The sequence below is a fragment of the Lolium rigidum genome, chromosome 3 (assembly GCF_022539505.1).
Source record: "Lolium rigidum isolate FL_2022 chromosome 3, APGP_CSIRO_Lrig_0.1, whole genome shotgun sequence".
NCBI classification, from domain to species: domain Eukaryota; kingdom Viridiplantae; phylum Streptophyta; class Magnoliopsida; order Poales; family Poaceae; genus Lolium; species Lolium rigidum.
Window position 1 is genome coordinate 172912788 of NC_061510.1, and position 55044 is coordinate 172967831.

Sequence of the window (55044 nt, forward strand, 5' to 3'; positions counted from 1 at the left end):
TCCGCATTGAGTGCTCATATGTAGGTGTACTAGATGCACCACCATGCCCAATTTGGGCACATTATAATAAAATATGTCACAAATATGGCCATATATAACTATATATATTATTCGGCTTGAAACCCATGAATCTTCATACACGATAGTCCATTTTGTGAAGAAAAAATGTTTTTTATTACCCTATCACGGGTTTCTTATTTTCCCTGTCCACTAGTCCTCTCTAGGGGTGGACACAAAGTTCAAGGCTCGAGGTTCGGCTCGGGCTCGACAAGGCTCGGCTCGGGCTCGACTCGGCTCGAAGGTCGGACAAGCCAAGCCTAAACCTTCAGATCAAGGCTCGAGGCTCGACAAGCCTGCTCGATGAAGCTCGCAAGCCGGCTCCAAGGCTCGATGTATACAAAAATTATCATGATCTTTGCTAAAAAAATATAACATTTCACAATTATAAACAACAATTGAGCATGAATACATTCATTCACTTATGACTTTGTAAATCTCATGTTGAATATGCACCACACGAATAAAAGAAAATTATCATTCACTATATTTTTGTATTAAATTTTCTGTTGTATAAATAGTTTCAGCAACTAAAGAGACCAAAAAGGTATTAATTAAGATATGAGTACATGGTTTTTAATCAACCAACCTAAAGATTTCTTAAGATATGGGTACAAAGTTTACCTTGACTAAAGGACACCTTTTTTGCAAATTAAAATGGTCACAGAATAACACTAACAGCCATCCTTTTATTTCTATTAGCTTGCTGAGCATGTTAGGTACGCTAATACTTATGCTTCAACAATTGAACGGAAGTCTTGAAAATTCAACCATGCACAACTATGACATGTATGACAGTCCAGACTTTAAGTGATTTTTTTAGACAAACCAGATTTTATATTTTATACATCACACCACCTAGTTTGGCTGTATCTCAATCGGACTGCACCTAACGCTGCACAAGAACGAGCAGGGAATGGGGAATATCGCGTGCATCAGGCGTGAGCAGAACAGGACTTCAGTAGGTAGGCTAATTTTAGTGGATGGCTCACGAGCGACGAGCCGAGCCTCGAGCCATCCGAGCCGAGCCTCGAGCCCACTTTTCTATTTCCAATCTGCAGCAAGCCAAGCCTGGCTCGGCTCGAATTCCTGCGAGCCTTATCGAGTCGAGCCTCGAGCCGGCTCGGCTCGACTCGATTCCACCCCTAGTCCTCTCTTCCTTCCTCCCAAGGTGGGGTCTTCCATTTTGGGGTTGCCTTCTGCTTGGGGCAAAATTTGACCTTGTCTTTTGCCCTTTTTATTTTATTATCTTTATACTTGCCAATCATGGGTAGAAATTTGGGCCTCTCCTGATTTCTTTTTAATTCATTTACTTTGCCGTATTCTAAGTGGGGTCAAGGGAACGTTGTAGTTCTAATTAAGCAAAGATGATCTTGACACAAGGAAATGAATATTGTTTCTATGGCCAGAAACAATGCTCTAAATGATTGAACAACTTTTTTCAATTAAATTTAGTTTCCTCCAAAACACCAACATAAGCTCTTTATTTCAAACATGGCCTAAAATGTCGAGGAAAGAAAATTTTCTGAACCAAGTAGCTCGGCTTCGAATCGCATAAGATTTTCTTTTTTTCTGGTGGAATCATATTAAATCCCTTGAAAGCTCCCTTTACCAGATAAGATACTCGATTTGACCTGACCTACAAAACAAAATGTACAACAAAGCATTATTCCTTTGGATCATAAACTTTTCATTGTGCAAAGTAAATCAAAATATGTTCTTATCTTTCAAAGTCAATCTTTTCAGCTTTAATAAGTGGGCGGCAGTTGCGCTGATGTTTCCTCGCGTGCCCTCTGTTTTCGCTGAAGACTCAGCACGTTGTGCGTGTCGGAGAGAACAGCGTACGTAGTACTACACAGTACTGTGGTCCGTGGAAGATAAAGGCGTGACTACAGAAAGGATTCGTCTACTGAACTGAAAACGGGTACAGGATTTTCAGTTGGCTTGGAATTTTCTTCGTGGGCCCTACGAGACGCGAGGAGAAAAGAAATCTGATCCGACGGCAAATTCCCCACTGAGCACTGATCCCACTACCCTGAAATTCTTCTGACCACTAGCTCAGTTTATCCATTGCTTTTGCTAGGAATTTTGGGTGACTGGTGGTGGACCTTATTTGCAATTCATCAGTGCTATGTGGATCTTCAGAATACATACCCACTTGCCTTCCATCATCCATCTCACAAGCTCCACAGCGTTCACTCTCACTGGAGATAGCGACCATGTAGATATTTTATTTTTCACAAAATTAACCAGTTAACTGATATTGTAGTACTTCATTGCAGAGAAAACAGTACAATTCAAGTTAATCTGGTGAGATTAGCTTACAACTCAATTCGTAACCGTATGTAGCGTGCATCCTCCACTAGTTAATTACAACAACAAAAAATGCAACATGTGCGGATATGCAAAGTATGTTTTCCCTTCTTGTTTCCCTAAGTTGTAGGAGTATTTCTTATTTATTTTTCTTAGGGCATCTTCGATAGCCCGACGCAAATGAATTCGGGCGGTTCGTTTTGGTCAGCGCAGGAGGACATGACCAAACCCAGCCATGTGACCGGGTTGGGAATGCACCAGCGTGGACAGGCCACGGACCGCTCGCGTGCCCTCCTGCATGGTCCTTGGCCCCACATGTCCGCGACCGAGCGGTCGCTTCGCCTTTGGTGCGCTAGTCTTCTGCGCCACCATGAATGGCCCGCTTCAGCTTCAGTGTGCTTGCGAGGGCTCGCAGGTGACGCTGGTCTTCTGAGCTCCCATCACTACCATGCTTACTTGGGGTGTTGCGTCAGAATTGATGGCATCCACGTACGTGTCCTTCTCAAGGAAAACGGCCACACATGCGCTCGCCCACACCACACCACCATTGCCACTCTTGCTCTGTCTCCATAGCACCGGAAGCACCCCTCGAGAAGACCATGGGAAAGTTCTGACCGTGGAAGAAGACGAATGACGACGGCGAGGCCGGGTCCTCGCAAGCCAAGCTAAAGCGCATTCTCGTCAACATCAACGTGGATGTGGCATGGACTCTCTACCGGAGCAGGACATGCGTCCACCTCCCTGGAGACTAGCACCTCAACACGTCAAGGGTGCCTGTGTGTTGCCGATTCGGCACCAAGGGCGAGCGCAACAGGATAACGCGCTCCATATCTGCTGCAGGACCCGCGCCTATGGCCTCAACTCCCCGATGTGGGATACATATCTATGGCTAGCATCGGTCCCCGTCATCCTGACCAACGATGATGACGAGGAGGACTAGAATCTAGATATGTCTAGGGTTTCTACCAAGGTTTTTCTATTTCTATATTTTCTGTTTTTATTTTGCCTGTATAAATTAAGTTTGCAACATATAAATTTTGTCAAAAAATTGTGTCGGGCCAGTCTGACCCCCACCAAGACATATAAGGGGCGACATGGCCTATTTGTGCATGTGGCCTGGCCTAAATAAATTAAAATGGACGTATTAGTGGAAAGTGGGTTGAGCTGCATGTAGCCCTTTATTTTTAAAAATTCAAAAACTATATTTTAAGTTTAAAAAATCTGGAAAAAAATCTTGGATGTAGTCAATGATGAAATCTACAAACGTGCAAAATGTCAATATGAAATTCTTAGTATTTTAGGCTACACAAAAATGATAAAATTTAACAAGTTCTATAGGTTTGAACTATGCACTATTCATCATAGTCAGATCCACATTTCGAATTGAGATTTTGCATGTTTGTTGATTTCATCATTAGCTACATCTAGAAAAATTTCAGATTTCTTTAAAACTTAAAATTATGATTTCTAAATTTTTGAGAAAAAAAAAGCCTTCATTTACAATTTTCGCGTATTAGTGTCTGAAATAGGTCCGCTGGAATCGCCCCACACGTTGGCTCGCATGAACAACCAATTAAGCGCCCAGCCCCTTGAAGACGCAGTACTTTCTACCTCCTGTCCTTCTCGCTTTTCATTATGATTATTCCTGTCCATGACGTGGGTAAACCTTGCAGTTTGCTTCCTTCAGCGTGCTCGGTCCAACTTGGACCGCTGACCTGCTCCGTCGTCGCCGTACCCGTACTGCCCACACCACCCTCGCAGTGGCTTCCCATTCCATTACCACCAAAGACCAGCTCCCCTCTTCTTCTTCTTCCTCCACCTCCAGCCAGCGCCTCGCTTCCTTTCACACTAGAGCCAAGGAGACCTATCGACCTCCTCTCCCCGCGCCCGGCCTCAGCCTACTCTGCCATGGCGCCCCGCGTGCCCTCCCTCCTCGTCGCCGCCGTCCTCCTGCTGGGCCTGGCCGCCGGCGCGGCGCGGGCGTCCAACGAGGAAGGGGACGCGCTCTACGCGCTGCGGATGCGGCTGTCGGACCCCAACGGCGTGCTGCAGAGCTGGGATCCCACCCTCGTCAACCCCTGCACCTGGTTCCACGTCACCTGCGATCACGCCAGCCGCGTCGTCCGCCTGTAAGCTCATTCTCCTCTCGCTTCCATACCGCCTCCCACCGTTCAAGATTTTAGCTGCGACGAATTCTCTGGGCTTGCTCAGATTATGATTATGCTAGTAGAGTACGACCGTGTTCTTCATTCTTTCTTTCATGTGAGGCGAACAACTGTGTGTTTCTGCTACTTCCCCTACAGATAATCCATTTGCTTTTGCTTTGTTCATAAAAATCGACGATGCCACCAAAATGTTTTTGAAAAAATCGTAAGATACCGATGAACACATAGAAAATCATGATGGCCGCATGGTTTGCCTTGCGTGCTGCCAAGGATATCGATTGTCTTTGGTCTTCCACTTGCTTCTTGTTCAAGGGATCGTTTCGTCTGTTGCCCCCTAACCAACTGAATAATCATACTACTAATAACGTGCAATATAATTCGACGTTCCATATCAGATGATTGTGTTGTCTGACACTCTTTGTGCTAACCTTCTACAGGGATTTAGGCAACTCCAACGTCTCCGGCTCCATTGGCCCTGAGATCAGCCGCCTTGTCAACCTCCAGTACCTGTATGTGCCCCTCCCCTTGCCATGAGTTCTACCTACTCTTTTATTCAAGCAGAACAAAATGACACGAGGTCTCGACTTACTCAATTGGAATTTGATTTGCAGGGAGCTCTACAGGAACAACCTCGATGGCGAAATCCCAAAAGAATTGGGCAAGCTCAAGAACTTAATCAGCTTGGACCTGTATGCCAACAAGCTCACCGGAAGAATTCCCAAGTCACTTTCCAAGCTCAGCTCACTAAGATTCATGTACGTATTATACAATCATTAATTCCTCTACAAAACAAATACCCCCCTTCCAAACAATCTACAGTACAATATCATGGCATCTTTAGTCCACACAGGTCATTTGCTTTTACTTGTTGACATGGTTAAACATTAGATTCAGTAAAAAGATGTAGGTTTTGATCGCATGATTTGTATATGAACCACTTTTCCCGAGCTAATACTGGAGCGATTTCTTATAGGCGTTTGAACAACAACAAACTTGCTGGATCAATTCCAGGGGAGCTGGCCAAACTCACCAACCTCAAAGTCATGTGAGTGTACATCCATACCAAATTCAAGTTCTTTTTTGTTTGGCAGCTTAGCACTCAAAATCATAAAGCATACACTTAAGTTTATTACATCGATGGGTGCGATTCGCTGATTACCTTCTGAGCATTCAGCGTCTTCTTGAGCTTCAGTTTGAGCTTCCTTAGGCTAAGCCCGTCTAGTGCCTTAGATTCTTTGCCTTCCTTCACGCCATTCTCTTGTGCCACTGCCGCCTTCTCATTGAGCTTGGTCGTAAGCTTCCTTTGGCTAAGGCAAGCCAATGCTTCGGATTCATTGCCTTCCTTCATTTCCTCCTCTCGTTCCACTCCTACGGGTTCGGAAGTGTTCTTCTCACCACCACTGCTACTGTACATAAACAGTGGTACCTCATTCTTCTGTGCCACTACCACCTTCTTCTTGAGTTCCATCTTAAGCTTCCTTAGGCTAAGGCTACCCAATGCTTTACATTCCTTGTCTTTCTTCTCCAGTTCCACTGACACCTTCTCCTTGACCTTCATCTTAAGCTTCCTTAGGCTAAGGCTACCCAATGCTTCACATTCCTTGTCTTCCTTCACTTCCTTCACTCGCTCCACTGCCACAGATTCGGTAATGGAGTTGATGGACATGGACTTGGTAGCGATTTCATGCGTGCCTGCAGACAGCGGCGATGCAATGTGATCACTGAAGTCTCTAGCAGTGTCCACCACTGCCGGGAGGTAACTGGCAGAAGCATTCTCCTTGACTACCCATTCGTCGTCTGTCACTGTAGCTTGCGACAGGTTCTCGATGGTGGCCACATCCTCTGTTACTGTGGCTTGCGACAGGTCCTCGATGGTGGCCACGTCCTCTGTTACTGTGGCTTGCGACAGGTTCTCGATGGTGGCCACGTCCTCTGTTACTGTGGCTTGCGACAGGTTCTCGACGGTGGCCATTTCCTCCTTAACACTCTCATCCAATATGGCTGACCTCTGTGACATCTCTTCTGCGGCCACCACTCCATCCGCTTCAACGGACACATCAGCGAGGTTACAGCTGAAACCACTCTCCTTGACTGGACCCTCATCATCTGTTAATGTGGCTTGCGACAGGTTCTCAATGGTGACAACCTGCTCAACACTCTCGTCCAGTTTCGCTAAGCCCTGTGGCATGCAGTTGGCTGCAACCACTACCTTCTCTTGAGCGGACAAACCTGTGATGTCACAGCTGAATCCACTCTCTTTGACGGCACCCTCGTCGTCTGTTACTGTGGCTTGCGACAGGTTGTCGATGGTGACCACTTCAATAACACAATCCTCCACTGTTGCTGACGATCTCTGTGACATCTCATCGGTGGCTACCACTGCCTCTTCTTCAACACCAGCCATATCTTCCTTCTCCTCAATTGTATTTGCTGCGCTCTGAAGCATCTCACCACAAGTTGGTACTTCATTCTCCTTATTGGCACCGCTGGTGAAATCAACTTCCTCTGCAGCGTCACCAGATTTCAGCATGGCCAGCGGCACTTCATTGGCGGGCACCATTTCTGTATCTTCACAGGAAATATGAATCTCCTCGCTAGAAATGGTGTCATTACGGAAGTTTGGTGAATCCTGAGACTGCTGAACATCGGCCTGCAGCTCTTGTACTGACGAATCAACTACGCAATCATGAGAGGTATCACCTTGCGTCTCCTTTTCTTCCTCTTCCTGCTCCGTACTAGTCTTCCTTGCCACAGCCCTCCTCGACGTCCGTCTTGCTTTGGGCGCCTCCTCCTCTGGTGGCGCCGACACAACCACCCTTTGGCTACGGGCGCGAGTGGTCCGAGCAGGCACAGCCTCCGCAGCCCTTTTCCTCGTAGTTGTAGCTGGAGTGGCCACAGGCCCCTTCTCCTCAATTGCTTTTGCTGCGCTCTGAAGCTTCTCACCAGGAGTTTGTACTTCTTTCTCCTCGCTAGCGCCGCTGGTGAAATCAGCTACACAATCATCAGCAACATCACTTTGCATCCCCTTTTCTTCCTCTTCCTGCTCTGTACTAGTGTTCCTCGCCACAGCCCTCCTCGACATCCCTCTTCCTTTGGGCGCCTCCTCCTCTGGCGCCGACACCACCACCCTTTGGCTACGGGAGCGAGTGGTCCGAGCGGGCACAGCCTCTGTGGCAATCTTGGCCATACTTGCCGCAGCCCTTTTCCTCGTAGTTGTAGCTGGAGTGGCCACAGGCTCCTTCTCCTCAATTGCTTTTGCTGCGCTCTCAAGCTTCTCACCAGAAGTTGGTACGTCTTTCTCCTCACTGGCGCCGCTGGTGGCAGCCTCATTGGATAGCATGGCCAACGGCACCTCCTTGACAGCGGCCATTTCTTTATCTCCACTGGCATGATGAATCTCCTCGCTGGAAACAGTGTCATTCCGGAAAACTGGTGAATCCCGAGACTCGTGAACACCGTCATGCCGCTCTTGTACTGATGAACCAACCACACAATCATCAGAAACATCACCTTGCATCCTTTCTTCTTCCTCTTCCTGCTCTGTACTAGTTTTCCTTGCCACAGCCCTCCTTGACATCCGTCTTGCTTTGGGTGTCTCCTCCTCTGGTGCCGACACCACCACCCTTTGGCTACGGGAACGAGTGGTCCGAGTCGGCACAGCCTCCGTGGCAATCTCGGCCATATTTGCCGCAGCCCTTTTCCTCGTAGTCCTAGCCGGAGCGGCAACAGGCTCCTTCTTCTCAGTTGCTTTTGCTGCGCTACCAGAAGTTGGTACTTCATTCGCCTCAGCGATACCGCTGGTGAAATCAGCTTCCTCGGCAGCCTCATCGCTGATGACAGGCACCGGTTTTGCATCTTCACTGGCAGGATGAATCTCTTCACTGGCCTCACACTGAACATCGGCCTGCAGTTCTTGTACTGACGAATCAACAGCGCAATCATCAGAGGCATTACCTTGTGCTCCCTTTTCTTCCTTCTCTGTATTAGTCTTCCTCGCCACAGTTCTCCTCGGCGTCTGTCTTGCTTCTGGCGCCTCCTCCTCGGGGGCCGGCACCACCACCCTTTGGCTCCGGGAGCGAGTGGTCCGACCCGGCACGGCCTCCGCAGCTGTCTCGGCAGTACTTGCCGCAGCCCTTTTCCTCGTAGCCGGAACGGCCACAGGCTCGACCCGTGGCCGCCGGCTGGCACGGCGCCGCCCCACTCCAAGTGCCGGCATAAGATCTTCGTCCTCCTCTTCGCCGTCACTCAATACGATGACCTCGGGGGGCGCAAGCGCGACGCCGCGGCCGCCGGGGAGGGAGATCCCCTGCATCTCCCCCTCCCCTTCTTCCTCCTCTGCCGCGACCGCCGGAACCGCCGCCTTGGGCACAGGCGTAGGTTCGGCGAGGGGCGGCTTGGCGTAGTCCTGAATCCCATCGACCGCGGGGAGCGCGGCGAGGGCGTCGGCCATGGCGGCGTTGGTCATGTTGGCGCGGATGCCGTTGCGCTTGCACAGCGCCTGGAGGTCGCGGCGGGGCAGCGCCTGGATGTCCATGCTCGGCGGCGGCGGCTCACTCCGTCCGTCTCCTGCTCTCAACTCTCAAGCCTCAATTTATTTGCGCACAACTTATGTGGGCTTATTCTCTCAAACAAAACTTATGGGCTTAGCCCACATAAGCTACACAGGTGCTCGCAGCGGCCCGCTTAAGGCTACTCTACCCAGCGTTGGTTCAGAATCAGATCGGGAGCTTGATTTTGTGCAATAAATAATTGTGCGAAATTTGCAATCATACCAAATATGCTCATTCTTCTATCTAAAAAACAAAATAAATAGTCGTGCCCTTATATTTATCTATGGCCGCTGATCTTGTAAGCTGATGTGTCATGCAGTGATTTGTCTAACAATGACTTATGTGGAACAATCCCTGTGGACGGTCCCTTCTCGACCTTCCCTCTTCGAAGGTAATATCTCAAAGTTCACTACTCTAGATAGAATATTTCGTCCAAGTAATGCATCTCAAGTTGTAAACAATCATGAAATTTACTAGTAACACATACCTGTTACCTTTTCCAGCTTCGAGAACAACAGCAGGCTGAATGGCCCGGAGCTGCAAGGATTGGTCCCTTACGACTTTGGATGTTAGGAGCACTGATGCACAATAATGCATGTGGAAGGAAGCCGGTACAAATAGTAGGAAACCCAGCACTAGAATATCCCGTTTGTGATACACGCAGCAGAGATGGAGATGGTATGTAGTGCAGGGGTGCAGGGTAATGTACTCAGACAGCATAAAGAAAGAAGCGAGTGTGAGAGTGAAGTTCTACTCTATCAGTACAGTTATTGTATTGTCTAAATTGTAAGCTGCTTTACTACAGCAGCTATGCTAACGTCAGGTTACCTATTTGAATATGTTGCATAGCCTTACCAGACCAAGGTATATTTCTTCAGTCTGGTTCAAGTACCAGCACTGTGAAAGAAAACCACACAGGATAACTCGTATAAACATCTACGGAGGAAAAAACCATCCTTCTATTCCACCAACGAGAATGTTCTGGTGCTGTTTGGCATATCATGTTAACACAAGTTAACTGGCATTGAAAGGTCATGACAGGATTATAGAGACATGAAGAACAATAAAAAACAAGCATGCCTGCACACTAATCCCATGAGAAAAAAATTGTTGGTTCACTATTGATATTTCTTAGCGCCTGCAAAATTGATCATCGCTTGACAAATGAACCTCTCATCTCAATCATTCTACTCTCACAGAAGATGCATCTCTCTACATGGCTAACAGAAACATGAAAATGACAAAATTGAATATTGCTGTTTTGACAACTATTTCCCGGCTGGTTCTGTCGGATGTCTCCCATGTAACCGGAATAGTAAAGATGATTTTGACATCTGATGCTCTCTCTCAAGTGCTGCAACCACATCCTTCACCTTGATGCTCCGTGCCACTTTCATGTGTGCTGACCTTCTTACGCCACCTGGTGAAAAGGCACAAGATATTCAGGGTTAAACAACTAATGTCAAGCATGGCAGATACGGCATTGCTCTACTATTTATTTTTTAGAGGAAATCCATCATAATATCAACTAACCAAATCCCACAAGATCACCACTCTTAGCAGATAAAACTCTTCCTAATCAACAAAAATGATTACTTCTAACGACAACACCGATGAATAACTAGGCATTGTTCCTATGTAAAGGAAACAGACAACCAATTTCGCAGCTGGTACTCCTTGAGAGTTCCAGTCATGCTTGTAGTTGTTGAAGTGTATAAGTAGATTGCCTGCCCTTTAAATCATTTCGGACTTTTGGTTGCGTTGGCTAGTACATGAAGCTTAACATGGTATTAGAGCCCAAGGTCTCGAGTTCAAGTCCTGGCTTTCGCAATTATCCTAAAATTGTTGTTGCCCCCTCGGAGTCCTCGTATAGGCACGTATAGGCCTGTTGAGCCTGCCTTTGACTCTACATGTGTTGACTTGTCTTCCCGTCTTCCCTTTCCATCATTTCGAACTTTTGGTTAAGTTGGCTAGTGCATGAAGCTTAACAATAGTAATGAGCTCTCTGAAGTGGTTGGCACACATGGGAGGACCGAAAACAAGATGTACTCCTTGAAATCCAGCCATGTCGGCAGACCTCTATCACGTTCCAGCCAGTAGTACCTCTATCACGGTTCCAGCCAGTAGTACCGCTGTTGTTGGGCTGACCCTTCCATGTGGTACGATGACAGCCAAACCTTCTCTTCCTCCAGGGTGCGTTTTAGACGCAAAAATTGTTCACAGCGGCCTACCCACATTAGAGGATCCCCTTCCCCTCATAGATGGGAAACTTGAGCTTGTATAACCGTGGAGCCGTCATAGGCACACTGATGGTAACGAGCTGGTTGAGTAGACCGTCAAGTTGGTCAGTATCTCATTGAAGTGAGTGGTCAAAGTCTTCATCTGCTCTCGAAGCTGTGCCATGGTCACATGGTTGGTGCCATTGGAAGCCATGGCAGGTCGTGGTAAGGCTAGAGACGCAGATGAATAAAAGTGGGTAGGGCTGCTGGAGATAGTAGAGAATAATAGAAGATATATAGGGCAAAACGGGGAAGGGGATAGGTAGATAAAGAAAGGGAGATCGTACAGAAAAGGACAGGAACGTACAGGAGAGACAAGGCAGGGATATGGTAGATTGATTGCTTCTGTTTGGAAAAGATTGGCATCCCTCTTTTATGGAGGAAATCAACTAACTAAATCCCGCGAAGATTACAACTCAACAGATAAGGCACTTTCTAATTAACTAATATATCCGTAATTATCCTACATACCCGATAGGACTCGGTCAAGTAACAAAACTAGCAAAGACTTCTCAACTAAACCGACTACCTGGCAAAAACCAAATTAGCAGATACTTCCTGAACAAAGCTAAGGACTAAACTTCATTGGACTCCTACAGCTGCTGGTTGCTATGCCATTAAAAATAGACGCTGAACAATTCCTGAGCCAAAGGAACACGAGCTTACCAGGTCCAAGCATTGAAAAATAGCCTCGCTTTTCATTGTCCTGCTGTTCTCTTGAGCCCTTTCCAGCTTTAGGTGAAGGCCTGTGAGGCGACATGGTACCTGGCAGGGAGCCAGAAGAACCATCGCCTCCTTCACCTCTCTGTTTATTCTTTTCAGCTAGCAATTGCCACTTGGAAAGCATGTCATCACCTCCGGCTGCAACTCGCACAGCAGCGTTTGCAGCTGTTGTTCTCATTTTATCATCTTCCTCCTTGTAAGCCTGCAATGCATATAAGATCATACACATCCCAACTAAGAAACAATGTACAAGTACTATCATATGAAACCTGAAAGTGAAAAGAGAACTTACCTTAGCATGCTTTGATGTGCCACGGCTCTCAGCTCTGTCCTTTTCTGAAGAAACAACTGAACTGTCATCTCCCTGCATTTACAAATTTGATCAAACAACACAGTAGTTGGCCATACAATCTAGAATTTCTAATGAACAATAGAGCTGAAGCGAAAAGGGAGTGCTGCACTATAACATTTGCACTGCCGTCTAATTCCAATTCAATGAATACACATTCACCGTTAAAAAGCACTCAGTAGATCATACTAGACCGAAGAAGAGATTATAAAACCACAAAAACATCCTGCTTAGATCCTAGTCATGATTATAATCAACGGAAGAGCTTGTCTACTAACATTAGATAGCTAAATGTCAGATCAAATTTTGTAAACAGTAAAAACAATCACATAGTGGGAGCAGTAAGTCAGAGGGGCTACAGATAGCAAATTGACTGGAACACCTTGATACACAACATCAAGTCATGGTTACATTTACATATAACAACCTGTAAGTTTTGCTTGTACAAAACAATGAACCTTTTACAGTAGGTTAAAATTATTACAGTAGGTTAAAATTGTAAATGCAATACAAATATAGGGGACTCCAACACCAAGATACCAAGCTTTTGTGTTCTCTCCAAGAAGCAGTAGGACACACATAAATAGTCCTCAGCTAAAATAATTTTAAAACAAACTCTACCTTTTCAGTAATAAGCTGTGCCTCCTAGGAGGATTGTAACCAAAACCCTACTTTCAAATGCGAAGGTACTTTGTGTTTTCTCGGAAAAAAAATTACACTAGATGTCTGATTCTTTCCATGCAACAAAGACTTAATGAACAATTGAACTGAAATATTGCAGTACACACACATATATTGTACTGCACTATCCATATAACTGCTACAAATAACCCATACGGTCATACTAACTGAAATAACCCGTATTAACTGATGCAACAAACATTGGATAGAGTGGATATCTGATCCTTTGTTGTTCCTATCCAAAAAGAAACTACACGTGAGATAGAATTGGTGAACCAATCAACACATGCGCTCTCAAGCTTAATCAAGGAAGAATTGCACAAATTGCATAGCGGTGATTGCATGGATTGGCCAGACGGCCAGCCCAACTAAAGAATACATCCACAGTTGAAACACATACAGTTTTCTACTTTTCTCATGTGATTTAGTTAACAAATGCTCTCTCTGTTCTGAACTGTAAGGTGTCTATGCATTTCAAGATTAAAGTTTGACAAATATTTAGACCAATGAATATGTATTATGTAGCACAAAAGTGCTATCATTGGAAAATGATTTTGCATACAAATCTAATTGTATCATTCGTGTCCCATAACTCACACTAATTAGTCTAGATATTAGTCAGCAAACTTGAGTTTCTATCGAGCTTATCAGATATCCAACATTAGAACCTACATAACGCACTTGATATTGGCAACTAAGACAATTATTCAAGTTCTTAACAAATTCCTTGCGGAAAAACCTGAGACATATCTTACATAAAAAGACATCATACCAAGCATACTTTACCTGATAACCTGAATATATATGTGAACGTAAAATTAAATGCAAACAAACAAAAAAAATCATGCAGAACTAACATCATTTTGTTTTCTGATTCTGTCAGCATCTTCAGCCAGCTTCCTGTCCCACTGTTCTCTAGCTTCTCGGTTCACCCTCAAAATATGACTCCGAACATCAGAAGATAAAGGATAAATATGATGCCTTGATTTTTCAACATCAACCCGCTGCGAAAAAAAAACGAAAGAGAATAATTAGTTGGTATCAGAACAGCTCAAAGTTTTGCGTAGGAAATGTCAACGGGATTAACGTATTGCACCTGTTTTGAAAGCCTTATTATACTGCTCATGAATCCTCGTAACCGCTCCTCAACGCACTGGAGAAAGCTCAAGTTAGATTAGGCATAAGGCAAATCTTGAAAGGGCATTGCTAGATAATCTCTCACCATCGATAGACAACGTTCCACATCACTACCGATGCTCTTCAGATTATATTTCCTCACTGCCAAAACAATCATCTTAGACAAGAGAACATAAAGTTCCTCTATAAATTTAACTACATTTGAATGATGAAGGTATTAACTGATCTCTGCTAATTTCTTTGTCAGAGGTTCCTTCTGTAGAATGAGCCTTTCTTCTTCCAGTTGTACAACTTTTCGAGCAGCTTCTGAAACTCGACTCTCTTCCTTTGGAGCAGAGAAAAGTTGCTCCTCTTCTTCCTGGAAAAAGCAATAGTTACAGCATTAGATATGTGCACAAAAGAAATCAAAAGAACAAAAGGACATTAGAGACTGTATGTATACATACCCTCAGATTAACACCACTAACTGCAGTAACATCATTCAGCTGGTCAATGCTTTGATCATGGAAACCTCCAGATCCCTTCTGCTTTTTGCTGGCACAATATAGAATGCATCATGAACCAAGAGCAAGTACGATCAAATCGCGGTTACTAACCAAAGTAAAAATGAGCATTGAAAAATAAAACTACCTTGATGGTGGAGGGGATGAGCCAATTGCTTCCAAAGGTTTCTTCTGTCCAGCAGATGACTTCTTTTGAGGCGTTTTGGAAGCTGCTCCAGAAGGAGGTGCTTGGGTACCAGGTTGAATCTGACGAAGCAGCAATAATTGTTAGAGCAGAACATCAAAATTCATCAATGATACTGAATCATTTTGTGAGTGGAGGGCAAAATTTTGGTCAAATTGCAAAGAAATAAACAGAAAAGAAGCAGGAATGGATGCATTTTGTGTGCACACAATTAAAGGGATATTTCACTTCTGTGGTCGAATCTCATCGGGTATTATCTACCAGTGAAGCCATCAAATTGCTTAACTTGCATTGTTAAATCCATCACTCCATCATCTTGCCTTGTAAATCATTAACTACTTTATCAAGTTCGCTATCCACCTAATTTAAGCTTGCTCCCAGAGTAAGTATAATTGGCGCATCTAACAAGAACATCTCCACTAATATAAAAAGACACAGACTCGGAGATCCAACAAATCTAAGCCCTACACTCATGAGATCTAACGATCCAAAACCACCTAATGTTGAGCAACTCAACGCGTTGAGCGCCGCTTCCACCTAATCAGTTTTCTATCTCCGCTAATCACGTACAGTTCCTAAAAACCGCATCTCCACTACGTGGTGTTTTAGTTCCTAAAATAAAAAAAGGGACGCTACCCTGGAGCCGGCTCAACTCCTCCCCCTCCGGCGGTTCGCTCCGCAAGGTCGCCGCTGCCGGGCCGCGTCTTCGCCGTCCTCTAGGGGGCCCTGGCGTCTCTGCTCGACGCGTTGGACGGGGAGGAGGAGGAGGGGAGCAGGTGTCCGCACTTGATCGGACTCACCAGGGACGAGTTCCCGGCCAGGGGGCGGTCCTTGGAGCTGCCGTGCCAGCTAACGCTGGATCCTACATCATCATCGCCACCAGGATCCTCCACTTGAGGCTTGAGGCGGTGGACGTACGGCGACGAACTGCCCAGGATCCTCCACTTGAACCACCGCCTCTGCGGAGACTGGAGCGGCAAGCCTGCCATCGAGCAAAATACCTGCTACTGCATGCAGTCGGGCAACCGCGCTGACGAGGAGACTGTTACGGTACACCATGTCTATTCTCTGACGAAATACTGTTTTATGCTTCCGAAGAGCTGGGTAACACAAGGGTAAGGGATGCTAATGATGGTACACTGCTGTATAAGTTAGACACCGTGATTAAATTTTGTCCTTGGTGGTGTTTACAGGGATTTGGCCTTGAGGATGCGACTGGCTTATCGTTGAATGGGGATCTTGATGTGCAGTCACTGTTTGCAGAGATTTTTCCCACTACACATACTAGCTTTGAACAGCAGAAACACCTCGAGATGTAAACAATCTGGCAAGCCCCACATGTACTAGACGAGCCAGTTGAGGTTTTCATCGACATCCTGGGAACCATTTTGCTGAGCGTATGGCTGTGTGGAAGACATGGATGTTCGCAGTTTGCTGCCCACAAGTCCTCGAACGTCATGGCCTGGTTCTTTGTTGACCTGGTAATTTTTTTATACCCATTCTAATGTCCAACCAATAAATTTTAGCTGCGCACTCACCTCAAAAAAATTGTGCACTTTTATCTATGGTCTTAAGCTGATAGAATTTTTTAATGCAGCGTGGCAGAAATGAAATAAACATGGAGTTAAGAAAAGAGGCAGAATTTTTTGGGGACATTGTTATTGTGTCATTCATGGACAGCTATGATCTGGTTGTTCTGAAGACTGCTGCAATATGCTAATTTAGTTGCATCAGATATGGTACCTTGCTTTTGTTTACATGCGACTCCTCTCGGTAGTGCAGTTTATGCTGCATATTTTAGCTGTATTTTTTTGTCTTCTACCAATTGATTATTCGTAAAATTACAAATGGATTCATGGCGTGTTGTTGCATTTTTTGTGGATATTTTATATTTATATTTAGTAAAAAAATTCTGATAGTATGCAATGCAGCAACACTGAACATGCCAATGCTATGAGATCTGATGTTTGGCTCCTACTGCTTCATTATTTGTTTGAATGGTGATAGGTTAAGAATCTTGTGATTTATGTGGGACATATATAATGTTGTCATTGTTATTTCATGCTAATGCCCCCATGTTTTGGCTTTTAATGAGGAAGCTTTAGCCTTGAATCTTATGAATACATCATTTATCAATGCATATAACATGCAAAGTTGATTCAAGAGTCATCTTGGCCCAAAATTCCATATATGTGTAGTTGTCGATTTTGCCAACTTCCTTGTGCCGATTCTTCGCGACACTCTTTCCTCTCAATCGTTTGCTTGGAACAATTTCGTTATTTTATTTTACATGAAAAATTAATTACATGATGATTGGGGATTTTGTTATTGGTTGTACAATGGAGGGAAATTGGGAACTACTATGTATCATCTCTAATTTTTGAAGAACTACTAATGCTTATAGGTTGTCGTGCATCGGAGATGGAGGGCAGGCAGATAACCAAAAGGGATCGTGGAGAAGGACCTCAATATCCGACAGACATGTACATAGAGGACCTATATAATTACTAACAATATGGTTGCATGACTTGTATCTCTGATGACTAATGATGTTCTTGCATTCCATAAAAAAGAAGAGTATACCTGAAAATTAATTTGTTTCCAGCTTTGCTTATTCTGAAACTAAAGTGAATTTAGAGGATACCTCATATAATCCGGTAACACGTATTGTCATATTGTCATTTAATTTGGGCATTCTATGAACGTGCAAGCGCACGTGCTCATTTACTAGTAGAATGGAAATGATAGAACCATATAAGCGGTTTCTTGGCCTGGTTAGGCGGCAAAATGCCCTATTATCCTTTGGATTTAAGACAAGATACCTTAGAGATAGAATGCTTTTTTGAAACCAAGTATTGCATCCTTGCTTAAGGGTGAGCATGTATCCATAATCAATCAAGCAATGAGTAAATCAATCGAATCTCCTCCCGGAGTTGTCTCCCCTCGCCGTTGTTTCTTCGATTCAAACGACTTCCACAGGGATTGTGGAGGATTACAATCCCTGAACGTGGATCAAAAGTGGATTGCAATGTCTTATTTTTTTATTGCAAGAGCCAGGTCTTGAACTTAGGACCTCTTGGTTGATACCATGTCGAATTGCATGCACTAACCAGTTCGCCCAAAAGCTCATGCTGATGGAGAAGGGCAATACACTTATACTTAAACAACTATGACATTTATCGTGATACTGACAATCTTACTTCATACTGCTGCTATATTAAAGATTGTCTGGTTTCATTGGTTATTGGCTGATTTTGGTGTTTCATGTTATGCACCCATATCTATTCTATCTCGCAGCATTGTTGCTATACAGTTGCGAACTATCCACTCAAGCGTGTCGGTGCATTTCTAAGTTCCCACTACCAGCACAAGGATCAATCTCCAATATGTTCATCAGAGAAGTTTCAAAATTCTTCACAAAAGCTGTAGGACCAACATTGGTTACATACCCTCAAACTCAGTGTATTACATTCTCCTGACTCACATTAGGTGTATGAACCTGTTGTGCAACTTGTATAGGCCCATACAACTACATAACTTAGTGTATATCCTACTCAATGCAATAGAGAAATAACTGGTACTGATTTCAAAATGAACATTAAGCACACCTATAAGTACACATACACATACATCAACACAATAGCATAATACATACCTGCATGTTGAGCTCTGTTGGAGTTCCATGAGATCGATGAGGTTGACTTGAGCTTGCCGTAGTCAAAGACTTAGAACTGGCCAGCGCAGATGATTGATTTTCCAAGATACCACCACCCTTTGAAGATAACAGTGCTGGGTTGACTTGTTTTGCATTCGTGGTAGCAAAAGAACTTTGTGCAGATTCAGAGGGCTGATTAACAGTTTCTTTGTTCATATGAGCTGTTGGGATGAAAGAGTTAGCTTTCTGCTCCTTGTTTGATTGTTGTGGCCGTGAAGGTTGATTACTTTGCAGTGCTGGTCGTGTGGCAACACCTCCTTGGAGAAATTGTCCTCTTTGACTAGAATCTGCCATCTGTGGTCTAAGTGGCGCAATTGAACCTCCAACTGACTGTGGAAATGGACGGGGATGAATATTATTTGCCCCAAACACTGGCAAAGATGTCTGGGGACGCTGCAGATGATGTTGTGTTGCTTGCACTGGGGTCGAGTGGATATTAGGTGGGCGGCTTTGTAGCATATGCACTCCTTTTCTATCTGACATGTTACCAGTTTCATTAGGCTTTTGCAAATTTCCCTCTGAAGCTGCATAACCCATGTTACTCTGCATTTGGCCAGACGTCGAAGGTCGAAACTGAGGTGGTCTTGGGTTCTCATTTTGCTGACCTGAAACTTGACTTAACAAAGAAAAGTTGCTCGCACTTGCCGGGGGATTCCGTTGTGCCTGAGCAGCCTGCAGACAAACAAGACCAAAATAACTACCAAAAGGAAAAAAAAATGTTGATAAGAGTAAGAATAACGTATGGACTGCTGGCAAATACAGATTGACCTAATTTAAGTATTAACTTCACAGATGTGAGGCAGCACTACAAATGAAACGGAGTCAGGTTATGTTTACATGAACCTCATTAAAGCGGATAGCTTTGTTACCTGCATTTGATATTGTGAAGCGGCTTGCTTGAGTAACTTATCACCAACAATGGTCCTAATAACCTTTAAAAAATGTTCCTTGCTGATCTCATTTTTCTATTGGAAATAAAATAAAATATAACATAATGTGTTATGAAATAACAATAATAAATATTTGGACCAGTTTTTTTTAATTCAACATGACTGAGGGACAAATACCAACCCGTAACTTTGCAAAAATGGACTGAACTTGTATATCCCTGTCTTTGTCAAGGTAGCGTCTCAAAATTGGGATTAGCATATGAAACGTAACAACAGGAGGTTTTCCCACCGTGGCTGGACTGTTTGTTTTGTTTGTGCTTGGTGGTTGTTGACTCTTTATTTGTTGTATAGGCTGCTGCTGACCAACAGTACGTTGCTGAGCATTGTTTCCTGGCTCCTGCTTGACATTTAGTCGGTCACCTTCATTTTGAGTACTGGAGTGAAGTTGTTTGTTATCAGCACCTATGGAAACTGCTTCAGGCCTGGATGACTCCTCATTTTTGCAATATAACTGTTTTTGTTCCTGTTGTTGGCTCTCCTGGTTTCTAATGTCATTCTTTACTGAAGATTGCCACTGCCCATGACTGTGGTTTACTACTGAGTTGCTTTCCTGAGGTAATGTACCTGCAATTTTGGGCCAAATTAGCCCACTTCTTCAATCCATTCAAATACTCCGAAGCAAAAGGAAAGTACAAATTTGTAAATACAGCTAAAAAGCTACTAGATACAACTCATTGATTAAGCTAGAGGTTATTTTTAAGTTTAGTGAATTTTTGTTTAAGACCATTCTTGCTGCAAGAGCAGCAGTGTTGATGTTGACTCTTGTTCAAGTTCTTCACGGCAAACGGGAAAAAAATATCACCATACTGAATTAAGTGATAACTATTTTCAACTTCAAGAAATATTTGTTTGAAAACTTCACTGCTAATAAAAGATCAGTGCAAGAGCATCTAGAATCCATTATATCTAAGTTAGTATCTAGCCATCTATGAGGATAAAATGCTCTATTTAGCATTAAAATGATGCAAAAGCTAGAAACTACCACTCCGGTGCATCATATGTTAGGTTGTATCTAAAAGGACACGTGTATCTAAAAGAATCCTAGAAAACTAAACGATGCAACTATATTTGCTCAAACTAAGTTTGTTTAGATAAAATTATATGCTCACATGTATCGACACATACCTAGCTTCTTGGTTTGCTCTAAAAGATTATGTCTAATGCAAGATATAAGTTTCTTGTCTCGCTTGACCCTCTCTCCTCCAGATCATATAAAATCTGAGGTGGCATAGGTTTACACAATGCTGAAGTGAAAGTTTTTGATGCCCTAGATGCTTTACACTAGTTCAAATTCTACAGAGCGAAAGGTCGACACAAAATGCTCTTGAAAGTACCACCGCCTCAGAACTCCTGAGTTTAGTTGCAACCCATGCTCGTTCAAGGAACACATTCGGCTGAGCCAACATTCTTGGCCAACATACCCTATCTACTGTGTATGGGTTTTTGTTGACAAAAATCGAATGGCATGTTGGTATCCCGTATTCTAATGTTCATTGAATACATTTCTCTTAATCCAGACCTACGTTATGGGCAACCCAATGGGAAATTCCAATTTGACAACATAATGACTGACTATATTGATGCACTAACAGACTATCTAGTAAAAACAAAAAATCGTTGCGTGATGAATGCTCATGGATTCATGGGCTCTTGCTATATTACTGACAAATTCAAGTCCAAGTTCAGAAAATATACATGTTGTCAAATTCAATAACCACTCTTCATCATTGTTATATGCATGAAATCAAGGAGCAAGGAGCTGTAAGTTTTGTAACAGAAGACCCATAACTCCAGCATTTCAAAATTCACTTCCTACATTTTGTTTACTTTAAACGAATACAACTTCAAAGTTCAAACCCTAGTCTCTGATCTCAACAAAATTTATCTCCTCCTGATCCCTATCATCCCATCAATCGAGGAGAGGGCAGTCAATAGATGACTTGCTCATTTTTCCAAAACCCACCGGGTGCACCCTAAATCTAAAATTGCAAAGCGGTAATAAGAAATAAGGAGGGGGCTGCATTCAACATTATGTTTCTTGATTGATTCATCCAAATCTAAAATGAAGAAGGGCGGTACTCTGGCACCCGGTTGTTGGGGGGGGGGAATACGGGGCAGCCCGAATTCGGTTCTAGGACAGGAAATAATCTAGGAGGGTAATGGGCTGGGGGCTCACCGTCGGCGTGATCCAGCGGTTGGGATGAGGAGGCGGCGGCGGCGCTGGTGCTGGTGCTGGCGCTGGCGCTGCCCTCCACCTCGCGGTTGAGCGCCGCCGTGAAGGCCTCGACATCGGCGCCCGAGTGCATGGTCTCATCCTGCGCAACCCCAAGAAGAAGAAACCGCCATTGAGCCCTTCCCTTCCCCCAATAACTGGACGAAAATGGCAGGAGAGGAGGGAGGAGTTGGGTGGCGGGGCGGGCACCTCTTCGTCGTCCTCGAAGAGCTTCATGATGGGATCCATGGCAAGGGGCTTCCGAGGCCGCCTCTGTCGTTGCCGCCTCGCCTCGCCTCGCGGCCGTCCCCTGGTCGGCTTGAACAAAGGAAGGAGGAGAAATATAAATCCCTTGTGCGGCAAGGGCAGGGCAGCAAGGAACAAGTCCAGGTCGGTTTAGGCGCCGCGGCCTCCTCCACCTCCACTGACTTGGATCACCTCCAAGCTTTCTCGGCCTCGCTGGATCTGCCCATATATTTTCCAGGGTTTACCATTAAAATGTTAAATTCAACTGATACCGTATAAAAGGTTCGATTGACCACACGCATGCAATGTTTCTTTTTTCAAAGAACACACATCTACAATGTTAATACATCATCCTCTTCTTTTGCACTATCAAAAAACAAATTTTGCCTCTATATAAGAGCAACTCTAACAGACACCAAAAAACGAGCCGGAACCGAAAAAATCCGACGGGAATACGGGTTCAGGCTGAAAGAGGCCCAGAACGGAACCCGAACTCGCAATCTGGCCCGTAAAATGAGTTCGGGGGCCCGAGGAATTGGACGGTCGCCTCGTATTTATACAGGGCGCGGGGGCGAGTTGGGTTCCAAAACCCTACTCCCCCGCCGCGTCTCCGCTCCACCTCCGGCGAGAAATTTCTTCGCCGTCTTCGGCTTTTCTGCTCCGCCGCCACCACCCATGCCTCCGCAATGGCCCACACCACCCCTAGGCGCGGCGACAGCAACGACGACGACGACGACGACGATGAAGATGGCCCGCCTCTCACCTGCGGGAGCTCGGCGGAGGCGGCGCCGTTCAAGGTGGCCGCACTAGTTAGTATTTTGATTAGTATGTGAAATTATGTTCGAATGTAGCTCGATCGGAGCAAGATTTCGTTTCATTTCGCATGGATCATCGGAGCAAAATTTTCCGTAACTTTTGATTTCCGTTTTTCAGTTCGCGTTTCGGTTTCTATTCTGCGCAGCGACTAAAATCATCGAAACTGAAAAATTCGGGAGACCGAACTCCGTGTTTTAGGATCGAGTTTATACGGGCACTATTAAAGATGCTCTAAGACCACTAACAATAATTGATAAACTTGATTAGATTTCTACATCGGAGGATGATGCTTATTAGTGTGAATCTTGCATTCAGCCATAAAAAACATCACATGCAACATCTTTAATTAGCCCGGAACAAAAGAGCATTTCCACATAATTGTTTAATTTATTAGTTAGTTGTTTTCTCTTGGTATCTCGAATGTGAGTTTGTGGCCTCGTACATAAAAACGGAGGGAGTAACGGAAAACGCCCTACTCTTGGAGTGCAGAATTTTGGCTCCAAGTTTTTCTAGTTTTTCTAACTTTTAAATATGATTTTTGATTGTTTTTTAGAATGAAGATCATTGGAGTTCGAGAGCAGAAGACCCTATTCGCGGGCCATTCATTCATCATTGCTTCTTCTAGAATAAATAAGGTGTTCTTTTTTTAGAGAGTTTCGAAGATACCGTTTCATCTCCCTCTCGAGGCGATGGCGGTTTTCAAATAACTTTGACGACGTGTGTCGAATATCATCGTGGTGCATGGTTTAGGTTTGGCTTCAGCTGGCCATTATGGTGAGGAAGACGGCGTGCTCTCCATGGCGTGCCAAGGGGAGCCGGCGGTGGCAGACAAGAATGGAAGAGGAGGAGAAAAGGTGATCCCTCGGTGGAAGGGAGTAGACCGGGAGAGAAAATTCTGGTGGAAGACATGATGAAGAATCTCAAGATGATAGCCGCAGAGGCGAAAAGGTTGGTTGATTATGATGAGGACGATCAAGAGAAACCTCTCTGAGCGATTGCTGGGAAGATCCTGGTTCTAGAGGCAAAAGTGTTGTTGGATATATGCCTAAGAGGCAATAATCAAGTGCTTATTATTATATCTTTGTGTTCATGATAAATATTTATATCTCATGCTACAATTTTATTAACTAGAAACATTGATACATGTGTGTTTTATGAACAAACTTGAGTCCCTAGTAAGTTTCTTGTTTAACTAGCCTGTTTATTAATCGATGATCAAGGTTTCCTGATCATGAACATTGGATGTTGTTGTTAATAACAAGATCATGTCATTAGGAGAATGATACGGTGGACACACACCTGAAGTAAGCATAGCATTAAGATCAAATCATTAAGTTCGTTTTGTTGTAGCCTTCAAATGCATAGTAACCTAATCCATAGACCATGAGATTGTGTTAATCACTAACACCAGAGAAATGCGTTGATGATATCAAACGTCACACCATAAATGGTTGACTACAAAGTGTCATTGGGTATTTTAAAAGTGATAGTTGAGGCTCATGGATCAAGAGTGGAATTTGTCCATCTGAATGACACAGAGATGTACTCTTGGCCCTCTCGGTGAGATAACATCCAATTAGCTTGCAAGAACGTGACTAGGTCACAAGGGATGTTATAACACGGAACGAGTAAATATTACTTATCGTTAATGATAACTAGGTATAGTTCATGCTGATGACCGAATCTCGGATAAGTAAAGTATCGCAAGACAAAGGGAATTCGTCACAATGTATATGGTTCATTCAATCACGAGGTCATCGTTGAATATGTAGGGACCATTGTGGATATCCATATCTCGCTATTGGTTATTGATCAGAGAGGTGTCTCGATCATGTCTGCATCATTCACGAACCGTAGGGTGACACACTTAAGGTTCGATGTCGCTTAGGGTAGATACGGGAGTATGAATTGGAGACCGAATATTTTTTGGATTCTCGTATGGTATCCAGGACATCACGAGGAGGTTTAGAATAGCTTGGAGAATAAGGTTCATATAAGGCAACTCTCATTCCGGGTTTCGGAAAAGTTCGGGAATATTTTGTTATTTGACCGGAGTGTTTCTAGAAGGTTCCAGAGGGGCTGCCAGTGGGCCCCCTGACCTGGGAGGGACTACATGAGCCGAGGGGGTGCAGCCCACCCCTAATGCACTAGGCAGTAGGCACACCAGCCCACAAGGCTCATCCGGCCATCCCCTAAAGGATAAGGGGGATCCCTAAAATCAAGGGGGGCTGGGGGCAAGGCAGGTTTCCCCCTTGGTGCGCTGGCCCTGGGGGTGGAGGAGGGGCCACCTAACCCTAGCCACCACCTCTGTCCCTCCTTTCATCATGTGTTGGCTTGGAGAAACCTTGGAGGATTTCTCCACCACCACCACCACGATGTTGTGTTGTTGGGATTCCTCAGAGGATCTAACACTTATGTTGCCCGCTAGAACAGTGAGAGGACATCTTCATTGACACCGTGTGTGTGCCCAAGTACGAAGGTGTTGCCAGCTGATACGTCCCAAACGTATCTATAATTTCTTATGTTCAATGCTACTTTTATGATGATACTCACATATTTTATACACATTATATGTCATTATTATGCATTTTCCGGCACTAACCTATTGACGAGATGCCGAAGAGCCGATTCTTGTTTTTCACTGTTTTTGGTTTCGAAATCCTAGTAAGGAAATATTCTCGGAATTGGACGAAATCAACGCCCAGGGTCCTATTTTTGCACGAAGCTTCCAGAAGACCGGAGGACTTACGAAGTGGGGCCATGAGGTGGCCAGACACCAGGGCGGCGCGGCCTGGGCCTTGGCCGCGCCGGCCTGTTGTGTGGGGCCCCGTGGCGCCTCTTGACCTGCCCTTCCGCCTACTTAAAGCCTCCGTCGCGAAACCCCCAGTACCGAGAGCCACGATACGGAAAACCTTCCGGAGACGCCGCCGCCGCCAATCCCATCTCGGGGGATTCAGGAGATCGCCTCCGGCACCCTGCCGGAGAGGGGAATCATCTCCCGGAGGTCTCTTCATCGCCATGATCGCCTCCGGATCGATGTGTGAGTAGTTTACCCCTGGACTATGGGTCCATAGCAGTAGCTAGATGGTCGTCTTCTCCCCATTGTGCTATCATGTTAGATCTTGTGAGCTGCCTATCATGATCAAGATCATCTATTTGTAATCCTACATGTTGTGTTTGTTGGGATCCGATGAATATTGAATACTATGTCAAGTTGATTATCAATCTATCATATATGTTATTTATGTTCTTGCATGCTCTCTGTTGCTAGTAGAGGCTCTGGCCAAGTTGATACTTGTGACTCCAAGAGGGAGTATTTATGCTCGATAGTGGGTTCATGCCTCCATTAAATCTGGGACAGTGACGAAAAGTTCTAAGGTTGTGGATGTGCTTGTTGCCCCTAGGGATAAAACATCGATGCTTTGTCTAAGGATATTTGTGTTGATTACATTACGCACCATACTTAATGCAATTGTCTGTTGTTTACAACTTAATCCCGGAGGGGGTTCGGATCATAACCCGAAGGTGGACTTTTTAGGCATAGATGCATGCTGGATAGCGGTCTATGTACTTTGTCGTAATGCCCTGATTAAATCTCATAGTACTCATCATGATATATGTATGTGCATTGTTATGCCTTCTTTATTTGTCAATTGCCCAATTGTAATTTATTCACCCAACATCTGCTATCTTATGGGAGAGATACCGCTAGTGATCTGTGGACCCCGGTCCTATTCTTTACATCTGAAATACAAACTGCTGCAATTGTTCTTTATCGTTCTTCGCAAACAACCATCATCATCCACACTATACATCTAATCCTTTGTTTACGAGCAAGCCGGTGAGATTGACAACCTCGCTGTTACGTTGGGGCAAAGTTCCGTGATTGTGTTGTGCGGGTTCCACGTTGGCGCCGGAATCCTCGGTGTTGCGCCGCACTACACTCCTCCGCCATCAACCTTCAACGTGCTTCTTGACTCCTACTGGGTCGATAAACCTTGGTTTCTTACTGAGGGAAACTTGCTGCTGTACGCATCACACCTTCCACTTGGGGTTCCCAACGGGCGTGTGCTTTACGCGTCATCAAGCTAAATTTCTAGCGTCGTTGCCGGGGAGATCAAGACACGCTGCAAGGGGAGTCTCCACTTCCAATCTCTTTACTTTGTTTTCGTCTTGCTTTACTTTATTTTATTTACTGTTTTGTTTGCTGCATTATATCAAAAACAAAAAAAAATTAGTTGCTAGCTTTACTTACTGTCTTGTTCTCTATATCAAAAACACAAAAAAATTAGTTACTTGCATTTACTTTATTCAGTTTGCTTTATTTACTACTGCTAATATGGGTACTGTTGAGAATACTAAGTTGTGTGACTTCACTAGCACAAATAATAATGATTTCCTATGCACACCTATTGCTCCACCTGCTACTACAGTAGAATTTTTTGAAATTAAACCTGCTTTACTCGAATCTTGTTATGAGAGAGCAATTTTCCGGTGTTAGATCTGATGATGCTGCTGCCCATCTTAATAATTTTGTTGAACTATGTGAAATGTAAAAGTATAAGGATGTAGATGGTGACATTATAAAATTAAAATTGTTTCCTTTCTCCTTAAGAGGAAGAGCTAAAGATTGGTTGCTATCTCTGCCTAGAAATAGTATTGATTCTTAGACTAAATGTAAGGATGCTTTTATTGGTAGATATTATCCTCCCGCTAAAATTATATCTTTGAGAAGTAGCATAATGAATTTCAAGCAATTAGATAATGAACATGTTGCTCAAGCATGGGAGAGAATGAAATCTTCGGTAAAGAATTGCCCAACCCATGGACTGACTACTTGGATGATCATCCAAACCTTTTATGCAGGAATGAATTTTTCTTCGCGGAACCTATTGGATTCAGCTGCTTGGAGGTACCTTTATGTCCATCACTTTGGGGGCGGCAACAAAGCTTCTTGATGATATGATGACAAATTACTCCGAATGGCACACGGAAAGAGCTCCACAAGGTAAAAAGGTAAATTCTGTTGAAGAAACCTCCTCCTTGAGTGATAAGATTGATGCTATTATGTCTATGCTTGTGAATGGTAGATCTAATGTTGATCCTAATAATGTTCCTTTAGCTTCATTGGTTGTCCAAGAAGAACATGTTGATGTGAACTTCATTAAAAATAATAATTTCAACAACAATGCTTATAAGAACAATTCTGGTAACAACTATAGGCCATATCCTGCTGTTAATGGTAATAGTTATGGTAATTCTTATGGGAATTCTTACAACAATAATAGGAGTGTACCCCCTGGTCTTGAAGCCATGCTTAAAGAATTTATTAGTACACAAACTCGCTTTTAACAAATCTGTTGAGGAAAAGCTCGATAAAATTGATATTCTCGTTTCTAAGGTTGATAGTCTTGCCTCTGATGTTGATCTTTTAAAATTGAAAGTTATGCCTAATAAGGATATTGATAATAAGATTGTTACTACAGCAAATGCCATCCAAGTTCGAATTAATGAGAATATTAGATTGATGGCTGAATTGCATGCTAGGTGGGAAAGAGAAGAAAATGAAAAACTTGCAAAAGAGAATAATGTAGCTAAAGTTTGGACTATTACCACCACTAGTAATGTTAATGATTCACATGTTGCTACACCTCCTACTATCAATGGTAAAATAATTGGTGTTGGCAATGTTACTACTCCTAGTGCAAAGCGTGCAAAATTGCCCGAAACTCGCTAAAACCACTGAAATTGATAAAACTCGCTGAAATTTTTCAAAATATTGGGGATAATGATCCCATTGCTGTAGATCATAATGGTTTAGACTTTTATGATTGTCACATCTCTGAAGTTATAAAGTTCTTACAAAAGCTTGCTAAAAGTCCCAACGCTAGTGCTATAAATTTGGCCTTTACAAAACATATTACAAATGCTCTCATAAAAGCTAGAGAAGAGAAACTAAAACTTGAAACCTCTATTCCTAGGAAGTTGGAAGATGGTTGGGAGCCTATCATTAAGATGAGGGTCAATGATTTTGATTGTAATGCTTTATGTGATCTTGGTGCAAGTATTTCGTTATGCCTAAGAAAATTTATGATATGCTTGACTTGCCACCATTGAAGAATTGTTATTTGGATGTTAATCTTGTTGATAATGCTATAAAGAAACCTTTGGGGAGGATTGATAATGTTCGTATTATGGTTAACAATAACCTTGTCCCTGTTGATTTTGTTGTCTTGGATATTGAATGCAATGCATCTTGTCCCATTATATTGGGAAGACATTTTCTTCGAACTGTTGGTGCTATCATTGATATGAAGGAAGGTAATATTAAATATCAATTTCCTCTCAAGAAAGGTATGGAACACTTCCCTAGAAAGAGAATGAAGTTACCTTATGATTATATTATTAGAACAAATTATGATGTTGATGCTTCGTCTCTTGATGTTACTTGATACACACTTTCTGCGCCTAGGCGAAAGGCGTTAAAGAAAAGCGCTTATGGGAGACAATCCATTATTTTACTTCTGCACTTTATTTTATATTTGAGTCTTGGAAGTTGTTTACTACTGTAGCAACCTCTCCTTATCTTTATTTTATTGCATTGTTGTGCCAAGTAAAGTCTTTGATAGTAAAGCCAATACTAGATTTGGATTACTGTGCAGGAACAGATTTCTTGCTGTCACGAATTTGGGCAGTAGTCCCTGTAGAAAAATCAAAAAAATGTGCCAATTTACGTGCGTGATCCTCAGATATGTACGCACCTTTCATTCAATTTGGGCATTTTCATCTGAGCAAGTCTGGTGCCACTTTAAAATTCGTCTTTACGAACTGTTCTGTTTTGACAGATTCTCGCCTTTTATTTCGCATTGCCTGTTTTGCTATGTTAGATGGATTTCTTTGTTCCATTAACTTTCAGTAGCTTTGTGCAATTTCCGAAGTGTTAAGAATGATTATGTCACCTCTGAATATATGAATTATGCACTGACCCTCTAATGAGTTTGTTTCGAGTTTGGTGTGGAGGAAGTTTTCAAGGGTCAAGAGAGGAGGATGATACAATATGATCAAGAAGAGTGAAAAGTCAAAGCTTGGGGATGCCCCCGTGGTTCATCCCTGCATATTTTAAGAAGACTCGAGCGTCTAAGCTTGGGGATGCCCAAGGCATCCCTTCTTCATCGACAACTTATCAGGTTCCTCTAGTGAAACTATATTTTTATTCCGTCACATCTTATGTGCTTTACTTGGAGCGTCTCGTTTGTTTTTATTTTTGTTTTTGTTTGAATAAATCGGATCCTAGCATTCTTTGTTTGGGAGAGAGACACGCTCCGCTGTTTCGTATGAACACATGTGTTCTTAGCTTCATCTTTAATGTTCATTGCGAAATTTGAACTACTTCATTCATTGTTATATGGTTGGAAACGGAAAATGCCGCATGTGGTAAATGGTTTAATGTCTTGAATAATGTGATACTTGGAAATTTTTGTGCTCATATAGATCTTGTTTAAGCTCTTGCATCATGTATCTTGTACCCATTAATGAATAACTACATAGAGCTTGTTAAAATTTGGTTTGCATGATTGATCTCTAGAGTCTAGATATTTTCTGGTTGAGGTGTTTGAACAACAAGGAGACAATATAAAGTCTTATAATAGTTACAATATGTTCATATGTGAGCTTTGCTGCACCTTTTATACTTGAGTTTGCTTCAAACAACCTTGCTAGCCTAGCCTTGTATTGAGAGGAATTCTTCTCGTGCATCCAAATCCTTGAGCCAATAACCATGCCATTTGTGTCCACCATACCTACCTACTACATGATATTTCTCCGCCATTCCAAAGTAAATTACTTGAGTGCTACCTTTAAAATTTCTATTCTTTACCTTTGCAATATATAGCTCATGGGGCAAAATAGCCTTAAAAACTATCGTGGTGATGAATATGTACTTATGTGTCTTATTTCTTAATAAGTTGCTTGTTGAGCGGTAACCATGTTTTCTGGGGACGCCATCAACTCTTTTACATTTGTTGAATATCATGTGAGTTGCTATGCATGTTCGTCTTGTCTGAAGTAAGGGCGGTTCTCACAATCAAATGGTTTGAGTATGCATAATGTTAGAGAAGAACATTGGGCCGCTAACTAAAGCCATGATTCATGGTGGAAGTTTCAAGGTGTGGACAGCTAATCCTCAATCTCTTATGAGAATATTAATCGTTTTTGAATGCTTATGCATTAAAGAGGAGTCCATTATCTGTTGTCTATGTTGTCCCGGTATGGATGTCTAAGTTGAGAATAATCAAAAGCGAGAAATCCAATGCGAGCTGTCTCCTTAGACCTTTGTATAGGCGGCATAGAGGTACCCCTTTGTGACACTTGGTTGAAACATATGCTATGCAATGATAATCAGTGTTAATCCAAGCTAATTAGGACAAGGTGCGAGCACTATTAGTATACTATGCATGAGGCTTGCAACTTATAAGATGTCTTATACATAACTCATATGCTTTATCACTACCCTTGACAAAATTGTTTCTTGTTTTCAAAATGAAAAGCTCTAGCACAAATATAGTAATCAATGCTTCCCTCTGCGAAGGGCCTATCTTTTACTTTATTGTTGAGTCAGTTTGCCTATTCTTTCTATCTTAGAAGCAAACACTTGTATCAACTGTGTGCATTGATTCTTACATGTTTACTTATTGCACTTGTTATATTGCTTTGTGTTGACAATTATCCATGAGATATACATGTTGAAGTTGAAAGCAACCGCTGAAACTTTATCTTCCTTTGTGTTGCTTCAATGCTTTTACTTCGAATTTATTGCTTTATGAGTAACTCTTATGCAAGTCTTATTGATGCTTGTCTTGAAAGTATTATTCATGAAAAGTCTTTGCTATATGATTCATTAGTTTACTCATTATCTTCATCATTGCTTCGAATCGCTGCATTCATCTCATATGCTTTACAATAGTATGATCAAGATTATGATAGCATGTCACTTCAGAAATTATCTTTGTTATCGTTTACCTACTCGAGGGCGAGTAGGAACTAAGCTTGGGGTTGCTTGATACGTCCCAAACGTATCTATAATTTCTTATGTTCCATGCTACTTTTATGATGATACTCACATGTTTTATACACATTATATGTCATTATTATGCATTTTCCGGCACTAACCTATTGACGAGATGCCGAAGAGCCAATTGTTGATTTCTGCTGTTTTTAGTTTCAGAAATCCTAGTAAGGAAATATTCTAGGAATTGGACGAAATCAACGCCCAGGGTCCTATTGTTTGCACGAAGCTTCCAGAAGACCGGAGGACTTACGAAGTGGGGCCACGAGGTGGCCAGACACCGGGCGGCGCGGCTCGGGCCTTGGCCGCGCCGGCCTGTTGTGTGGGGCCCCGTGGCGCCTCTTGACCTGCCCTTCCGCCTACTTAAAGCCTCCGTCGCGAAACCCCCAGCATCGAGAGCCACGATACGGAAAACCTTCCGCAGACGCCGCCGCCGCCAATCCCATCTCGGGGGATTCAAGAGATCGCCTCCGGCACCCTGCCGGAGAGGGGAATCATCTCCCGGAGGTCTCTTCATCGCCATGATCGCCTCCGGATCGATGTGTGAGTAGTTTACCCCTGGACTATGGGTCCGTAGCAGTAGCTAGATGGTCATCTTCTCCCCATTGTGCTATCATGTTAGATCTTGTGAGCTGCCTATCATGATCAAGATCATCTATTTGTAATCCTACATGTTGTGTTTGTTGGGATCCGATGAATATTGAATACTATGTCAAGTTGATTATCAATCTATCATATATGTTATTTATGTTCTTGCATGCTCTCCGTTGCTAGTAGAGGCTCTGGCCAAGTTGATACTTGTGACTCCAAGAGGGAGTATTTATGCTCGATAGTGGGTTCATGCCTCCATTAAATCCGGGACGATGGATGTAAAAGTTCTAAGGTTGTGGATGTGCTTGTTGCCACTAGGGATAAAACATCGATGCTTTGTCTAAGGATATTTGTGTTGATTACATTACGCACCATACTTAATGCAATTGTCCGTTGTTTACAACTTAATACCTGGAGGGGTTCGGATCATAACCTCGAAGGTGGACTTTTTAGGCATAGATGCATGCTGGATAGCGGTCTATGTACTTTGTCGTAATGCCCCGATTAAATCTCATAGTACTCATCATGATATATGTATGTGCATTGTTATGCCTTCTTTATTTGTCAATTGCCCAAGCTGTAATTTGTTCACCCAACATCTCGCTATCTTATGGGAGAGACACCGCTAGTGATCCGTGGACCCCGGTCCTATTCTTTACATCCGAAATACAAACTGCCGCAATTGTTCTTTCTTGTTCTTCGCAAACAACCATCATCATCCACACTATACATCTAATCGTTTGTTTACGAAGCAAGCCGGTGAGATTGACAACCTCGCTGTTACGTTGGGGCAAAGTTCCGTGATTGTGTTGTGCGGGTTCCACGTTGGCGCCGGAATCCCTGGTGTTGCACCGCACTACACTCCTCCGCCATCAACCTTCAACGTGCTTCTTGACTCCTACTGGTTCGATAAACCTTGGTTTCTTACTGAGGGAAACTTGCTGCTGTACGCATCACACCTTCCACTTGGGGTTCCCAACGGGCGTGTGCTTTACGCGTCATCACCAGCTTGTAGCGTCGGAAGTATGTCATCACGATCCTGAGAGCGGAAAGTGTATGACTACATCATCACATGTTCTGATCTCGTTACCAATTTGGTTCTTCAAGGGTAAGACTCTAATCTATCTCATTGCTCTCGGCTAGTAGATTAGATCTTGTCTTTTTCCTAGATTGGATCTTGGTTTTATTCGTTCTTACGGTAGAATTTTTTGTTCTCTATACAACGAGCCCTTCAAGTGTTTCATATTAACACAATCTATAGTGCCCTTTGCCTGGTATGGAGGGAAGCCCTAGGGATTATTTTGTTATGGTGGTGGACACAATTTGTTCATCACGGAGTTGGAATCAAAGAGGGATCATGGTCTAATATGGGAGAGATCGCCATGGAGGGTGTCAAATCGAGCATTTATGCTGGAAAACTTGGACCACCATAATCATCATTCAGAGATGAGGTTTAATAAATTTTTGTTTTGGGTTACAGTGATTGGTTGGTATGGATTGGATAGAACTTTCTGGTATTCAATTCAGTATGAATTCCTGCCGTATTTCTGATTTTCTTGTTGTTTTCTTGGGCAGTCTGATATTCAATTGGCAACACCAGTGGAAACAGATGGAAGGGGGATCTGCCATGGATCCAATATGAGAGCTCCAAATGACATGAGGAAGAAAGAGCCTCTATGTGCATAGGGTGGTTATGAATAATTTTCTAAGTTTTAACAATAGAACGAAGGTTTTGATGGAAAAGATGAGTATGCTAGAGAAGAACCCTCTGCAAGAGGGATGGGGGAAAATCAAGGTGTCCAAAGTCCTAAATCAAATTTGGATGATGATGATGATGATGATGATGATGATAATGATAATGATGATGATGATGATGATGATGATGATGATGATGATGATGATGATGATGAAGAAGAAGGAAAAGAAGAAGGAGAAGGAGAAGGAGGAGAAGGGGAAGGAGAAGAAGGAGAAGGAGAAGTAGAAGTAGAAGGAGAAGAAGGAGAAGGAGAAGGAGAAGAAGAAGCAGAAGGAGAAGGAGAAGGAGAAGGAGGAGGAGGAGGTGAAGTGCTAGGGGCTTGGGAATGGTTCATGAACTTCGTAGTTTCATGAAGCAAATTGATCATGCCTTGCTCTTTGTGATGAAAATAAAGATCGATGGAAAACGCGTGAGGAGAAACTTACTAGTACCTTTGTTTTGCTAGAGTTTTATTGTTGATAGTGATGCTTTAAGCAGTGGTATTGTGATTTTTTGGTTGTTGGTTTTTTCGATTCACATGAAAAGTTCCAATATGCACCATGTATCATATTGATGTGATTGTTGATGCGTGTAGTTGACACGTCCGTTGGGAACCCCAAGAGGAAGGTGTGATGCGCACAGCAGCAAGTTTCCCTCAGTAAGAAACCAAGGTTTAATCGAACCAGTAGGAGTCAAGAAGCACGTTGAAGGTTGTTGGTGGCGGAGTGTAGTGCGGCGCAACACCGTGGATTCTCGGCGCCAACGTGGAACCCTGCACAACACAATCACGTAACTTTGCCCCAACGTAACAGACGAGGTTGTCAATCTCACCGACTTGTCGTAAACAAAGGATTAAACGTATTGTGTGGAAGATGATGATTGTTTGCGAAGAACAAGTAAAGAACAATTGCGAGAGATTGTATTTCGGATGTAAAGAATAGGACCGGGGTCCACAGATCACTAGCGGTGTCTCTCCCATAAGATAGCAGATGTTGGGTGAACAAATTACAGTTGGGCAATTGACAAATAAAGAAGGCACAACAATGCACATACATATATCATGATGAGTACTATGAGATTCAATCAGGGCATTACGACAAAGTACATAGACCGCTATCCATCATGCATCTATGCCTAAAAAGTCAACCTTCAGGTTATCATCCGAACCCCTCCAAGCATTAAGTTGCAAACAACGGACAATTGCATTAAGTATGGTGTGTAATGTAATCAACACAAATATCCTTAGACAAAGCATCGATGTTTTATCCCTAGTGGCAACAAGCACATCCACAACCTTAGAACTTTCTATCACCGTCCTGCATTTAATGGAGGCATGAACCCACTATCGAGCATAAATACTCCCTCTTGGAGTCACAAGTATCAACTTGGCCAGAGCCTCTACTAGCAACGGAGAGCATGCAAGAACATAAATAACATATATGATAGATTGATAATCAACTTGACATAGTATTCAATATTCATCGGATCCCAACAAACACAACATGAAGGATTACAAATAGATGATCTTGATCATGATAGGCAGCTCACAAGATCTGACATGATAGCACAATGGGGAGAAGACGACCATCTATCTACTGCTATGGACCCATAGTCCAGGGGTGGACTACTCACACATCGATCCGGAGGTGATCATGGCGATGAAGAGACCTTCGGGAGATGAATCCCCTCTCCGGCAGGGTGCCGGAGGCGATCTCCTGAATCCCCCGAGATGGGATTGGCGGCGGCGGCGTCTCTGGAAGGTTTTCCGTATCGTGGCTCTTGGTACTGGGGGTTTCGCGACGAAGACTATATGTAGGCGGAAGGGCAGGTCAAGGGGCGTCACGAGGGGCCCACACAACAGGCCGGCGCGGCCAGGGCCCAGGCCGCGCCGCCTTGGTGTGTCACCACCTCGTGGCCCCACTTCGTTTTTCCTCTTCGGACTTCTGGAAGCTTCGTGCAAAAATAGGACCCTGGGCGTTGATTTCGCCCAATTCCGAGAATATTTCCTTACTAGGATTTCTGAAACCAAAAACAGCAGAAAACAGCAACTGGCTCTTCGACATCTCGTCAATAGGTTAGTGCCGGAAAATGCATAATATGACATATAATGTGTATAAAACATGTGAGTATCATCATAAAAGTAGCATGGAACATAAGAAATTATAGATACGTTTGGGACGTATCAATTGTTCAGTGCAAGGATAATTCAGTCCATAAATGGCGGTTTACCAGGGTGTATGGTGTACCAAGAAGATAAAATAGACATCAAACTTGGCCGCTTATGAGGTGGCTGGCTTTTTGTTGTAGAATTTAACGAAACCATGTACAAAATGGAACATTTTAGTGAGCATGATAGGAAGGATTGTCAAATGATAGCCTTTCAGGAGGTTGTGGAAGTTTGTGACTTGCAAGAATTGGGTTTCTCAGGGCTGTCATTCACATAGGTAATAGACACGATGGGAGAGCCAATCTGAGAGCTTGGTAAGATAGAGCATTTTGGGATAGAATCATTGAGATAGATGTTCCAGGTTTCAAATGTGAAACACATATATAAACATGGTGCAATCAGATCAATGTTTGATCCTGATTGAGATGAAGAAGCAATTGGGCTAAGTAAGTTCACAAATTCTTTAAAAAGTTCACAATCTCTCTTGGAGTCCTAGGGAATAGTGGTCTTTGGAAATTCTAAGAAGAAGCTCAAGAATCTTACAAGGGAGCTGGCAGCCTGGAACGTGCTCGTAAAAATCAGTGGGTTGTAGCCCATCTAAAGATGAAAAGAAGCTTATGGAGAGAATGAATGAGGTTTTGTTTCATGAGGAAATATGAATTAAGAAAGGATCACACGTTAACTGGCTAAAGTCTGGTGATCATAATACTACATATTTCTTACAGCATGATGATGGTTCTCTATCTGAGAATATTGATTCTATGAAAAACGAGGTTAATTTTTTTTAGTATGGTATGGATTCATCATAAGGTGAACCAAATTATCAATGCCTTCTAAACCTTGTTGGTGGGAAGGTGTCCCGAGGATAGAAATTTGCTTGAAGAATACTTTAGGGCTAATGAAGTTAAAAGTGATTTTTAATTGTATCCATCTAAAGTTCCAAGAGTGATTGGTTTTACTAATGGTTTCTACCAACGTCATTGGAATCTCCTCGGCATTGATCTATACGAGGTTGTGTTTAGTTTTTTGAATGGAGAGGGATGCCAGATTGGTTAAATGATATGGCTATAACTCTTATTCCCAAGGTTAGAAATCCCTCCGTCAATTAAAAAAAATATACCGATCTCACTTTGCAATGTTCTACATAAGATAGGTACAGAAACTATTGCAAACAAGATGAAACCAATGTTGGAATATACAAATAGTTAGGCGCAAAATGCTTTTGTCCCTAGAAGTTTGATAAAAGATAGTGTCTTGGTGGTTTTTGAAAGTATCAATTTAATGAAGACAAATAACAAGGGTAAGAAAGATCATTGTGCCATGAAACTTTGACACGATGAAAGCTTATGATCATGCCAAATGGCCTTTTCTTGAAGCACTGATGTTGAAACTAGATTTCCCTTTGAGGTTGGTTCAACTGATCATGAAGTGTTTATCCACTTTTAGGTTCTCAGCTGAGGTATGGTGGTTTGCTTGAACCTTTTCATCCTCCTCAGGGAATATGACACGGGGATCCGGTGTCGCCGTACCCATGCATACTTATTTTATGGAGAAGGATTAACGGGTTTTTTACATAACTGTAGTACATGTTTTGTAGATAGAGGGGTGCAAGTCTGCAATAGATCACCATGGATATCATATCTCCTTTTTTTTGCTAATGAGAGTTTAATTTTCATTAATGTGAATGGACCTAGTGCAAGGAGACCGAAAGATATTCTCCAAATTATGATTATGTTAGTGGTCAAAGGGTAAACAAAGAGAAGCAGTGTGTCATCCTCTTTAGCCCTTGTACTCCTGATGATCATAGAGAGAAAGTTTAAAACTTGAATGTACAATTGCAGGCGTTTAATGAGAAATATTTGGGCTTACCACTACGGTTGGAAAGCTAGCAGATAAGGCTTTTGAATATATAGCTGACAATGCTAGAAGTAAGGTTAATGTTTGGGTAGAGAAAAAAATTCTCTTATCCTTGAAAGGAGGTTTTGATAAAATCCATCATTTAAACCAAGTATACCTATAGTATGAGTTGTTTCCTTCTATCAAAATGATCGTGCCAAAAATTTACATTGTTAATGGGAAAGTTTTGGTGGATGGGAAAACTAGATTAACTACCTATGCATTGGATTGCATGGGGTAAACTCTCAATTCCAAAGAGTCAAGGCGGTATTGGCTTCAGAGGATATGCATGCTTTTAACATTGCTCTACTTGGAAAACATGTGTGGAGGTTACTTACTAATCCCACCCCTTTACTTGCTAAAGTTCTACTTGGAGGATATTGTCATAATCAGAACTTGATGGAAGCAACTACATGAAGGTACACATCTAAAACTTGGTGAGTAATCTTTGGGGGAAGAGAAGATTTAAATGTTGATTTGGTCAAGCGAGTGGGTCCGGATGAAAATATATCTATTTGGGATGATAATTGGATAATGATACATGTAAAATATATCATGAACTTTGGTGTCTATTATGTGATATTCCATGATAACTACATGATATATGAGTCTTCCAACATGTTTTACATTGATTTTGGGGGGTTTTCGCATAGTTTGCATTATTTTGGTATTTAACGCTGGGAGGCAGAAAAACTTTCTTTTAGTAGTTTTTAAATTTTCAAGAGCTATGAATATTAAAAAGGGATTTCTATTTCTGTGCCCTCGGGTCCTTAGTTGTGCTCAGTTTTCCCCAGCTCCTTAGTTTTTCCTCAGTTTTCCCCAAGACCTTGTCTGAAACCCGCAGAAGGAGCAGAAGCAGCTCGGACGGCAGGATTTCGTTAAGTTGACCGTTCCGTGCTGACGAGTGGGGTCGTGTCGTTTGTGGGGCCGCGTCGTGTGGGGCTGGTAGGAAGGAACCGCGTGGGACAGGACGAGACCATGTTTGTGTGGCCGTAGCGTGTGTGGCCGTAGCGTGTGGGTCCTGGACGTGGGCACGAGTGGTTTCTGTCTCTTTCGCCCAGATTAGCAGTTTTCAATGTACCTTTTTCCTCTCTCTCGCTCGATCTCATTCATATTTGATAGCCCAAATTGGTAGCAAATCTAGAGCAGCTTCTCCTTCTGTTTTTTAACGACATTCATTTCTTTATGCCTTCGTTTTTACCCAATCGGGTAGGAAATCTAGGGCACAAATCCGGAAAAATATAGGATTAATCGCATACGGCAGCCAACATAGCATAGATATGTTCACGACGGATCCAACAAGTAGTACCGATAAAACCCTACAACATAAGCTACATTTTACATGAATTTAAGCTGCTCTACGGATAGAGCGAGTCACATACGAGAGTGCGAGTAGGCATGTTCAACGCCTCCGGAGTTGCGCCCGTGACTCGCCTGGAGGTTGCGCAGGTGAATCCCAAGTGCTTTGTGTTTGGCCATGAACGCATGCACGTTCACCGTCGTTCCAACTCTAGCGCCGCATCCGCCAATGGATTCGGCGTGGTTCACCGGGCGGTTGAAGTCGGTGGCGCGGAGCTTCCTGTTGCGAAGGGGCACTTGTAAATGCCTCGAGCAAAGGGGCCATCGTAATGGCCGGACCGCGGCCTCTCGATGACGTGACGAGTCTTGGTGTGGAAGGACTCGTCGTCGGCTGTCGACGTCGCTGCTTCGCACTCTGTCACGTAGCACCAAAGATCGTGCAAAAAACACGGAGTCAATTGCAACGATGATGGAACAGAGAGTGAACAAAGATCATGCATGATAATATGGGCTCGAAAAAAGAGGTAGCCTCGAGTTACATTGGACACACTTATATCCGGGATTTGAGTCGATAAACCAAAGATCATGCACAACAAATTTGTACACACCAATTGTTTATCGACCAAACCTCGAATCAATTTGTGCCCACATATTCATCATCATCGGCACAAATCTTGAACAAAAGCAAATCACAAATGGATTGAACTAGGGAACAGACGCACCCTAATAACGCTAGATCTAACACAAATGAATTGAACTAGGAACAGACGAACCCTAATAACGCTAGATCTAACACAAAAGGATTGAAATGGGATAAGAACAAGGGAGCAAAGGGTTACCTCCGGCTCATCGTCGACGATGCTGGTGTCGTAGGGGTTCTCCGGCGCGACGTACGGCGCTGGTTCGTACGGGTCACAAGCGACGGGGGCCTGGACGGTGGCGGCGGCCGATGCGCCGCGGCTGATGCGTCGGCTGCTACGTTGGAAGCAGCCGACGGGGGCTCGGACGGGGGCAGCGACCGATGCGCCGGTGGGTCGATACGCCGACAATGGGCATCTCATTCTTCTCCATCGTCGGCGGTTTTCTTCGGGGTTTTTCTTCGGTTGTGGAGAAGATGATGGGACAGGAGAGGCGGTTGCGGTGAGAAAGTGCGTCGAGGGAGAGAAAAAGGGCTCTATAAAGATGAAGGTGGCGTGTACCGCAACACGCATCCGCTATGCACGGCTGCGGCGTGCACTCTGCGACACGAGTCTAACCCCGGGACGTTTGGTGTACTCGGTTATAACCTCGGGCCTTATACGGAAATTTTATCCGTACTCGGTTTTCCCCTCGAGTACTTAGACCGGCAAGTGCAATATACTCGGCTTTACCCTCAAGTAGCTAGTCAACGGAGAGTCAACAAATGAGATTAACATATCTAATTGAGTCATTTCATGCGCAAAAAAATTCAAAAAAATAAAAACATAGTGGCACCTACTCATGGAGTCTTCCTACGCAACTCTGCCACCAAGAAAACCTTAACAAACATATATAAATCAAGTTTTACCACAAATTGCCACTTCTCAGAATCACTAGTGTAGCTATGAAGATGCATGGTTTTCCACTCAAACCCCTTTGCAAAACATCTTCCCCAAAAACATAGTTTGTCTAAATGATGCCATAATTATCACACTCATGTATATTTGAATTGCAAATAATTTGATGTAGCCCAATATGAATTATATTGTACAAAACACGCATTTTTCATTTTGTAATTCTTTTTGTTTGAATCCCTTAGTCTATTTACTATTTATGTGCCCTTGGATTGTTAGTACTACTCGGCTTTGCCCTCAAGTTCTGTCACAAATGCTCTCGAAGCCCAAACTTATCCTGATTGGTTGAGCCGTTGTCACACAGATCGACTCCACGAACCATTGATCAACTGATCTAACAGGCAGTATACCCCTCCCCGTCTCTTCGTGGCCACCCCTCTCTCTCTCTTCGTGGCCACCCCTCTCTCTCTCTGTCGGTGGATGCATTATTGTCACCCCTCTAACAATTATCAACTATCTTTCGCTTTCCTTTTTCTTTTAGGGGATATAGTTTTGGCATATAGTTTCGGTAATTTGAAACGGCCCAAAAGTGGTATAATTTTGGTATAAACATGAGGCATACATATTTGCGGATTTCGGTGAATGCATTATTGTCACCCCTCTAACAATTATCAACCATCTTTCGCTTTCCTTTTTCTTTTAGGGGATATAGTTTTGGCATATAGTTTCGGTAATTTGAAACGGCCCAAAAGTGGTATAATTTTGGTATAAATATGAGGCATACATATTTGCGGATTTCGGTGAATGCATTATTGTCACCCCTCTAACAATTATCAACTATCTTTCGCTTTCTTTTTTCTTTTAGGGGATATAGTTTTGGCATATAGTTTCGGTAATTTGAAACGGCCCAAAAGTTGTATAATTTCGGTATAAACATGAGGCATACATATTTGCGGATTTCGGTGAATGCATTATTGTCACCCCTCTAACAATTATCAACTATCTTTCGCTTTCCTTTTTCTTTTAGGGGATATAGTTTTGGCATATAGTTTTAGTAATTTGAAACGGCCCAAAAGTGGTATAATTTTTGTATAAACATTAGGCATACATATTTGCGGATTTCGGTGAATAGATTATTGGGAGCCCTAATTTTAGTAATTTCGGTGAATGCACACACTAACTATGAAAATAACTACAAGTACATGTAACTGAATAATGAATTTGTAACAAGGTATCCCTTGTAACAACTTCTAGCGCCACAGTGAGCAATGATAAGAATCCGATCGCAATTATACAACGAAAAAACAACCAGCCATCGGATTAGCTTGCTTCTTCAACTCGATCGGTTGCCTTAACCGCTTGTTCATTTTCTTCAGTTCTCCCTTCACTTCCTCCGAGTCCTACATTGGGAGCATTAGGCATAATCGGAACGGCTCCTCTCTCCGCCGCATTCTCTACGACAAGTCCCCCCTCCCAAATTGCGCTCCCCAATAGCGCCAATTGATTCCTGCAATTGAAGCCTCCGAACGTACACATCGATCCACTCGAAATGCCCGCATTTCTTCGGGATCCGAAAACAACAACGGGAACCCTAAATCCCAAATTCGAGGGAATAGCAAGAAAATCGAGAGAAAACGAGAGAAATTGGAGCGAGATCTAACCTTATCCCCTCTCTATATGGCAAGCTCTCGCATGCAAGGAACTCACGTCCACGGTTGCCGTTCTCGTCCGTCTTACGGATCGACCGCTTCGCAGGCTCCCGGCGTGGGCGGTTAGGGCATCTTGTCAAAGGCACGGGTCCATACTGCGGCCATGAAGAACGGGAGGTCGAAGAGAAACTAGACATCACCCGCCTGCCGGAGAAGGGCTGCGCCGGCGAGAAGAAGAACAATGGGGCGCGGGGAAAGAAAGGGAAGCAATGGAACGGGCACGAGCGCGGGGCTGGCTCGGGCTCCCATTTTGCAACGGTCACTCGGGTAGGCGTGGGTCCGGCGCACTAACGTGGACAAGTTGTGGGTCCCACGATGATCCGGATAAGTGAAGACGTGTCCACTGCGGGGCACCAACAGCGGCCCCACTTGCTAGCACCAACCAACGTCAACTAAACGGGATTCCTTCCATCCGAGCTCCTTCTGCGGGTTTCAGACAAGGTCTTGGGGAAAACTGAGGAAAAACTAAGGGGCTGGGGAAAACTGAGCACAACTAAGGAGCCAGGGGCACGAAAATAGAAATCCCTATTAAAAAGGGCAAGTTTAAAGTGCACATTTAGGAATTTTTTGAGACGGATCCAAACAAGCAAAATAATGGCATCAAGAGGCCAACAAGTCGGACGGGGGTCCCATGGCACGACCCAATTCCAAGGGGGCACCAACGCTCGCCTCAATCTTTTGTGTGGGGGCGTGTTTTTACCTAAATCCATCTATAAATACCTCATGGTATTTTATTTTGCGATATATGGAGGCGGAGATCAAAAATCATGAAATAGAGACTCTGTAGTTCGCTGCTGAAGGATAAAAACAAGAGTGCATGAAAAACTTCTTGCACCCCTTGATGAGCATGAAAAAGTGCTTATTTTAATTTTGCAATATAGTTGGTAATGGAATTCCTAGTTCCAAGGGAAGGTAATCTCCTCCAAGATCGAGAGACAAAGTGGGGAGGGGCCTACAAATGGGAACCACTTTACAGTAACTGGTGTTGGCGTGCAATATCATAATTGTTAGTACTTACCTACCTTGCACATTGTCACATCCCGAAATTTTCTAAATTTTAAAATGTAATATAAAAATAAATTTAATGCTTGATTGTTTGAAATTGAATGCAAATTTACTAAGAATTAAAACTTTTGGAGTTATTTAAAAGTATTTTCCCAAAATGTTGTTTCCAAATAATTTGTTTTAGAGTATCAAACCCCAAAAACCCTAAATTATCTATGTGTTACTAAATGGCCTATGTGCTATTTTATTTTATTTAACTTTCAAATTTGTTTAAAACATCTCTACTCTAGTCCCAAAACAACCCTCTGATTTTTACAAATTTTTAGAAACAAATTTAAAATCATTTGAAAGCTTTAATCAAAAGTTATGAAAGAAATAATCAAAAAAAAAAACCCAACTAACTGGGCCAACTGGCCCAGTCTAGCCCAACCAGCCCAGCACACCCGACCGAGTCGCTCGGTCGTCTTCCTCGTTGCATGAGCACGTACAGAAGCTGGAACGTGAGATGTTTATGGCTGTACGTTTCTTCTCCCTCTTCCATCAATTTTTAGGGGACGTTTCTACTCACCATCAACACGAAAATTACTCAATATTTGATGGAGAATCCGTTCAGGCAATTCATATTCCATTTGGTTGTCTTAGTCGGCCCAACCAAACCGGCGCCCCGAATGCCACCCGACGGCATAGACATCCCGATCTCCCACCTCAGTCCATATTGATGCAAACCAAGAGGAGCAGCGCGTGTCCCTCTGTTTTATCCCTCACTTTCATTCTCAAACTTTTCCTAGAGAAGCTCTGTACAACCCCTGCCAACCATGCCAACACCACCCCCAAGATCGAGTTCATCGCTAGATGCCGACGCCCTCGGTGATCACCTCGCTGATTCCTTCGGCAAGATTTCTATACTCATCAAGGGCTACCTCCAGGACATAGACATGCATCATTTTATCGCTGTTGACCGCGGCGTCGTCGGAGTTCATCTCGACGGTACGTCATGTACGTTGGTCACTAGCTCTATTCCACTTTTTTCGTGAACTCCTCTCACCGTCGCCTACCTCCAGGACATCGTGCTGCAGTCTCTCGTTGATGTTTGACACGCAGCCGTCGTTCCCTCCGCTCGCCGACCGCCATGACGCTGTTGATGAATAAAGTAGGTACAAGCAGTCCCAAGTCCCTATCTTTCTTCCATTCGTTTGCTCACATACGGAGTCATGTCCTTGTTTCTTCCTCCTTCGTTGAATCTCCCTATAGCACCATCTAAAGCGCCCGGTTCGTTCAATCTACAGCCGAGACCGACTCCATCAGGACGTCCGACGCCGACGACCGCAGTCCAAGCGAGCACGTACATGCACAGATCGCTGGTATGGTCATTCCCACCTGGCCACATTCTTTTCTTGTTCTTTGTACCTGATTTGTTCCGATGAATTTATATCGTATTTAACACATTTGGCCATCCCTTTTTAGTTTCAGCAAGCATCAGGAACATGTACTAATCCTTGATCCAACCAATTCAGATCGTGTGATCCATCTTAGACCATTAGATCTAAATCCAAGTGTCCAGCTTAGCCCACTCAAGTGAACCGGTTGAAACATCCTATTCCGATCGATCAGATTGTGCCAGCTACTTCACGTACACAAATTTTAAAATTGCATATCGTTTGATCTAGAGCTCCGATTCGAATAGTTGTTCTCCCGTTAAGTTTCTAATTAAATTCTCTACAACTTTTGTGTAGGAAGTTTTTTCATCCGAGAAACTTTTTCTGACAACTTTTCGTACAACATTAAAATTTAACCGCGACATGTTTAATCTTGTAAAAATTATAGAAAAATAATTACACATCCAAAGTTGGCAAATAATATACCGCTGGTCTCATAAAAATGTTTAGAACACAAATGTGATTTTAAATCTGACTTTCGAGTAATGTTCAAATATTCAAATTTGAATATGTGAATTTGAGTATTTTGACATAACTCAAATTCTATAAACCCAAATCAAGTGATTCTTTTTGTGAATGGATCATATTTATGCCCTCTGTCCACTTGCACAAACACCAAACTTAGTTCAACCTTTTCCTACTATTCAAATTCAAACATGAGGATTTGAGTATTTTCATTATAGATGCATTTCCTTAATTATTTTAAACAAGGTTCATTTTTGCAAAAGTGAATCCTTTAGTCAAACCCATCTAACAACATCTCTTAGACACAATCATCATATATCCAAATGATATTATCCTAGTTCATATTATTCAAATAACAACTGAGTTATTTGAGTAAAGTGTGAGATGTCCTATTTTAGACTTTCACCTTGCTCCGGTGAGGTCGAGAAACTCTACTACATATCCGATGTGTTAAACCCTTGTTATTCATTACAATCCGTGAACCAAATCCCGACACCTATCATGTTGACTTATATTGAACTATTCAATATACAAATGAGTTAATTGAGTAATTCAATATATCACAAATCTATACCCAAGCCTATGTGTAATTCATACTATTTTGAATAATTGTTGTCACACTTATTCAAGTAGTATTGTTGTTGCACTATTTGTCACTTATGTGATTCAATTCACATAAGCCGTTTCAAATTCTTTTCATGCTTTTTGTAAAGCATAAAAATTCTTCAATTATATCTTAGATAATCCATCTCTTTCTAATCGTGTGACTTGCCATCCAAACTCTCACCGCCATACCTTGCAAGCGGACCTCATGCCCCACCTTAGTACCATAGAGCGATTTCCGATTGTTGTCTTGTCTGATTTTGTTGTTGTTGAATGGTGTGTTTATGTTGTGCTATATTTATCTTGTAGTTCGTGTGAAGAGCGACGTGTTTTGTTGAGAGAAGTGAACGATCTTCATTTACTAAAAAGGCAAGTGACACTCAAATTCCTACCTATTTTTATTATGCATTAGTGTTTTTCAACTAGTATGCATGGTAGGATTTTGTTTTCGAAAATTATGCTATGCTTATCAATCCTAGTAGTGTGTAGCCACCCATGAAGCCTTGCTAGGATTCTTAGTATGCCTAGCAATAACAAAATGCCACTGCTGTTTTCGATTAATCTGGATTGTGAGTATTGAGAATTAAAATTTAACAACCTTAATGAAACACCTGGGTGGATTTGGAATTGCTTGGTGGGAGGCTACTCAGGGCCACATTGTGGTTGTCATCGCCTGAGGGTGCTCAAATGTTGAGTGGCTACTCAGGGCCACATTGTGGTTGTCATCGCCTGAGGGTGCGCAAATGTTGAGTGGCTACTCAGGGCCACATTGTGGTTGTCATCGCTGAGGGTGCTCAAATGTTGAGTGGCTACTCGGTGGCCACATTGTGGTTGTCATCGCTCGAGGGTGCACTTGTGGATGGCCACTCGGGATTAAAGAGATTATTATGTCGTCCATGTTTTAGATAGCTTCCGAGTGCAACCACAATACATTATGGGCTCTGTCTTGGCTAAGTACGTAGTGGGAAACCCCGCCTAGGGTACCGCCGAGTGGGGGAATCCGGGTACGGGCGGATCCGGTTGGTAGGGGGCTACTAAGGAAAAGCTTCGTAGTGACCTCGTCCCGGCCTTAATGAAGATGAAGAATTTTGGCAAAAAGGCTTGGTTGTGAATTGTGGGTAAAGAGCGCAACCTCTCGAGAGTTAAACCTAAGATCTTAGCCGTGTCCCCGGTTATGGACAATTTGAGCTTCTAGGCAAGGAATGTACGGAAGAATCTCATCACCTTTTCTGAATGTATTTAAAATTTGAATCAACCTTTGAAAACTCATGGGAGATGTAACCATGTGATTATTCTAAAACCCATGGAGGATTTATCCATGGTGTGATTTCATAATGTCATTCAAAGATTTTCAAAATGTTTTGTTTTAAATAAAATATAGGATACAATTGGCTTTATGCAAATTTGCCTAAACTCCACTAGCCAAATATCATGTAGATAGTCATGCCCAAAACTGCCACCATATAAGTGTCATTTGCCAGTACATCATTGTACTGACCTCCATTCGTGGGGCTGCATATTCAAACGTGCAGGTTCGTCTGAAGAGGATTACTAGTAGGATCTCGAGTCTACATTCCAACATGCTCGCTCGTGGCACATGAAGATGATGGAGGCTCATTGAAGATTTATTTTTCCGCAGTGTTTGCTTGAACTCTGTTATTTGAGCTAGTCCATGTGACTATGCAATTTGTAAGGTATTACGTTACCCTTTGGTTCAACGATGTAGTAATTTGATACTATTGCAATGATTACTATATTTTGTAATGTGTGTGCTATCAGTGATCCCGGGAATAGCACTATACACAGGTATCTTACCTTTATAAAAAGGTAGGGTGCTACACACATGAATGTTCCCACATCTACATGCACTTCTAATCCTAGTCCGATTCATTATGTATTAATCGATACTTCCCTTGCAAAGGGTCCAACCTATATTTAACTGAGTCAAAATTATGTGTGTTTAAATTCCATCCTATGACCAACTAATAGGGAAGAAAAATATATATACACTATGCACGCACTTTGCATAAAAAGTTTGAAATATTGTTCATTGGGATTTTGAAAGAGTAATAATATGGTGCAAGATATCTTTTGTTTCTTATATCATTATATGTTGTTGCCTATTCGACGCTACCCCGGAGGAGGGATCCTCACGAAGGGGGGAAGAAGTAGGGCCATAGGGCGGAGAGCCATTGGGACGGTGGTACGCGGTTTACCCAGCTTCGGAATACGCTGCTCGGAGGCAGGACCTACTGCTGCTTGTCTGGAATTATCTGAGCGCTTTCATGTTGTTTTGTGGTTGTGCCTCTAGGGCTCCCGAAATCCGGCTTATAAAGGCGCCAGGATCTAGGGTTTCTATGGAGAGTCCTAGCCGGAATACAATCTTGCCTAGCTACGGAATATTACATTGCCGTGCACGTCAAGGATCCGCCTTTACCTAAATCGTTGTACCGTATCCGGCTACCTTGGTGGGCCTTGTCGGATCCGACTCCTAGCACAGGTCGCCCTAGATCCGGCTCCTTGTTCCTAGGCTGGACTTCTTCCATCTTGATCAACGACAGACTCGGGCCGCCCGGTGGGCCATATGCCACCACCACCATCTGTGGGCCCCACGGGCTTGCCGGATCTAGGCATTGTCGATGGTACACCCATGAAGTATACCCACAACAGTAGACCCTATAGTTCTCCGAGGTTCACCATGTGTTCCGTCTTGCTCGTGCCTCTGAAATCTCCGACTAGCTTCAGGAAGTCTTGGAAATCTTGAAGAACTCCGACTTCAAAAAACATCTTTCCAGCTTCTTCGCCGGAAAGTCTTCTCTTCCACGGGACTTCATCCATCGACCAAATTTTCAAAAAATTTCTCCGGATAATCACCTCGTAGATTTTAAACTTAGTACCTCAGAGTTTCCCAGATCCCCCAAGAAGATCAACTGGTTCTAACGAGGGAGCTCCTCGACAATGCCCACCATGAGGGGCTTAGGGTTGATGGAATCCTGCAGGTTAACACGAGACATCGGATAGCAAACGAACATGAAGCAAGATTTACCCAGGTTCATGGCCCTCGATGAGGTAAAACCCTTACTTCATGCTTGCCTGATCTTGATTTTATCGAGTAAAATAGGTTACAATGGGCAGCCAATAGACTGCTATGGTGAACTCACCGAGAGCAAGGTTTCTAGGATTTGTGTATGCTAGATTGCGGGGGTTTCATGTGTTGTTGTTCAGCAGGCCCTCTCCTGGCTTTTATATAGCAGGCCAGGTCTACTCTTTCCTTTTACTGACATCTTCTTGCCTTGTTCGTCAATAATCCATCTTCTTGTAAGTTATGAGCCCACCTTGGATCAGGGCAATCTTCATGGGCCCCTAGTTGGCCCAAGGGAGGTAGACTAATGTCGGGTACCCGAAGGGTAATGCCCACATCAGTAGCCCCCGAGTGACTAGTCGAAGCAAAGTTTCGGGCAGGGACTAAAGTTGTCTTCATCCGAACATCTTGATAATTCAAAGAAGATTGAGTCTTCATGCTCGTGGTAAAGTTGAAGTTGCTTGGCATCGGGTGCGTGTCCATCGCTCCCGATGGGAGTAGCCCCCGATTCTAGGGACGGATGTTTGCAACCGTGCGTAGGCTCAAGTTGTACTACTCGAAGATCTTGCTGTCGATGTTTTTTGAACCTTTTTCATCATCTGGTACTTTTAGTATATCGGGTCCGCTGAAACTTCCGGTGAAGCCGAGCAATTGACTGTACGTAAGGGATATAAGCAACGAGCCTAGTTTTACTCGGCAAGACGATACTGGTTAAATGCCGAAGGCAAAACAACGTTACCGTACACAGGTTCAGGTCCCCGGGCCCGAACCTGGATTTGCTGGAACCTTCGGGTCCGTTCTTCTTTGAATTCCTTCGGCTGTTGATGTCTTTGTTGTTTTTATCGGGTGCGCATCTGAAAGAACATGTCCATTACCCCATGTGTGGTTTTGGTAATTGATGACAATCCCTATGGACTAACGGTTGCATTGAGAATCTATCTTAGGTCCATAGCCATGTGTTGGTCTCAAGGTTGCAAGATGGAGAAGATGGAGTACAATGACGAAGACGGTGTCGAAGAGAGACGAAGGCCGTGTTGAAGATGAAGAGAGATGAAGACGGCGTAGAAGAGATGAAGACGGTGGCGTTTATGTTGGAGGAAGACGGTGGCATGTACAATGATGAAGAGGGTGAAGACGGAGCTTGCCGACTCGAGAGGAACGCGCAAGGTTAAGGTTTGTGCTCGATAGGATAGTAGGTCGCATCATCGGAGAGAGCTCAAACCTTGCATGCATTGCATCGTGTTTCTTGGTTCTTCTTGGTTCTTATCCATGAAACGGATTCCGGTTGCATCGCATGTTGCATGTGCGAGTGTGATGATTTTCCCAATATACCATATTGAAAGGTTACACCTCTATGACCATGAGAAAATCATCACTCACTCTTTTCCATGTTTTCACCTTGTATAGTGGTATCTCTTGTCTCCCTCTTTCCAACAAAATTGGTTTCACCGCAGTCGGAGTTTCCTATCTCGAGTTATTGTTTTTTCCGTATCGCCGTTTAAAGAAAAAGAAAAAAAAGCTGGAGCTGTACTACCGGGGCCAGTACCGTAACAGGCTGTGAGAGCCCCTGGACCCTGGCCGGTACCGAACCGGTACCAGGCCCGGTAGTACCGGCCGGCCTGATACGTCTCCAACGTACCTATAATTTCTGATGTTCCATGCTTGTTTTATGACAATACTTACATGTTTTGCTCGCACTTTATAATGTTTTTATGCATTTTCCGGAACTAACCTATTAACAAGATGCCGAAGTGCCAGTTCCTGTTTTCTGCTGTTTTTGGTTCCAGAAAGGCTGTTCGGGCAATATTCTCGGAATCGGACGAAATCAACACCCAGAACCTTATTTTTCCCGGAAGACCCCAGAACACCGAAGGGGAGACAAAGATGGGCCAGGGGGGCCCCACACGATAGGGCCGCGCGGGCTCCACCCTGGCCGCGCCGGCCTATGGGGAGGGAGCCCTGGTGCCCCTCCTGCGCCGCCTCTTCGCCTATATAAGCCCTTTCGACCTAAAACACGATACCAATTGAAGAAACTCCGTAAAAGACTCCAGGGGCGCCGCCACCATCGCGAAACTCCGTTTCGGGGGACAGAGTCTCCGTTCCGGCACCCTGCCGGGACGGGGAAGTGCCCCCGAAGCCATCTCCATCAACGCCACCGCCTCCATCATGCTCCGTGAGTAGTTCCCCCATGGACTACGGGTTCTAGCCGTAGCTAGTTGGTATTCTCTCCCCCATGTACTTCAATACAATGATCTCATGAGCTGCCTTACATGATTGAGATTCATCTGATGTAATCGGTGTTGTGTTTGTTGGGATCCGATGGATTGTTACATTATGATTAGTCTATCTATAAAGTTTGTGAAGTTATTGTTGCTGCAATCTTGTTGTTTTTAATGCTTGTCACTGGGGCCCGAGTGGCATGATCTTAGATTTAAGCTCTATACTTATTGCTTAGATTGTATCTACAAGTTGTATGCACATGTCTATGTCCGGAACCAAAGGCCCCAAAGTGATAGAAATTGGGACAACTGGAGGGGAAGGCGTAGGTATGAGGATCACATGCTTTCACGGAGTGTTAATGCTTTGCTCCGGTGCTCTATTAAAAGGAGTACCTTAATTGCCAGTAGATTCCCTAGAGGCCCGGCTGCCACCTGTCGGTAGGACAAAAGATGTTGTACAAGTTTCTCATTGCGAGCACGTATGACTATATATGGGAAACATGCCTACATGATTAATAATCTTGATGTTCCGTCTTAATGCTATTTCAATCCTATCAATTGCCCAACCGTAATTTGTTCACCCAACACTTGTTATTGGAGAGTTACCACTAGTGTAGATAGTCGGGAACCCCGGTCCATCTTTCATCATCATATACTCATTCTACATGTCATTGGAAGTAGTATCAACTATTTTCCGGTGCCATTGCTCTCATATTATCGCTATCGCTCATCGTGTTATCGTTACTACCGCTCTCATATTACTCGTTGCTTTCACATCACCCTCGTTACTAGTGCTTTTCCAGGTGCGACTGAATTGACAACTCAGTTGTTAAGGCTTATAAGTATTCTTTACCTCCCCTTGTGTCGAATCAATAAATTTGGGTTTTACTTCCCTCGAAGACTGTTGCGATCCCCTATACTTGTGGGTTATCACGGCCCACCCAGCTTTTTTTCCCCAACCTTCTCTCTCCAGCCAACAGCTCCGCACTAGGCCGCTCCGCTCTTGGGCCGCGGCCAACCACCGGCCCACCACGCCGCTGCTCCGTCCTCCGCCTTGGGCCGCCTCACACCTGGGCCCAGCCCCACGCCGCGCATGCCCAGGCCGCCCACGCAAGCTGCCGCTGCCTCGCTACACGCCCACGCGCCGATCGAGACTGGGGCGTTGACCCCGCGCTCGATCCCACGCCGTACGGCTCCCGCGCGGGAGACGCACTCGCTCGCCACGCTGGCCCAGCTGCTGCCGCATGCCACGCTGCGCCCTGCTCGCTGCCTCTGGCCCCATGCTGCCCGCTCGCTGCCCATGCTCTGCTGCCTGCCACCTGCTCTGCCGCTGCATGCTGCTCCTCTCTCTTTCTCTCTGATTCAGTTCTGCACAGTTTTAGGCACAAGCGGTAGTACCGCTCTGTGCAGCGGTACTACCGGTTTTGGGCCTTTTTCAGATCTGATTTTTTTGGGAAAAACGGTAGTACCGCTTTGCACAGCGGTAGTACCGCTTGGGGCGAATCTGACCGTTTTTTCAGCCCCAACAGCTATATTTTGGAGCCCCTATTTATATCCCTCTTCCACCTCCGACCCAAACACTTCTTCCCCTTCATTCTCTCTCCTCCATTGTTGACCTTGAGTTGTTTCTACCTCCTCTTGATCCCTCCACTAGTTCTTGCATATTTTTGGGGGAAAGGAGAGAGGAGATCTAGATCTAGAGCTTCACCAATTGAATCCCTCTCCAAGTGAGGGGATCTTGCTAGATCTTGATCTTGGAGTTATTTGGTGTTTCTCCACATATTTGTTCTTCCTCCCTTATTCCCCCAATAGCTTTTATAGCTTTGTTGGAATTTGGGAGAGAAGAACTTGGGCATCTTAGTGGTGTTCTTAGCCATTGCATTAGGTGCATCGGTTTGGGTTCTCTCCGGGGTTTCTGTAACATCCCAATTTTCAAATAAAGGAAGAAGAACAATTCCAAGTATCCAAAATTCAGAACCAACAAAAACTTCTACTTTGCATATAGTACCCTGCATAGGACTTGTGCATTTTGAGTGATATGCCATGATGATTGTTACTTTGTGTATGTGATGAACTCCAAAACCCTAGAGTGATCAAGTTATCATCATAAATCAAATCCATCAAAAAGAGAAAGAAATCAAATATTATAAAAACCCTAAAAACCCTAACATATGGTCTATGTCATTTTGGTAAATTTGATCTTAGACCCATTTGATCTTCACCAATAGTTGTAGTATGTTATTAAAGAGTAATTACAACTTTGGGAATCAAAGTTTTACCTTTTAACCAATTTAAAATTTTAAAATATGATCACATGAGATAATGGTCATTTCTGACTTTTATAGTCTGGTCACCACTTTGAGCCTCTCTATTTCAAAATTTCTAAACTAAACAAACCCAACTCTTGGCATGTCATCCAAGTACACAACAAGGTGAACAACTTTTGTATAGCTCATCTTACCAAAAACTTTCTGGATCAAGAGATAGGAGCAAGCAAAGATGAGACATTAAAACAGATTCAACAATCTCCATTTTCAAAGTTTGATCAAACCAGAGCCAAGTCTTGACCATCACTTGCCCTAGCATTGACCCCCTGGACCCTCCTACACCTAGCCCATGCAAAGAAAACCAAGGAGATGGACAGACATGGCGTGAACATGGCCATGCCGGCCACGTTCGCCACCGGCGCGCCTCCCCTCTCTTCTCTCCACAGCAGCCCACGCCACCGTGCCAAACGCGTCGACGATGATCTCCTGGATCCGCCCGTACGCGCCCTTGACCGCGAGGACGTCGCCACGACTCGCCACAGCCGCGCCTGTGCACGCCTGTGTACGCCGCGAGCGGCATGGGCGACGTCACCGTGCACGGACGCGCGCGACACGGCCACGCGTCGCTCGCAGCACTCCGTCGTACCCCGACCAAACCCGCGCGCCCGGAACCCTTCTCGCCACGCGGAGCTCGCCGGACATGCGTGCGTCACGCCTTGGCGACCACGGCCGCCGGAGAGGACGGACGCGCCCGCCATTGCCGCGCCAGTACATGCACGGCTCCGACCACCCTACGCGTCCCCTTGCCGCGCCGTTCACGCTCCTAGCTTCGCCATGACGTCGTGAACACGACCGCGTCGCCGCCTAGCTCTCTAGACCCCCGGAGAAGCCGCGCCCTTGTCGACCTCGCCGCAGCACCACGACCACCATCGCGCCTATAAAAGGAGGCCTCGCCTCGACCATCTCTTCACACCACCAACCTCACCTCTCCTTCCTCGACCTCCCAAGCACCTCACCATGCTCGATTAGCCACCGCCGCCGCCCAATCGACGCATCACTGCCGTAGAAGCCCTGCAGCAATCGCCGGAGAAGGA

At 43.8% G+C, this 55044-nt stretch overlaps 2 protein-coding genes across 2 annotated transcripts; one reads left to right on the forward strand and one right to left on the reverse strand.

Annotated features, from left to right (window-relative positions):
* Positions 1-4263: 4263 nt before the first annotated feature.
* LOC124702706 (leucine-rich repeat protein 2-like) lies at positions 4264-9922 on the forward strand. Its single transcript, XM_047234861.1, has 6 exons — positions 4264-4499; positions 4973-5044; positions 5147-5290; positions 5509-5580; positions 9405-9476; positions 9589-9922. The coding sequence occupies exons 1-6, from the start codon at positions 4279-4281 to the stop codon at positions 9656-9658; spliced, it is 651 nt and encodes a 216-aa protein (XP_047090817.1). The 5' UTR covers positions 4264-4278; the 3' UTR covers positions 9659-9922.
* Positions 9923-10193: 271 nt separating this feature from the next.
* LOC124702707 (transcription initiation factor TFIID subunit 4b-like) lies at positions 10194-21836 on the reverse strand. The gene is made up of 13 exons (XM_047234862.1): positions 21783-21836; positions 19728-20170; positions 19526-19621; positions 18597-19328; positions 14885-15003; positions 14701-14788; positions 14477-14612; positions 14340-14395; positions 14214-14270; positions 13975-14121; positions 12380-12451; positions 12031-12289; positions 10194-10505 (listed from the first exon to the last, which is right to left on the reverse strand). Exons 2-13 carry the CDS (start codon positions 19803-19805, stop codon positions 10354-10356), a joined length of 1992 nt encoding a protein of 663 aa, XP_047090818.1. The 5' UTR covers positions 19806-20170; positions 21783-21836; the 3' UTR covers positions 10194-10353.
* Positions 21837-55044: the final 33208 nt, after the last annotated feature.

Bases quoted from the DNA above. Each gene is read 5' to 3' on its own strand.
- LOC124702706 (XM_047234861.1), top strand. From the start codon at position 4,279: ATGGCGCCCCGCGTGCCCTCCCTCCTCGTCGCCGCCGTCCTCCTGCTG. The intron at 4,500-4,972 runs GTAAGCTCATTC...AACCTTCTACAG, and splicing joins GCCAGCCGCGTCGTCCGCCT to GGATTTAGGCAACTCCAACG. The intron at 9,477-9,588 runs GTAATATCTCAA...TACCTTTTCCAG, and splicing joins TCGACCTTCCCTCTTCGAAG to CTTCGAGAACAACAGCAGGC.
- LOC124702707 (XM_047234862.1), bottom strand. From the start codon at position 19,805: ATGCTAATCCCAATTTTGAGACGCTACCTTGACAAAGACAGGGATATA. The intron at 14,789-14,884 runs GTAGTTTTATTT...ATATTGTGCCAG, and splicing joins TCATCCCCTCCACCATCAAG to CAAAAAGCAGAAGGGATCTG. The intron at 12,290-12,379 runs GTAAGTTCTCTT...TATGCATTGCAG, and splicing joins GCACATCAAAGCATGCTAAG to GCTTACAAGGAGGAAGATGA.